The sequence below is a fragment of the Poromitra crassiceps genome (genome assembly GCF_964638095.1).
Source record: "Poromitra crassiceps genome assembly, chromosome: 21".
Lineage (NCBI taxonomy): Eukaryota > Metazoa > Chordata > Actinopteri > Beryciformes > Melamphaidae > Poromitra > Poromitra crassiceps.
The window spans coordinates 2,539,236-2,611,324 of record NC_139638.1 but is presented as its reverse complement, the minus strand read 5'-3'; the positions used below and the strand labels follow the sequence as shown (position 1 = coordinate 2,611,324).

General features: G+C 43.1%; 2 protein-coding genes across 2 annotated transcripts; both read right to left on the bottom strand.

Moving 5' to 3' along the window:
• Positions 1–37,866: 37,866 nt before the first annotated feature.
• Positions 37,867–53,579, bottom strand: LOC310795696 (bile salt-activated lipase-like; the record flags this gene model as incomplete). Its single annotated transcript, XM_083657764.1, has 11 exons — positions 37,867–38,059; positions 40,191–40,400; positions 45,307–45,510; positions 45,759–45,942; positions 49,006–49,120; positions 49,548–49,655; positions 50,385–50,515; positions 50,840–51,037; positions 51,150–51,269; positions 52,549–52,696; positions 53,517–53,579. 11 exons carry the CDS (start codon positions 53,577–53,579, stop codon positions 37,867–37,869), a joined length of 1,674 nt encoding a protein of 557 aa, XP_083513890.1.
• Positions 53,580–56,877: 3,298 nt separating this feature from the next.
• LOC310795783 (bile salt-activated lipase-like) lies at positions 56,878–70,604 on the bottom strand (the record flags this gene model as incomplete). The annotated part of the gene is made up of 11 exons (XM_083657856.1): positions 56,878–57,055; positions 58,647–58,856; positions 61,592–61,795; positions 61,894–62,080; positions 66,461–66,575; positions 66,995–67,102; positions 67,934–68,064; positions 68,190–68,387; positions 69,046–69,165; positions 69,874–70,021; positions 70,539–70,604. The coding sequence occupies 11 exons, from the start codon at positions 70,602–70,604 to the stop codon at positions 56,878–56,880; spliced, it is 1,665 nt and encodes a 554-aa protein (XP_083513982.1).
• Between the last annotated feature and the right edge of the window lie 1,485 nt (positions 70,605–72,089).

Genomic DNA, 72,089 nt, shown 5'->3' with positions numbered 1-72,089 from the left:
CTAAAAGTATTTCATGATCAGCACCTGCATTAGCTGATGATTTGTGAGGATATCATTATGTCGTGACTTTACTATCTGTGGCACATAACTAGTAATTAATACATAAGTATGTCGTGACTTTACTATCTGTGGCACATAACTAGTAATTAATACATAATGATATAGTCACTTTGTGAGGCACAACACTATTAACTCATAGGTTCTTGGCATACAAGCCATACATCCAGTGTTTGAGGAATGTTGAGATGCACAGTGAATACAACGTCAGAGAATGGGTTTGAGTTGGTCTGGTTCGGGGCTAGTAGGAGCTACCAAGGTGGGCTACTACACGCATAGCCTATATCAAGTCAAGTCAAGTTTATTTGTATAGCACATTTCATACACGGAGGCAATTCAAAGTGCTTCACATAAAATGGTTGACAGGAGAATAAAAGAGCATCAGAGCAGCAACATCGGAATGATAGCTACAGCTGCTGAAATAGCCGTACCTGGCTAAGAGGTTCTGGAGGGGGTCTCGGCCGGAGGTGTGGGACCCAGGCAAGGTGAGGGGCAGGGCCCGTAGGGGTTGGGTGGTGGTAGGGGGGCTGTCCTGGGTGTCTGGTGGCCGGGAGAGAGGCACCTGCGGGCAGGGTAGTGGTAGGGGGCTGTCCTGGGTGTCTGGGGCCGGGAGAGAGGCTCTTAGCCTGGGTAGTGGTAGGGGGTGGCTGGCCTGCTGGGTCGTGTATTTAGACACCCGGTAAGATAGGCACAAAACACCGGCCACATGTTCTGTGTCCCTGCAGTGGACCAAGCCTCGAAGAGGAAGGAATGCCCATGATAAACGAGGTAATGGCGGCTAGTATAAGCAGATGCGTGGGGGCTGGGAGAGGTTAGCTCCAGCCGGTCCCCGACACGCTGCACACCGCCTCGCTCAGCTGGTTCTGCTTGTGGACTATCGGCATTGCGGTCTGGTAACGCTAAGTTCCGGTTGCAGGGAGCTGGATGTCGATAGTGGTAATTAACACATGAATTACGGTATTAATTATACTAGGTGTTGATGAGGAATTAATCCATGATGATATAGGCATAGCCTACTTAATTAATAGTAATTCATATATGACTCAGTGTGTTCATCAAACATACCTTTCATTAGTTGATGATGTGGTAAGCATCAATTAATGGCTTAATTCATCATGACTTAACCATGCATTCATGCACATGTTTGCACCAGTATTGTAAAGTGTTACCCATATTATTTATATCTACCCCTTAGTCTATTTAGGCTGATTTGGTTGATATTTATTGTCGAAATTCATTAGCCTCAATGCATGCTGGGAGATTTCACATGTGTGGCTTTGGTAGGGGGAGCGCACAGGTAGGATGATGCAACAGCCTCTGAATGACGGGCTCAAAACTACGGTATAACAACTTTTTTTTCATCAGTCATTGTGCCTGTCTGCACGAGAGAGAGGGAGTGAGAGAGAGAGGGGGAGAGAGAGTGAGATGGCAGAGGAGAGCTCTGCGCAATTACGCACAGTAGCCTAATATAACCGGCGCACTGAATAGGCCGGTATTTAAGGCCGAAACGCCTATTCTGGCACTGCGCCACGCCTCTTTGGCATGGTTGTGACATGGTTGTGTACACTTGTGTAGGCCCCATGTTATACCCGGGAGTTAACATTATAAAACACATTTCCTGGCATATGCAGGCAGTTGGAAAACCTGGTAAGTTCTGAAAATATGTCTCTATTATTGTGTTATTCCAGCTATCGTTATCGGTTGTTAGGTTATAGTAATATTAAGCCGACAAATAATGCAAAACAGCCGGTTAACACAAGCAGCTAATGCTAGCCTGCGTCATTGTGTATTAAAATAACCGATAATGTAGCTGGAGTAACTAATAAAACACATATTTTCTGAACTTAGGCCTACTACTTCAGTCCCCAACCAACGTTACTTCCTCGCGCACCTTTCTCAAAACATGTCCTTTTTATTGCGGTCCATCAATATGTCTGGTAGATAACAGATCAAAGCAGCATGTCATGTCTATGTAAAACTAACGCTAGCTCTATAATATGAAGAGGCTGTCCAGCCAATGACGGCTTGAGACTGGCTGCCACAGCTGTCAATCATCCCTTTTTATTTGTCAAATAACTACTTAAAAACAAACCGATCAGAAAAATGACCACTTGCACAGGCATTAGCATGATAATAACTATCTAAAATGATACAAACCACCTTTGGAAGAAAATATCTGACCTGTAGGCTACTGTGATTATTGGGGAGGCGGGCCTTGTGACCTATACTGGCACCTGCCGCCAGAGCGGCGATCTAACATGCAGCGGCTTCACTGAACGGGACCAGATCCTCACTCCATATATATATATATATATGTCGATATCATATATGTCATTTTTAAACAGTTATGTTTCAGTATAAATCATTACAATATGCTCCAGTGAGGTGGGGATGCGTTTAGCTGCTGCCGGGCGGGGGTGCAAAACTTCTGCAATCTTCACTGCCTTAAGGCACACGCAAACAATTGGACAAAGACTGACTTTATGCCTCTCTCTGATGTCTTTACCCCCGGCTTCTTGGAAAACCTCCCATTCAAATTGGCTAAATACCGCCTCACCTATCTTGGTCTGACCATACCCAGAGATCCTAAATTAATACTTAAGTTGAACTTTGGTGAATTTGTTTTGACACTCAAGCAATGTATAGAAACTGGAAAATCCTCCCTTTGTCCATGATTGGTCGTATAAATTCAGTTAAGATGGTTTCACTTCCCAAGTTTCTCTATTTGTGACAAAACCTTCCCATTTTCCTCACATCTGCTTTCTTTAAAGAGCTGGACTCGATAATTATGTCCTACATCTGGAATTATAAGAACGATAGAATTTCAAAAATTTATTTGCAAAAACCAAAATCTGAAGGCGGGCTGGCCCTGCCAGTGTTTAGACACTACTATTGGGCTGCTAATCTTAGGGCTTTGATGTTCTAGCGGCAGGGGACTCCTGACAATCTAATTCTCGGGGCTCCCCTGTGGCTGAAAGTGGAGGCGAGCTCTATTGTGAACTCATCTCTGCCAGTTATGTTATTTTCTAAACTAGAGCAGCACGGGACTTTACAACATTTAAGTTTTGTTGTGAGAAATTCAGTCAGAATTCTAAACCAAATAAGAGGTGTTCTGAGTCTATCTGATGTTTCTGTCCGCACACCAATTTGTTTTAATCATTCTTTTTCACCACCATGGTCAGACAAAATCTATCATGCCTGGAGTGAGAAGGGGCTGGTTTCCATTAGGGACCTGTACATAGATGGTAATTTTGCATCCTTTGATGTTCTGAGAAGGAAATTTGAGTTGCCCAACACACACTGGCTTATACAAGTCAGACACTACGTTAGATCCAAGATTTTGGATTTTGAGGCTCTCCCAAGTGAACATGTTTTTTTTAACGTTTTGTTAAGCCCCCCTCACTCTAGGCATCTAATTTCCAGATTTGTGTGTCTGTTTGATGATCACATCAGGGTCCCCACTGAGGATTAGAGAGGCGTGGCAGGAGGAGCTTGGTGTTGACCTGTCTGAAATTATATGGGACAGGAGTCTGTCTTTGGTCCAACTCTGCTTGGTTAACAGCAGACACCAGCTGATCCAGTTTAAAGTCACTCATCGTCTTCATTATTCCAAGGCTAGGCTGCACAAGATCTATCCTTCCGTCTCGCTGCTATGTGATAGGTGTCAGGTGTTACGGCCGGTTCACACACACGCCTAGAGCAACGCTTAAAGCAACGCCTAAGCAACGCCTAAAATTTAGGCGTCCTTGTTAACAGACGAGAGCGTTCACACATACCGCTGCCACGCTGTGCTGAAGCCACGCTCGCGCTGTGCCTACGCTGCGCTGCATTTATCGTTTAGGCGTCTGTTCTATTTTTCAGCTCTAGGCGCGCTGAACTGTCAAGCTGGCTGTTGTTTCTGGTGGACTTGGGCCATATTTTCTACCGAGTTTGCCCAAAAGGGAGGGTGGAGCGCGAATTAATGAGTGCATAGTAAGAGAGCTGTCCTTCATGTGTTCCTCTATTAACGTCTTTTCTGTCAGATGTATATATACCCCCCCTGTCTCAATGCATGTATCACTCATGGTGTTGATGACTCATAGTCACATGATTACCCGAGGGAAAATAACAATTACAGCGGGCCAAGAAATAGACAGACATCCTCACTTGCACATTACAATAAAAAAGAGGACTCACCCATGCTATAAATCAGATCTGAAAAGTGTAAAAAAACCGCTGCTCATGTGTTCAGCGTAGCGCAGAGCGTGGCGTCCTGTGTGAACGAAAATAGGCGCCAGGCGTGCATGAAGCAATGCCTATATGCGTAGGCATAGGCGTAGGCATAGGCGTAGGCGTGTGTGTGAACCGGCCGTTAGAGGGTACACTTTTGGTTTTATAATAATAATAATAATAAACTTTATTTATATAGCACAATTCAAACATAAGATGCCATTCAAAGTGCTTTACAGAAAGATAAAACAGTTGGATAAAGATAAAACAGTAAAATAAACAGTTGAATAAAATGAGAACAAAAACAGATACAAATAAAAAGAAGATAATGTTAAGAGAATGCCCTTAGATAGGTCTTAAGATTTTTCTTAAAAACATTAGTGGAAGAGGAGTTCTGCAACTCTAGAGGAAGGGTATTCTACAGCCTAGGGGCATAAGAGCTAAAAGCAGCCTCTCCGTATTTTTTCGTTCTAGACCGCGGAATACGAAGTTGTGATGACTCTGAGGACCTAAGGGCTCTGACAGGAGCGTAAACTGATAAAAGGTCATTAAGATACGGGGGGCAAGTCCATGTAGGATTTTAAAAACCACTAAGAGCACCTTAAAATCGATTCTAAAATCAACCGGTAGCCAGTGGAGAGACTTTAAAACAGGAGTTATGTGGTCAAATTTCTTTGTGTTTGTCAATACTCTGGCAGCTGCATTTTGAACCAGTTTCAGTTTATTAATGACTTTTTTTGGAAGACCGGTGAGAAGGGCATTGCAGTAGTCTAGACGACTAGAAACAAATGCATGGATTAGTCTCTCAGCATCTTCATGAGGATTTTGCCCTTCACTTTCCGGATTCTGGGCCAGGATATTTGACTGGTACTCTAAGGCCTACAAAGTAGCTTTTCAACCGGAGGCAGAACTCACCATCTTCGGCTGCTCAGAATCCTATGGGTGTGCAGCAGTCTCTGACACAGAGGACGACTGTCGCCAAGAGACTTATTCTTAAGGAGTGGAAGTTCCCCTCTTCACCTTCCTTCCAGCTGTGGCTGACGGACATGCTCTCGGTTATACATATCGTCGCTGTCGCGGCAGGACCTCGAATCTCCACAACAGCAACTTTTCAGGAAGTTAAAAAAACCTGTTTGCTCTTAAAATACTGAAGCAAACGTCAAAGTTGGCACATGTCTTAATTATAGTTAGTTTCCCGCTGAATGTGTCATTACATTATTAATATCTTACGTGGATAACCTCAAATGATGTTGTTTATGTTATCAGTCCGACTTGGAAGCACTCTCTCCCGGCCAGTCAGGCGCTGATGGCCGCCTCCCCTGTGATCTGCACATGCACGAGCCGCAAGCTCCAGGCCGCGGGGGCGCGCGCAGCCATGCAGCAGTGCTTCTCGCCTCTCATGGCCAAGGGGAAGGCTTTGGGATGGGGATGAGAACTGTCTGACATAACGTAACGTTAACATTACTTTATTCTCGTCAGAAACGACTCCGATTTGCATGTAAAAACAAGTTTGCAGCTATAGGAATAACTGGAAAACATTTTATTGATCTATTAACGTCTAAGGAAGCCAGGATTAAAGAAAACAATATCAGAAATACACAGCGCGTCTGCCGTGTCTTTTACGGGTTTAGTGTCCTGTGTGGGGGGCTACAGACGGAGGTAGGGGAGGAATTTTGTGGTTTGACTGACAGATTGAGGGCGAATGGCGTTACGAGAATTACTCACAAGCTCGTTTTAATGCTTTCCCATTGGTTGCATTTGGTAAAACCCACACAGAGGGGTGACGGGTGCCTAGTGGCACTGATTTATGACAAAAAGTAAAAAAGTGAAAAAAGTGACATTCGAGGTCCTGCCCCGATAGCGACGATATGGAGAGACTCCGGTTTCTGAGGATCAATTCACTTAAGAAATTCTCTGAGGTCTGGGATCCATTTCTGGCCTATTTAGACGAGGTTAGAGGTGACTGATGACTCGCCTGGTTGTCTTTTAATGGACCCCTTGCGCGGGATCCCACGCATATTTCCTGCAAGTACATTGACACTCCACGTGGCTGGTATCACCATGTATGTTGATGTGTTGATATGTATGTTTTTGTTTTTGACTTTGTTTGAGCCTGTTGTTCTGTTTTGTTCTGAAAATTGTTAAATAAAATATTGGAAAAAAAAGAAATAAGGTGGATAAGCTTCGTCATCTTTTCTTTATATATTAGGCCTACTCCGTGGCCGAAATTAATCTTCAATACTAAACGAATATATGAATAATGAGAAAGAATCGTGATCGGTGTGTAGGTGCCCCCCCCCCCAACCCCTCCATCACATTTGAATGTATCCAGTTCAAGCATTTTGTGTGATGAGAGAAAACGTTCACCAGAGGAACTGCTAAGAAAAGGTAGGCTGAAAACGACTTCCCCAAGTCTGACATGTTCACCACAGTCAGGCTTTTCTTAACCCTGCCTGTTAACTGTGGGTGAGAGATCTCTCACCCTCAGTCTACAGTTAGTGACAGGGTGAGAGATTTAGTGAAGAACGTCAGTTTATACTTCTCACTTTTTCTTTTTTTTTTCACTTTGAAACTGGACGTGCGGTTTGTGATGCTTATAACAGTAAATAGAAAAAAGTAAATAGAAAAAAGGGAGCTTCTTGATGCTTATAAAGAATTTAATTAATAAAGAAGTAATGTACAGGTATACTCAATGGTTAATACACAATACATCTTCAAAGGACAAGGGCACAAGAGACGCAACGCGTTTCAACCTCTGGTCTTCGTCAGGCTGTAGGCAGCAAAATTGGGGGCCGCTCCTGTATAAAAGCAGATACGTGGCACAAGGTGAGCTGACGTGGCGTGCGGAAGTGTTACTGTGACGTATGAACTACGTCAGAAACAGAAATATATACATAGAGAGCAATCAGGCATAGAAATAGTACAATAGGCTGTGTGAAATACAGCAAAAACTATAGGGCAAATTGTATGGGTCTATGCACACATTATAGGCTATTGGAAAAATACATAGGCTATAAGTCAATACATTGGGATGTGGATACATCAAGGTCAAATATCACATTATCCAGTAGGAACATGTGAACGGGGGAGGGGGGGGGGGGGGGGGGAGAGAATTGCAGGCACAGATTATAGGAAACATGATAAATCAAAGTCTTCATTGAGGCCGTGGGGAGCGGCTGTGTGCAGCGCATGGATCCAGGTTGAAACGCGTTGCGTCTCTTGTGCCCTTGTCCTTTGAAGATGTATTGTGTATTAACCATTGAGTATACCTGTACATTACTTCTTTATTAATTAAATTCTTTATAAGCATCAAGAAGCTCCCTTTTTTCTATTTACTATTTATATTGGCCTGCTGAGCTATCTTGTCGCCACTTTTTGACTTTTCCTGATGCTTATAACAACCATAATAACGGGTAGCCTATGCATTGCAATATATTCAGTTGGCCGCGCTTCCTGATGATGGTCTGAAAAAATAAATGACAGAGAGCAGTAAGAATTTGGTGGCTTAAACAACTGAGTTGGTTAGTTTTTACACCAATTTGGCTGGCGGTGTTCAAACCTTCGAGCCAATCACAGTGCTTAAAAACACGTGACCCACCCAACGGGCAAGCCGGGCACAGGTTAGTCTGAGCCATGGAGCTGACAGATTGTGTTGTGAAATAATCAACAAGGATGGTTAGGGTCCGGCTGGTTGTGGTGGGCTGGTCTGGACTAAAGTCCAGGTTCATCCCATTGTCTCAATGTGCTGCTGCTTTCACCTTCTGCAGGTCCCACTGTCACATCAACTCACCTGAAGTGACTGCTTGCTACAGTTATTGAGCTTGCCTTTGGTGGTATGGAGGCTTCCAGGTCTGTGGTGCTGAATACGATACGATATACTTTATTGTCAGTTCACACTGAAATTTGTCTTGCAAGAAGTTGCATCTGAAGTTGCATTAGATCTCTGTGTAATGTAACTTTAAGTCATGCTCTGTAATGGTTTTATTGTCACACGAATACCACAATACATGCATGCGGCCACAACACACTCATGCTGACGGTGGCCGGTGAAAAGTGTCCCCTGCATTTAACCCATCCAGGCATGTGCTTTTCCTCCGGGGGGCAGGCCAGGAGCAGTGGTCGCTTTCTCGTACAGCGCCCGGGGACCAACTTCGGATGTTGTCGTCACTGGTCGGATGACGATGACGATCTGATCTTCTACAGTATTTCTGTGTAAAGCCTAAAATGGCATTTGTAAGCTCAGGTCAATCTGTGGTGTAAAGTAATTTGTTGTTTGGTAGCTTGTCTGCTGTATGTTGAGCCTGTATTGTTTAAGTTAATGTAAATTTAAGCCTTTTATTGGCAGACTAAATTTCACTTTTTTGCTTGTCAAATTGACGAAGGAGGGCACTTCAAGTGACGTCACCTTAGGGCACCACACTGTGTTCATCCTGTTAAGACATACATTCACCTGCATCTCATTATAGGATTTACAGCACAGCCACCTGAACACTCAAAGCCAACAGCACAATAACAAGAAATACATTCACCTCACACGATTTAAGTGCAGGTACACTCAATTAAAGCCAAAAGCAAAATAACCCTCTAATGGGAAAGATGGGCAAGATACGCGGTGGCCCTGCGAAAAGGCTTGATATTATTATTAATAATAATAATTTAAGCTTTTTTCAGGGGAGTCTCACTGAGAGCAATGCTCTCTTTTTTAGGAGCGCCCTCTTCACATCTGCTGGCCACTTAGCAGCTCCACTGGAGCGGTTGGGGTTAAGGGCCTTGTTCAAGGCCACCTCAGTTGGTGGGTTATGGGCCCCCTGAGCTCTTGGGCCCCTGGGCCTGGGCCTGGTAGGCCCAGAGATGGGCAGTATTTTAAATACATGTATTTCAAATACGTATTTCAAATACATTTGTGTATTTTGTCATTTGTATTTGGCTGGACCAAGAAAAATAAGATGTAATTTGTATCAAAATACTTTCAGACCTTGTATTTTGTGTATTTTAAATACATAAAATACTTTTTTCTTTAATTGTATGTCATTTTATTCTCAAATTGACACATTCTTACCATTGACACAGGTTTAACCTGTGGAGAAAAAAAATGTGACATGTCACTTCTACTCTACCTCTGATTGGCTTACCCTCAGAACAAACTCAACCACAAATCAGAGGCAGAGTAGGGTGGGTCTTGAGTCAGACTTTCACATCACTTCTTCGTCTAGTATGAAGCCTTGTATTGGTGGAAATTCCCCCAGAGATAAATTACTAATATAAATTGATGATTAGATATTGCATGCACTGGCCCATCTGCAAATTAAACGGTTTACTGCATATTCAAACCAGTGTATCATATTAGAAAGACACAACTAATTATCTTCTTAATTAAAATTGGCAAAGTGGGTGGCAGTGTGTGGGGCGGCAGTGTGGGTCATGATTGTGATGTCATCAGTGATGTCATTCGATCAATTGTGATGTCATCAGTGATGTCACTCGAGCCACTGATTGCTCAACTATGATGTAACTCAGGCAGTTGTGATGTCATCAGTGATGTCACTCGAACAACTCTGATGTAGTATGAGCCATGGCGCACATTTGCACGATGGCCCCAAGATGGGTGGGCAGTGTCTGTTTCTCTGTCAGTCATGATTTTGGGAGCCCGTGGAGCCGGCAATTTCCATAACTGCAGCCATGGCACATCATCTCCAGGGATAGCTGTGGATATGATGTCAGATATCTAGGGCTAACATGGTCAAAGTTCCATAACTTGAGGTTAACATGCAGAAATGCTGCCTGTAAGTCAAAAGCCCTCACAGAAGGTGATTAACAGCTGAAGTGAGGGACAAATTAGCTGTGCTGAAAATCAGCTAAAACTGAAATGAAAGAACTGTAATGTGTTAGAGGGTACACAAAGGAGAATACTGCCACAGAGGACTAACAGATGATTTACCATCTAAGGAAAACAGAAAATTCCACATTTGAGAAGCTGGAATCAGAGAATTAGGACATTTTCCTTACAGAAATGGCTCAAAATGATGAATAGATGATCAAAATAGGCAATTAATGTAATAATTGGCAATGAATTGATGGATTGACTAATTGTTGCAGCTCTTTATCAGTTTTTATGCCTCCGCCGGCGATAGCCAGGCCGGAGGCATTATGGATCCGGGTTGTCCGTCTGTACGTCCGTCCGTACGGCTGTCCGTACGCAGGCCCGTATCTAGCCTGCCACACTAGGGTGGGCTGGTAGGGGGCAACTTTGGCGGTAGGTTGCCAGAGGTTGTGGGTTCGGGGATGGGGATTAAATTGCATTATATTCAGTGGCGCTGGAAGTACTTTTAGGTAGGAATGGACTCTCGGTGCTGCCTGCAAGGGCAGCGCCGAAGAAAATTTGACGTTTTTTGGACTTTCATCCAAGAATATTTAATTTTAAATTAACATTAGGATTATACTGTTGTGATGTCATTATTCAGTATCTTCTCCTTTTCTCACTCACTTTCATGTAACCACCTGCTCTCCCTTTAGTCGTTTTACACTACAACAGACAGCAACACAGGCATAAACACTGAACCAAATTGTTCCAGTAGGAGTCACCATTCTGTTTTGGGTCACCAAACTGTAAGTAGGAGCTTTCACTCAGGTGACAGGCCAGTGTTTACATTATTATTGTCAAAACTATTAGCAAACTATGTACAAACTAACTATTTACAAAACTATTGCTATATTTCCAAGACGTTTAGTCTTATTCAAATTCAAACTTAAAAGTGACAAAGAAAACTACTTTGAAAGCAGATTGACTTACCCTAAAAATAAATAAAAATACTTCATCCAGTTTAAAATAATCAACCCCATAACATTTCTTTTCATTGGATGATCTTATTTCTCAAATCAAATTAAAGACTAGTGCAGTGAGACTTAACCATAGCTAAAAACTATTTGCCATTTAGCCTTCAAACCTATATTTACAAGACTTTTAGTCTTATTGAAATTAAAACTTTGAAAGCAGATTGACTTTGTTACTGTAGAGAGAATTTAGATGTTGTTATACCCCTCCTAGCCATAGGGGGGCGCTAAGTGCATAACGCTACTCTTTGTTGTGAGACTTCAGAGGAAGTCCATAAAAGGAAGTGGTTAACAGGAAGAAGGGGTCATTGCCCAGGAGCAGGGAGAGAGAGGGGGGTGAACCACAGTGCTGTGAGACTTTGTATTTGTAAATAAACCTTTTGTAATACTTTTACCTTCTAGTTGCATTGGTTTTCTAAACTTAGAGTTATAGTCCTCACGACAGTTTGGTGTCCGAAACCCGGTTCGAGGAGGGATACTGGGATTTTAGTAGCTTGCTGGATGTCTTTTTCTTGTGGAAGTGCACAACGCAGGATGGACACCGCAGCAAAGCAGCAGAAGTCAACAGGAGGCGAGTATTGTTCTGATTGTGTTTACAGAAGCAAAGTCTATGAAAACTAGTTTGTAAATATATAAAGTAGTCCTTAAGATGAGAGAGTTTGTACAGGACTGCAGACAGGAACAAAGGGCCGGTTTGCACAGAGGGGGGAGGAGAAATGGGGGTAGGCCTCTCCTGTCTGTGTGAACAGGCCTGCTGGATTCTTAAACATTTGGGGAAAACAAGCTAATTTAAAGTCTACGTTGGGTTCAAAAGTCAAATCTCTCAGCTTAATGTGTTTGGTTAAGTTTGTATTTTGTTAAATGTTGCTATGTTTTATAGGAAGGTGGTTTGGAAAAGTTAGACTGTATCTCTCTAGCAGCATGGCTGACAAAAGCGGAACTGTAGTCAGGCCGGTAGAGGCAGAGAGAGATATGCTGTTGGGTTATAGGTTTTTCAGAGAACAATTTGTGTGTGATTGTTTTGTGTAATGTTGTGGTTTGTGGTTTGTAATTTTAAATCGTCACTTGAGGAATTGATCAAAGTTAGTGGTAACAACAGGGCAGATAGCTGTATGGAAGAGTGTGTGTGTGTGTGTGTGTGAGAGAGCCTAGCGAACAAAAGGGACTCCCCACAGAGACAGAGAGAGGGGGGGGTTGAAAGAGTTGAATGATGAACTTTTGGCTCACTACACCAAATACAAATGTAAATCTTTTCTAAAAGCGTAATTAAATGTAATTTGATTTTGTTCAGGTTCTACTTTTTTAATTCAATGTTTGGGTTAACTATTTCCAGTTAACTTGGTTGGGTTGTGTAGTTTGCTGTGAGCGAATGGAGAGTGGAGCAGAACAGGACTATTGTTCTCAATGTTCACATGTGGCTGCTATTGTTATGCCTGTAGGGTGTGATGGGACCTGAGGGCAGTTCTCTAGTTCAGATGATTTGGGAGTGAAGTGGTTGGCTGCTTTTGTGTTGTGATTCAGAAGACACCACTACGTTAGTAAGCATTTAGAATGCAATGTCGACATAAAATCATTAGATGATAAATTAAAATCATTAGATGATAAATTAAAGCCATTAGATGGTAATTCAATGCATTTAGAATGTAAGGCGCGTCAGATAAATTCCAGTTAGACTGATGGAAATATAAAACCTCACTAGGTGGGGCGTTTAAAACGTACCGTTAGACGAGACCGTTAGACGGGGGTTTTTTATCAAAAGCAGAATTATTCACAATGTGTGTGTGGATAAGACCTTAGAGGCCTGTAATGTTTATGCTCTAGATAAGGACCTGATGCATTAGATATTAGTATAGGATTAAAGAGAACCGAAAATAGTGAGTAAATTTGATTAAGAGGCTAAGTAATTTGGAAGACGGAGATATTTTGGGAAATGCACGACCTGATAAGATCAGAGGGAGGCAGACAGACTACACTGTGCAGAATTCGAACAAAAGTTCTGAATCATTTTTGAGAAGTGATCAGTCTGGGGTACAAAGTCTGAAAGCCTGTGCCCATTAATCTCCTGAGGAAGAGTGGAAATTGAGACATTAGATGTTAGTATAAAACCATTAGATGGAAATTAAAATAGTTTAGAACTAAACAGATTTAGAATCTATAGTAACTAGGTTACCTAACTAGACAGATTTATAATCTGCACGGATTTAGAATCGGACGTAACTAGGTTACTTATAACTCATAATTAATAATTAAAAAGCCGGCGGTGGAAGTTGATGAGTCACTTATCACAGGTGGAGAAAAGAGCCAAGTCATTGTTCCATATATGAAATGCAGTCATTGTGGGGTCCTGTGTGGGAATAGCTTGCATTTTTGGTTGAGTAGCTGTTTCTGTGTGAGTGAGTTGGGAAGAAAAGCACAATAGCTATGGAGTTAACATAAGGGGAAAATGTCTTAATTATTGAGTGTGTAATTCTGTTTGGCGCTGTGTCTATATACTGTACATGTAATGGATGAAGGCCTATGTGAGTGTGAGAAGTCAGTTATAATGCATATCTGATAAATCTATAGTAAATAGTAACTTACATCATGGTGGTTGTTAAATGGGGAGACAGTCATTTTATCTAGGAGAAATGTCAATGTGAGAAGTAATTAGCATTGGGGTAAAAGTAGGCCACTGCAAGACAGAGTAGCTTAGAACATGAAACCAAAAGTAAAGTGAGCTTTAAAAGTGGGACTTGATAGGAAGGAAGCGGTATTAAGTAGGATAAATGATAATAGCCCAACTTACTAAATATAATAGGAAAAATAAGAATGAAATGGCAGAGAGAAAGAGTTCAGAGAGCCATTAAAATAACAAAGGAGAAGCCACAGGGCGGAATTCAAGGTGTGAAGAACAAACAATTAACATTCTATTCATTGAGAAGCCTTGTAGTGTCAGTAGTGAACAAATCTACTATTTAGTTTAAATCAACATATAGAAGAGAAAATATTTCTATTTTAGGAAAGATGTGTTCTGATGAAAATTGATAAAGCAATGGCATGTCTGACATTAACCTGAATTTTGTTTTTCTGTTTAAGCAGCAGGTCCTTGTGTTATGAGGAGAGGAGGAAGGCTTCCACATGAGGATAACAATTGTAAATGGAAAAGTGTAATGGAAAACATTTAATAGTACAGTTATCATAATTCAATGATAGCTTGGGTTTCAATGATACAAAATATTTGAACAGAGTAAAGAACATCCTAATTTGAAAATCTGAGAATGATTTTTAGGAAGTAAACAACTTTAGTTTAGGATCTGAGGGCACCAGAGGGAGGTGTGAGGTCATTAACATTCTAAAGGATGGTAAGTGACCTGGGGAAATGAGTGCATATTGCTGGCTTTTGGGGAAATCCATTAACTTGAATGGAGTACAGAAAGATTATAATATCCCAATGGTCTTAGGAAAATACATTTGTACTAAATTGTAACTAATTTGAGCTTTTACTTTAGGTATGACATGTGAAGCACAAGGAATCTAGTAGTGGAAAATGTAAACATCTGAATTAAATTTTAATTTCACAGAATGAGCAAGAGCGCTCACTACAGGATGTGAAAGCAATTGTTCACCATTAGGTGAAACGGAGCTGACGAAAGTCATGCTGATCAAAGGCTTTTAGTGCAGCAAAAGTGATTGAAATGCTAATTTGGAGACAGAGGAGAGCCATCTGTCTGTCATTGTAAACAGGGTTAGGGAGGGGGTAGGCTCCCTGAACCTAGCCCTTAACAGGCGGCGGCGGGCCTGCGAAGGTCTGATGGCACGTTAAATCATTATATAGTGCTGGGGAGATGACTGAAGGCCTCCGTGTCTTGAAGTATGAATGAACATACTGCTGTGGTACCGTCTAGTCGGCGTGTTTGTCGCATGTAGGTGTGTTGGCAACACGTGGTACGTGGATGACAGTCCACACCTAGCAGAGGGGGCTTCTGTGCAGTGGTTCGAGTCCCTGCGATAGGAGTCGTCGCTCTGTGAACAGGCTAGGCTGATGCAAACGGTTAAAGTTTCTATGCCCATAGCAAAGTGGGGTAGAGATCAGACCGTCGGCTTCCAACCGGGTGGCCAATCACCACTACGGGATCTGCCTTAGAAGGTGGATCGGGTTTCGCTATCGACTGGGTCGTCAGCCGGTCGGGTCGCATAGGGCAGTAAGACCATGTTGGACTGAATGTCAGTATGGCCGCCGCACTCCGGCTCAATGTACAGTCAGGCCATTGCAAGCTGAAACCGAATGAGTTAGTAAGCGAGTAATGCTTCTGTGATCGGTGGTTTTGAAAAGAAAGCACCGGGAAGCAGAGGACTGAGTTGTCAATCCAGGGCAGCCAGTAAGACCATCCGGGATGGCAAAATGGTTTAGAATCTTGCTGCCTGGTTGACTCAGTTGAACGGGGTCCAGCCTGTAAGACTGCACCCTGGACCAGGGAGGTCCAAAGGACTCAAGCGTTGAAGAACAAAATTTGAATGTGAACTCCACATTGGGTAAACTCCAACTAAACTAAAGTGTATTGGTTAATATTCAGTCTAATTTTATTTCGTTATAAGGAAGTGTGGAGGTTTGCAGATGGAGAAAATAATCTTGCTTTTTAAAAGTGTAAATTGTCATTAATCTGTATGCTTGTCTGTTATACAGAGATGGACAATGAAGTGAAAATCTGGGAGCGATTTTCAGAGGGGGGAAGGAAGCGGAGAATAATGAGAATAATGAAGAGTTCGGAGTTAAGACTTGAGACTTGTGTGTATGAGAGAGAGTGAAAGGGACGGACTTGACATTTTCGGACTGACTAGGAGAGAAGTTTATTTGTTATAGAATCTAAGTGAGCTCAATACTGTAGATAGAGAATGGTTATTTGTGTTATTTGTTGTGTGATTAATTGTTTACAGGATCAGAAAGTAAGGTAAGTATGACGTGGAAATATGGGAACAGCTGAAATACTGCATGAATTAATACACTAACCAAACTAACTAATTCATAACTAATTATGAAAGTTGGGTGGTACAATAACCAAAATGTATTGGGAATCGCCATGGAGAGGAATCGAGAGCAGGTAATCTTGAAAAGGAATCAATTTAAGAGGTGAGACGAATCATTCTTTATACAAATTATGCTGTTAATGTCAATTGAACTGAAATGAGAATCCTGAAGATCCATGTTTGTGTGGTGCCATGTAAATAATTTAAGTTATGTTTGTGTCTTTACAGAGAAGGAAGTGGAGACGGAGGATACAAAGAGCCAAAGAGGAGGGTTCAATGCAACAGATAGGAAATGACGCATTGATGGAACACTGGACAATTAATATTTGAAAATGTGTGATACAATCAATGAATATAGCAATTAATAATATGAAAATATAGGAAAAATAGTTTGGTGAGTATGAAAATGTATGCAGTACAAATTTAAATGTTGAAATAATGAGGGAAATTGTCCAGTGTTGCAGAAAGAGTCGCCAATGATAAGTTGAGTACAAAGTGGCATATTTGTATAATGTTTCTTGTTGAATAATCTTCAGCTATTTGCAATTGTAGTAGTGTTATTGATTTAGTTTAATGCTGAGATACTGTGTGATTTTAAGCGAAAATGTGCAATCTGGAGTGTGCAGTATTTTGAGATGAATTGGCAAGTTGAAAATTCAATACAGGTTTCTAAAGCACGGGCCTGAGGCCGAATGAGGTTTGTGGACAGATTTTGAGTGGTCCTTGGTTTGTCTCTCAAAATATATTAAATATGGCCTCCCATTGATTAATAAGCCAGTTTACTTTGCAATTTTCCCTCACCTAATGCTAACCCTATCATCATACAGGTTGTCTAAGCCAAGTAGAAACAGCGTATGCAAAACAGAAACAAATAATGTGGAACGTGAGGAGAGAGGGGGTTTGATCTGATCACACAGAAGTTAAGCTTTTGTGTTGTTAGACCAATAAATTATCAAATACCCAATAAAATAAATTGTAAAATTGATGGCTTTTGAGCCAAACTTACAGCTGCCATGAAGTCTTGGTTATGTGAAATCCTTGACAATGAAAATAGTATTATGGAAAGTACTGGAAAATCCTTGAATTTCATTTTGTAATGTCTGCATGAACGCTGGTTATAATGAATATGATTAACAATCTTATCCCCTAGGGTTAGATCAACAGAGGAGGGAGCAGTTAATTCGGAATAGAAGATACTTATGACTGTTGAGATAAACTGATTTATATAAAAGAGAACTAAGATTAGATTTTCTGTTTCAGGAAAACCAGGAACATCGAGGGAGACATCGTGTTCAAGACAAAGGAACATTTCAATAAAACAGACAGTTTAGCAGTGAGAAAGGATATTGATTTAATGAATGAAGTTTAAGATGGATGAGTGTGTGAACGAATGTGAGTGTGCAAGATGGAGGCGAGATACTGGAAGCCATCAAGAGGACACTTCACTAGCATCTGACCTGGGGAGGAGCCAATGGGAAAGCCATGATGACATCATTTGAATAGTGTCTGAATTTTAATATCTGTTATAAATAAATGATAGAGCAAACTTGTATGGATGGAGCCCATGGAGACGACAAGATGACATCCATCACGTCAAATATTTGAACTGCTAATGAAATTATGTTGTATTGTATGTACTTTGTATATAATGTTGAAAAGTGAAGTGTATGATTGTAGTGCAATGTTTCATAGGTTATAAGTCATGTATAGTGTCTAAGCTTAGCAATGATAGCATGCTATAGTTGTAATGAGATCCAACAACTTTAAACTGGTAGATTAGGCCAATCTATCAGAAGTATATTATGTAAATAACTTGGAGTCCATACATACTTGGAGTAAGGAGTCCATCATTACATGGAATGATATAGCAGCAAGGCGTATTTCAAATACAGGCTTTATTAAGTGATGTCCCAAAAGCAAAGAGAGGGGGTCGCAGAGGACTTCTCTAGACTGTACACAGACAGAGTTTATAATCTGCATGTATTTGAAATATTTATAAGTCACTGCATTCTAAAGAGGAGTACACAGTTGGATTCGGAAATGGCAAAGTAAAGTGTACTTCTTTTAACAAGAATGTATATATCAGCATGGGATGATGAATACAACTAAGAGTAAGTTGAAATGCAATATAACAACTTCTAAATAAAATAGTTTTACTATTAATAAGTAAAAAGAGGAGGGAAACTGTAGAGAGAATTTAGATGTTGTTATACCCCTCCTAGCCATAGGGGGGCGCTAAGTGCATAACGCTACTCTTTGTTGTGAGACTTCAGAGGAAGTCCATAAAAGGAAGTGGTTAACAGGAAGAAGGGGTCATTGCCCAGGAGCAGGGAGAGAGAGGGGGGTGAACCACAGTGCTGTGAGACTTTGTATTTGTAAATAAACCTTTTGTAATACTTTTACCTTCTAGTTGCATTGGTTTTCTAAACTTAGAGTTATAGTCCTCACGACATTACCCTAACAAATAAATAACAATCCTTCATCCATAGTTTAAAATAATCAACTCCATAATATTCTTTGCATTGGATAAGCTTATTTCTCAAATCAAATTAAAGCTATAACTACAACTGTTAGGTGCCCTAAACTAACTAACCCAGTGGTCTCCAACCTTCGGGTCGCGACCCTAAGTGCGGTCGCCTGGAATTCAAAAAGGGAGATACAATTTTATTTTTTTATTTTTTTGGGTGGGCAAGATTAATTTTTGGGTGGGCATAGCCCACCCCTGCCCCCCCCTAGAATCGGCCCTGTCCGTACGGCTGTCCGTCCGTACGATGTTTGTTTGATGTTTGTTAACGCGATATCTGAGGAACGCCTGGACGGAATTTCATCAGATTCGCCTTAAACATTCACTTAGGCTCAAGGATGATCTGATTAGATTTTGGTGGTCAAAGGTCAAAGGTCAAGGTCACTGTGACCTCTTGAACGCCATTTTCAAGCTTGTTAACGCGATATCTGAGGAACGCCTGGACGGAATTTCATCAGATTCGCCTTAAACATTCACTTAGGCTCAAGGATGATCTGATTAGATTTTGGTGGTCAAAGGTCAAATGTCAAGGTCACTGTGACCTCTCGAACGCCATTTTCAAGCTTGTTAACGCGATATCTGAGGAACGCCTGGACGGAATTTAATCAGATTCGCCTTAAACATTCCCTTAGGTGCAAGGATGATCTGATTAGATTTTGGTGGTCAAAGGTCAAAGGTCAAGGTCACTGTGACCTCTCGAACACCATTTTCAAGCTTGTTAACGTGATATCTGATGAAAGCCTGGACGGAATTTCATCAGATTCGCCTTAAACATTCACTTAGGCTCAAGGATGATCTGATTAGATTTTGGTGGTCAAAGGTCAAGGTCACTGTGACCTCTCGAACGCCATTTTCAAGCTTGTTAACGCGATATCTGAGGAACGCCTGGACGGAATTTCATCAGATTTGCCTTAAACATCCACTTGGGCTCAAGGATGATCTGATTAGATTTTGGTGGTCTAAGGTCAAGGTCACTGTGACCTCACGAATGCCACTCCCAAGTTCGTTCAAGCCATATCTCAAGATTGGCTTGGTGGCATTTCTTACAATTTGGCTCAAACGTCTATTTAAGCGCAAGGATGAACAGATTACATTTTGGTTAGCAAAGGTCAAGGTCACTGTGACCTCTCGGATGCCATTTTCAAGCGTGTAGATGTGATATCTCAGCAGCGCCTTGACGGAATTGCTTCCAATTTGCCTCAAATGGCGATTTGGACTCAAGAATGAACTAATGGCGGAGGCATAAGTCCGCGTTGCGGTCGTTCTAGTTATCAAATGTATTTTTATGTATGATTAAATCCATTAACACCATCAGTCCATCTTTTTTGGCAGTGATGACAAGTGTCACAATTCTCTTTGCCTAAAGTGCCTTATAAGTTATGTGTGTGGAGAAATACACATTTTGTACAACTTTGTACTTCTGCTTCATCTATACAGTTAACGTTTTCATGAATAGTATGGATGTTAATAGCCTGTAGACTGTCAACTAGTTTTCACTTTACTTGGATAGTCTAAATGAAAATCTACAGATGTTTAGTGGTTAGGAAAGAATCAAGTTCCATATCCTTATTCACCCTATGTAGAAGAGACCATCTGGCTTGAGAGACTAACAGGAAGTGTAAATACAATCGGAAGTTCCGATTGTATTTACACTTCTTGTGACTCATAAACCTAGTCTGACTCATAATGTGAATCAAACTAGGTTTGACCAGGTGAGTCAGACTAGTTTAAGCAGGTAAAACAGATGGCATTTTGAACAGGAAGTCATGATACAATGGGTCGAGTGGGCGGGGCTGCATAAGGTGAATATGGAGGTGAATTTGGAGATGGTCAACTCATTTTCACTTTACTTGGGTAGATGAAAATCTACAGATGGTTAGTGGTTGTGCAAGTGATGGTCAACTTCACATTTACATGATGTAGTTTAAATTCTGTGGTAAAAGCAACAGGTTTATGACTGCACTACATGGACAAGGCAGTACTCCACTCGTGATTTGTTGAGTTAGTGCTTCAAGTTCAACTAATTTATTCAGAGATTCATGGACTGTTATTGCTCTATAGATAATATGTTAAAGACGAAATGAACCCAACAGACAGAGCCCAAGTGGCGCACGTTTCAGACTGAAAACATAACTTGTCTGAGATGACAGGTTGAGAGGCGGGCCATAGTAGCATGTCGATGATTTTATTTTACAATTCTGGGGACTGGATTGGGCTTTGGCCAATCCTGGCGTGTTCCACCCCCAAATCGAGTGGGATTCAGCGTGTTTGATAGCGGTAAATTTGATAGTACTATGTGACGTCAGCAAACTGTAGATTACTGTTATGAATGAAATCTTGAAAAATTAACTTTTGATGTAAAAAAGTGTAAAAAACTAAAGAAATTAGATTTTTATGAAATTTGTTGCATACATTAATAAATAGGTGCACTGAATACCAAGGTATTTTAACTAAAATGGGGAAAAAATGTTTGGGGGGTTCAGCTCGACTTTAAGCATCTACAGACTTTTACCGCTAGCTTGGCCCCAAAGGAAGACACAGACATGAGGTGAGTGGAGATGCAAATTTTATTTGCAAAACGCTGGTGGTCAAGTAGCCTGGTAAACCAGCCGGTCACGTGAACTCACATTTAATTTCGTTCTGCAGGACCATCTGGCCTCAAGCCCTGGAAGGGCAGAAACTGCTAATAGTCTAGCAGCAAGTCCTCAAAAAAGGCTTTAGTTTTTGAGATACGCCTACCCGAGGTAGAACAAATGACAACAATGATTTTTCTTATCTTTAGGGTCTCCCATTAATGAAATTGATTCTTGTCAAATTTTATTTTTGGGAAAAAAAAGTTTTTTTGGCTGTTCTTTAGAACTACCCCAATCCCTGAAAAAGAGCCAAATTAGGCCAGTCCGAATAGGGGAAAGGTATGGGCTGATTTATGTGCCACCTCAAATTGAATTCGAATTGCTCAACTTGAATTCGAAATTTTGAATTTTGAATTTGAATTGCTCTTTTTGAATTCGAAATTTTTCATTTTGAAATGGAATTGCTCTATTTGAAATTGAATTGCTCTATTTGAATTCAATTTTTTTCATTTTGAAATTGAATTGCTGTTTTTTATTTTGAAATTTTTATTTTTTAATGTGAGTTGAAAAACTGAATCTGAATAGCATAATTTTAAACTGAATTTATTTGCTTTGAAATTATTCAGTTTCCACATTCCTATTTCAAAATTCAATTCAAAATTTTCAGAATCTTGTGTTCAAAAATTTCAACATGTGTGTGCGCCAACCGGGTCCTCAAGGAGGAAGAGGAGGAAGGAGGAAGAGCAATCGAGCGGAGGAGGCGTAGCGCCTGCCTGTAGAGATCTCCGTGTCTTATCAGCGGAGACCGTTTTGAGTCCTTACCCTCATCGTCGTTTCGACCTCTCTGAAACACATCTTATGTATGCGCAGCAACAATGAAAGATCCGAATACTTGGGAAAAAGGTTACAATATGATACACAGAAGAGGAAAAAATTTAACATTGTGATAGCTTAATCTGACAAATGGACAATGATACTAAGGACATATTAAACATGATTGTCTCCAGATAGACAGGCTGCCTACAGACTGAACAATATTTACACAGTTTTGTTTGCATCAGTCTTTTACAAGCCTTACAATTGCAGTCCATGGAGTATAAGGTTGGACTCCCAAACACTGGCACAATAATCTGGTAGGGTCATAATACGTTCAACAAAGGGCTGATACTGTATTTCATATTTGGATATTTGTATTTTGGCTGTGAAAGAAGTGTTCATATACCAGGTCAAATGAGCAGTCACTTTTTATTCCTCTGTTCTGTTTTATTTTTGCCTTGGTTATTTTGTTTTCTAGTCTGTTCTCCTGTTTTTGTTTATGAAATGAAATGAAGCACTGAGATTTGGGGCTACCATAAAACAAATGTATTATTATTACTATTATACTTGTATTATTTCATCATGTCAAGACAGGAGATACTACTGATTTATTATAGTTTGGATTAATGTTCCAGTTTCAATCAAACTTCCAATATTTACACCTTGTATTTCTATGTTTTAGAGGCTTGTAATTTTGATCAACTTTATTTTATTGGGTTCCCCACATTCTGACTATTTGGTGATGTAGTTCAGCCACCTGGTATTTCCCTCTCCAAATATGATGATCATCAGAGTGAGCATTCTTAACTTATAGGCCACAGTACCCATCTGACCTGAACCACTACCGTCCCAACTCCAACCTCCCATTCATCTCCAAAACTCTTGAAAGGGTGATTGCCGCCCAACTCCAGTCCAACCTCGACTCAAACAACCTCCATGAACCATTTCAATATGGTTTCCGTCCTAATCACAGCACTGAAACAGCCCTGGTAAAAATCACTAACGACCTCTTCCGTGCAGCTGACTCTGGACTCCTCACCATCCTCATCCTCCTTGACCTCTCCGCTGCTTTCGATACCATCTCCCACCCACTACTTCTGGAGCACCTGGCGAACATTGGAATCACTGGTGTTGCACTTCCCTGGTTTGCATCCTACCTCACTGACAGACAACAGTTTGTCCAACTAGGGAACCACACGTCCGGGTGTTCTGCCATTTGACCCAGGGGTCAGTATTGGATCCACTCCTATTCATCACCTACCTCCTCTCCCTGGGTAAAATCCTCCGACACCATGGTGTCCAGTTTCACTGCTACACCGATGATACCCAGGTCTATATCTCCACCAAACCCACCACCGCTCTTCCTCCCACCTCCCTCACCGCCTGCCTCCAGGACATCAGGAGCTGGATGAGCAGTAACTTCCTGAAGTTAAACGCCAGTAAAACCGAGGCCTTGCTCATCAGCTCCAAAAACATCATCTCCAAAGCTCAAAACACGACTGCCCCAAACATCATGATTGACAGCATCCCTGTTCCCTTCTCCACGCAAGTCAAGACCCTCCGCATCATTCTGGACAGCACCCTTTCCTTTGCACCCCACAAAAAAAACATCACCCGGTCTGCTTTCTTCCACATCCGCAACATCTCCAGACTCCGCCCATCCCTGTTCCAACACAGCACCGAAGTCCTCATCCACACATTTGTTACATCCCAGATTGATTACTGCAGCTCTCTTCTCTCTGGCCTACCCACCAAATTGCTCAACAGACTCCAAATGCCTGGATCATCACCCGCACTAAATCATCTGACCACCTCACCCCTGTCCTCATTCAACTCCACTGGCTTCCCATTCACTACCGGATTGACTTCAAAAACCTTCTGCTCACTTACAAAGCCCTACACAACCTAGCACCCATCCATCTCTCTGACCTCCTCGAGGAATACACCCCTTTCCGCTCCCTACGCTCTTCCTCAGCTGGCCTCCTGACCGTCCCCACCTCTCGCCTCAGTACCATGGGTGCTAGGGCCTTCAGCTGCTCTGCACCCAGACTCTGGAACTCCTTGCCCCTACACATCCAACAGTCTGACTTCATCACCACATCATCCCACCTCAAAACCCACCTGTTCAAATTGGCCTACTCACTTTAATCATATACAGCACTTAATCTGTTATTCGCCTGCCGTGTGTATCTTGTCGTATTTTAATGATGCTGGTGTTTGCCATGCTTGTTGTTTTTATGTATGATCTTTTTCAATGTTATGTTTCTTATACACTGTACAATGACCTTGGGTGTTTTGAAAGGTGTCACCAAATAAAATTATTATTATTAGTATTATTCCCCCATTCGGAATTTTGACTGTTTCAGAGAAAAGGTAGGCCTATGTATAAAGAAATCTAATTTGCAATATAACTGTACCAGATATCTCCATACAACTACTGGTCAGTGCACCCTAGACAATTCAGTAATGGTATATTTTTAGTTTTTCTGATAAATGAGAGAAAAGTGATGGAGTCCTATGTTCCTATCACCACAAAGTACAATTTCCACCTAAAGCTATATTTACAGGACTATAATTCATTATATTTTTAGGTACCGGTAAATCATTTTCTGACTATTTGGTGATGTAGGGCAGCCACCTGGTTCATACCTCAGCAAATCTGATGAGGAAAAGAGTGAGCATTCTCAATTTATGGGCTTTTTTGTCACCTTTCCCCTATTCGGACTGGCCTAATTTGGCTCTTTTTCAGGGATTGGGGTAGTTCTAAAGAACAGCCAAAAAAACATTTTTTCCCCAAAAATAAAATTTGACAAGAATCAATTTCATTAATGGGAGACCCTAAAGATAAGAAAAATCATTGTTGTCATTTGTTCTACCTCGGGTAGGGGTATCTCAAAATCTGAGGGCCCTTTCTGCTAGACTGTGGAAGAGCCAATCAGCGACTGTGCTCAGTGCCCTGTGATTGACAGCGCAAGTTGGCCAATCAGGAACGGCACTAGCACTACACTAACAAAACAATAATGGCCGCCTCCTTGCCTGTCCGTCTCGAGGAGTAATGTCAATGTATTCCAATGTATTCCAGTGTATTCCAATGAGATTGACTCTTTCTGGGCCTGGTGTAAACAGAAACATCTCACTCTGAACATCTCCAAAACCAAAGAGATGATCTTTGACCCCCGTGGAGTGAGTGTACACGCCCCCATTATCATTGATGATATTGTAATTGAGCAGGTCGGTTCATATAAATATCTGGGAGTTCAATTTGATAACCAACTTAAATGGAGTATGCATGTTGATTTCCTGTGCGGAAAACTTGCTCAAAGGCTCCACTTCCTCCGCCGACTCCGATTGTTCGGAGTGAGCAGCACAAACATGCTAACTTTCTACAATGCCGTTCTCGGTAGCCTGATCAGATATGGCTTAGCTTTCTGGTTCGGCTCCCTCACCATCCAAAGTAAATCTAAGCTCGAAAGGATGGTGAAAGCCGCTATGAAGGTGATAGGAATAAAAAACTACCCGTCCCTTCAATCAATCTTTGAGGAAGCTGTGATCAAGCAGTCTTATCGCATTCTGGATGACTCCTCTCATATTCTATTCTCAGAATATGAACTCTTACCTTCCGGAAGGCGATACAGAGCATGTAGGTACAAGTCTAACCGCTACAAGCTCTCCTTCCTCCCAACATCAATCACACTCCTAAACAAACGACCTGCTTAATCTAAAAACTCATGGGACCTGTTTTATAATTTTCGATTGAATCCTTTTATTATTTTATTATTTTTATTCTATTATTATTTTAAATTTTTCATTTCAATAATGCACTTTACCATTTTTCTTTAAACGTGATCATGCTGTGGTCTTACTATTTTATTGGTTTTATTATCAAATTGCTTTTATCACCATTTGTTTTAATTTGTAAGCCACTTTTGCACAGTAGCATAGGTCACTTTATCTAGTCTCCCGCCCATTTCTTTGCACATGTCATCTTTTATCCTCAGTGCAATTCTTTATTATATGGGTCTTTTCCTTTGACGGGTCAGTTTGCAATATAATTCCATGCACTTCATATGTAAGGAGCATTTCTTCACGTAAAAAATGTGTAGACCTTTGTTGTTCTTGTTATGTTATTTTGTCATCTGTGTTGTCTTCTTTTTTATGATGCAGCTGTATGTAGCACTGTTGTCCAAGACAAATTTCCTCTCGGGGACAATAAAGTATATCCTGATCCTGATCCTGAATGTTTGTCGAGTTTAAACAGCCATAAAGTGCAGTTATTGCAGAAATAGATCAGACTCAATAACAATTAAACAAGTACAGCAGAGTTTCTCAGCGGAAAATGTGTTTTTGTCGTTCTCCCGAGTGGATTTGGGTTTGACTGGATCCAACTGATTCGGTGAAGGTGTTGCCTGTCAAGGCAAGTACACCCGCCCAGCCTCCGCCCACTGCAAAACACTGGGTGAAGGCTTCAGGCCAGACAGGAACAAAAAACTAAATTAAATGTGAGTTCACGTGACCGGCTGGTTTACCAGGCTAGTGGTCAAGGGGATGTGAATGATAAGATGGATGGAAGCTGGAAGCCACGGGGTGTTTGTGATCCAGGCCGAGCAAGCAGACGGGCTGACAGACAAGTGGTGCAGCAGAGAGGAGAAGAATCTTCAACTCAGGAAAACTCAGGTAAACTGTATGGAGCAGCCAAGAGAGTGACTACCATTGGTGGTACCAGTGAAGCGGAACAGCTGATGAGGTTCAGCGCACTGGCGAATGTGGGCCTTTTCAAGTCAGATTTAGAGGAATATTAAGATAGGACCATATGACCATAACCATCAATGTTTGCTCCTTTTCGCACTCATTATTAGCAGGTAGAAGCAATCAATTAAATTGTATTTTTTGGCAACATGTAAAACCACTTTGGTATCTCAAAAAAGTCTCACCTACTTTTTCCAAAGAGTGTTCTAGTTGGGAAATAAGGCAAGTTTGGTTGGCAGAGAGATTTGTAGCGTTAGTGTCCTCTGACTCTGCTGCTGCACAAACCACCGGTGTGTTTTTGGCTGCGTCCCCCGCTGTTATTAACGTCATTGTTTCGGCTCCATCATCTTCATCATCGTCTGTCTCTCCACTGTCCACCACCAATACAGGTGCGGAAATGGGTGCACTACAAGCCGCACTTGTTGAGGGGGAGGGCGACGAGTCATCTTCTTCCTCGTCAATGTGACGTTTCTTGCCTTTGTCGAAAAAGCTTAAAAGCGAGCTGTTTCATGTCTTCTTGATTTGGCGCTGCGGCTGCATTTGTTTACTTTACTAGACAGCGTAGCTAGTTTCCCATGATGCTCAGAGGCATAGCAGACAGTCGGACACTTATGCATTGGCACACCCAGGCGCACCCATAGCTACACCATAGGTTCAGCGGTGCCATTGAAGACCGACACGGCTGAACCGTGACACAGACACAGCGAAACAGTTGAATCCCCTCACTAATAAGCTGTTGAAACGTTGGGGAACATTGGTATGTAATCTTGAACATCAGTTAAGCATTAGAATGTTCGACAAATATTAATTAAATGGTTACCTAATTGTTGAATATTCATATATAGGTTGTTGAACATTTGTAACGCATTGGTTGAGTGCATAGCTCATGTTCAACTAATTTATTCTGAGAATCGCTGATAATTAGAAGGTTCAACAAATATTAAATAGTTTACAAATTGTTTGTTGAATATTCGTGAAACATCTGTAAAGTATAGGTTGAGTGCATAGTTAAAGTTTAACTAATTTATTATGAAAAGATGTAGATATGTTCATGAATTGTCACATATACTCTATAGATCATCTGTTAAACATCTACAGACGAAGCTGAATTGATGAATTGTTGAATGTCAACTAATAAGCTGTTGAAACGTTACTAATACTCTGTAGACTATCTGTAGGCGGACTATCCAAGTAAAGTGTTACCAATATGTCTAGCTACGGCGTACGGTGGCGCAGTCGGTAGCGCTGTCGCCTCACAGCTAGAAGGTCCTGAGTTCGATTCTCGCCTGGGACGCTGTGGGCGCTGGAGTTGTGACCCCCTGTTACGAACGCGGGAGATTGCTAGATGGTATGATAGTTAGAAATATTACACAATTGGCTCGCAATCTCTTAGCGGACGTGTATTTTTGTGTGATCAGAAATGATATCAAGCTATGTAGTCATACAGCTAATTCCCTCAACAAGAATACGCAAGCAAGGAAGAAGAAAGAAGCAAGAAATAGGCATTTGGTTTCCTTATATTATTAATGAAAGTTGGCGGCCTACCAGATGGTCCAAAACAACGCGTGTGGATGGCCTCCCGTCGGACCTCAATCTGGGCCAGCACCGGCGTTGTGTCACTCCGGACACGGCCAGCCCGCTCGACCTGGAACTGTTCAGTGTGAGGAGGTGGTTGAATGGAGAAGGTCCTCCTTCGGGTCTCCGTCGTCTTCTGCACAACGCTCCCTGAAGTCCTCAGAACTCTCCAATGACTACGGCAGTCGGCTCCGAGTAACTGGCTGGGCGTAGCGAAGCGCCCACTCCCATCTAACGGAGCTCTCCTGCTCAATGTCAGGTTGGTACCTGGAGTAACCAGTACTTAGCCTGGCTCTCCCCTTTCACCTCACAGGTGTTCTGCAGCTTCTGCTGGTCTCAATGCTAGGCCACCTGTAGCATCTGCTTGTGCTTGGCTAGACGCCATCTTTATTGTCTCTGTAATGCACAGCACCTGTGCCACTCTCCAGGGCATGACATCATCTTCTTAAAGTCCCAAGGAGAGTTAAAGGGACACATACATAATCCTCAATACATTCCATACAGCCGCCACTCATAATATATATGAAACCAAATGCCTTCACCAATAGGAAAGTAAAGAAAGTGAAGAGGAAGTAAAAGAAAGGGGACGTACGTAACATCTCCCCCCCCAAAGCACGAAAACCCCCCAGGGAACTAATTTCCTGCGTGGGTTTTTCGTCTAACTGTAACATCTAAACGTTCACCCTTTTTTTTGTTTTTTCCTCTTTCATTTTTCCCATCTTCCAAAAATATCTATTAATGGTAAAATCTGGTGGCACTGCACACCTAACCATCCTGGAGTAGTGACTGACAACCAGCATCTAAGGATTATTAATAGGTCATTATGTCAGACTCCTAACTCCCTTACGATATGCGCATCTTCAAGAATGCACTTTAGAATTTTTCTCTAGCCCTTCTCAACAGGCTCATCCGATTCTTGACAGTGTGTCTGCAATGACATTATCCTTTCCTGGTAGGTGCACTACGGTTATATTATAAGGCTGCAGGATCAGGCTCCAACGAAATACCCTCTGACTAGATGTCTTGAACCTCGCTAAAAAGGTGAGTGGGTTATGATCAGTCAGAACGACAAGGTCGCCTCCAGCACTAGAAACGTACACCTCAAAGTGTTGGACAGCTAGGACTAGGGCTAGGGCCTCCTTTTCGATAGTCGAATAGCGCCTCTGATGACGATTTAGCTTTTTGGAGAAGTAGGCAATAGGCCTGTCCACTCCAGACACATCGGTCTGCAGCAACACGGCCCCTATGCCGACGTCACACGCATCGACTGCAAGTTTGAATGGTAAATCAAAATTTGGCGCTGCCAGCACCGGCTCGCTAGCGAGGATCGACTTCACCCCTTCCAGTGCAGCATCACATGCCATTGACCACCGAAATTTGACTCCCCGTCTTAACAGGTCTGTGAGTGGCGATGTTACAGCAGCAAAATTATCCACAAACCGTCTATAAAACCCACACATGCCCAACAGGCACATGAGCTTCCGTTTCGTGTTCGGGACTGGCATCTCTAATATGGCCTGCACTTTGGCAGTCCTTGGGCTCACAGAACCTTGGCCTACGTGGTGCCCTAAATATGTGACCTGCCCCTTCCCAAAATCAGACTTTGGCAAATTAATCACCAAGCCAGCTTGTTTAAGACGGTCAAAGAGCTGCCTGATGTGTTCCATGTGATCAGACCATGAAGAACTATAACACACCACGTCATCCAAGTAGACCACAGTATTCTGCAATCCACCAGTCACCATGTTCATTAATCTCTGAAAAGTTGCGGGTGCGTTTTTCATTCCGAACGGAAGAACCTTACACCGATACAGAGACTCAGGGGTCACAAATGCTGACACGTCTTTGGCCCTCTCGGTCAGAGGGACCTGCCAGTACCCTTTTAAGAGATCGAATTTAGATACGTACTGAGCCTGGCCTATTTTATCTATGCAATCCTCAAGCCTCGGTATCGGATATGCATCGGTTTTTGTCACAGTGTTCACTTTTCGGTAGTCGACACAAAGTCGCACTGTACGATCTGGTTTAGGGACAAGAACCAAAGGGGAACTCCACTCACTCGTTCCTGGCTCAATAGCTCCAATCTCTAGCATATAACTTAATTCAGGCCTGATCTGAGCCCATTTATGCGGACTTATCCGATACGGATGTTGTTTTATCGGTGTTGACGCCCCAATGTCCACATCGTGGGTTATTAATGTGGTCAGACCAGGAGTGTCACTAAAAAGCTCTTTATTTTGTTCGACTAAACGCACCACCTCCTCCATTTGTTCCGGGGGCAGGTGCGCTAAAGACTCTCTAAGATTAGCCAACGCCTCCGTATTCCTAAACCTAGCTGTCACTGGCTCACGGAACTCAACCTCATCATCCCCACTCTCCTCATCTACCGGAGTTTGAGCGGCCATACACACCACAGCGGGAGCGTCGCGATCATGATAAGGCTTTAAGAGATTGATGTGGCACAAGCGTGACTTTAGTCGACGGTCTGGTGTCTCCACCACATAGTTGCACTCACTAACTTTCTTTTGAACTACATATGGTCCATAGAACTTTACCCCCAACTTAGGTCCACCCATAGGCAGCAATACCAGGACCCGTTCACCTGGCCTAAAGGTGCGTCGTACGCTCTTTTTATCGTATTGGGCCTTCATCCTTTCTTTAGCGGCCGTTAGGTTGCTCCTGGCCACCTCACAAGCCGTATGCAGACGATCCTTAAAGGTAGCTACATACTGCAGAACCCCATCGGCAGCCTCAGGCTGTACAGCCGACTGTAGGAGCTGCTCCTTGGCCATCTTTAGCGGCCCTCTCACTTGGTGCCCAAAGACGAGTTCAAACGGACTAAAACCTGTAGCTTCATTTACCGAGTCCCTTATAGCAAACAACAAAAATGGCATCGCCACATCCCAGTCATTTTCATAACTGACGCAATACGTCTTAATCATGGATTTTAAGGTTTGATGGTACCTTTCAATCGCCCCTTGTGATTGAGGATGGTAAGCTGTGGACATAACTTGCTTTATCCCCAACTCATGCATTACCTCCTGAAATACACCGGACGTGAAATTAGACCCGCGATCATGCTGAATTTCGCGTGGTAAACCTACCCGTGAAAAGAAATGCAGCAGCGCTTCTACTATGACCTTAGTTTTTATTGATCGCAGTGGTACGGCTTCTGGGAATCTAGTAGCGACGTCCATTATTGTTAAGAGATATTCACTTCCTTTTTTTGTTTTTGGTAACGGGCCCACACAGTCTATTAAGACTCGCGAGAAAGGTTCCTCCACGACAGGTAGGGGACAGAGAGGAGCAACTGGGACGGTCTGATTAGGCTTTCCGACGACCTGACAGACATGACAGCTACGACAATACAAAACGACATCTGCTCGCAATTTCGGCCAATAGAAATGTCTCCATATTTTCTGTTGTGTTTTGCTAGTACCTAAATGACCCGCCATGGATACCTCATGCGCTAAACGCAGTACTTCTTTTCTGAAACTTTCCGGCAACACTATTTGTGTGACCGTAGCACCTGGCTCGTCTGCAGGGAGGTCACGAGACCGCCACTTCCTCAGCAGGACGCCCTCCTGAAGAAAAAACCCCACGGCCTCATCCTCTAGGTCCTTTAGACTACCGGCAGATCGACGTAATCCAGCCACAGAGGGATCCGTTTTCTGTTCCTGAATTAAGACGGCACGCGAAAACTGAGAGCTCTGAGGCACCTCAGCTAGTTTTGTAAGAAAACTGCCACCCGCGCCTTCATCTGGTTCAGCCGGCTCACCAGTATCTTCCTTAAGAGTCGCACGAGCCTGTGCTCGCGTCACTACGCATGTGGTGAACACTTCCGGATACGCTTTTTCTAAAGCTACCGTCTCTGGAGCTTCATAAGGGGTTTCCCTCATAACAGGCGTCACACAGACCTTCGTGCCAGCTAGATCATTTCCCAGTACAAGGGCTATTCCTGTCATGGGTAAAGACGCAGAAGAGATCATGGCTACCTCCACCGGTCCATTTACGAGATTAGATTTTAGATAAACGCGATACCTAGGGGCACTCACAAAACCGCCTCCTACACCCTGTATCGGGGTGGAAGTGTGTAAATTATTGGCTGGCGTTAAATCGAGGACTCCCTCAAGCAATAGAGACTGCGTGGCTCCAGTGTCCCTCAAAATTTGTATCGGGACTTTTTCCCCACTAAGCGTAGCGGAGATGGTTCCCTCCGATACAAAACCCTCCAAGCCTTTGCTTATGGGATCAGACGGTGGGTTTGACCCATCCTTTTCATAGAGAGCAGCCGGAGCGGGAGCGCTAATCACGCCAACTGCTTTCCCTGCTCCCTCTTTTCGCTTACGACTAAGACAGTCACTGATCACGTGCCCAGGCTTTTTACAGTAGTGACAAATAACCTCATCTCTGGGGAAGTGTGATTTATCATAAGATTTATTATATGACTTATCGGGTCGTTTATCGTATGAGTTATAGTATCGCTTCTCCTGTGGCTTTTCATGCCGCCTTCCTGATCCATAAGACTGAGCAGGGGGAGAGTACCACTGGTCTGGGGCTGCCTCCACAGGCCGGGCAGATGTTACGGTCAGCCTCCCTTCAGGTCGGTTAAACCTACCCCTCCCCTGCACCTCTTTATGGATTAATTCATAGGAATCTGCAGCTATGGCGAGTTTCCTGACTTCACAGCAAGGTAACTCATTAAGATACACTTCAAGCTGTCGAGGTATGCTATTTTTGAATTGCTCCACTAGCATTAGCTCTCGTAATGTTTTATAGTTAAAGGTGTCGGTGGTGGTTAACCATCGCTCAAACACCGCTTCCTGCTGTCTGGCCAGATCTAAGAAAGTCCCACCTGGTTCACGCCTTAAAGACCTGAACTTTTGTCGGTAGGCTTCTGGTACGAGTTCGTATGCCTCCAAGACTACTTTTCGCACCAGATCATAGTCTCGGCTGTCATTGCCGTCCAACGCGGCATATGCCTCCTGTGCTTTCCCCACTAGTGCTGTCTGAACGAGGATAGCCCATTTCTCTAGCGGCCATTCCAACTCCCTAGCTATTTTCTCAAAAGCTTGAAAGAATGATCCCACATCATCAGGGTTAAATCGAGGTCTGAACCTTAAAGCACTGGCCATGTCAAAAGGCGTCTCTTGTTGACGTTGCATAGCATTTACTTTTTCCTTAGACTGAGCCTCCGCTAACGTTATTTTAGCATACTCAATGTCCCTCATTTGAGCTTCAGCCTTTTCTTTTATTTTTTCTTTCTCGAAAGCGTCTCTCTCTCTTTGTTCTGCCCTTTTTAGTTCTACCAAGTCCGGCAGTTCTAGCTTCTCAATAAGCATGGCTTCAATGTCTAGCTTTTTCATCCCGCCAGCAACGGGGCACTCATGATACTCAGCAACTTCAATTAGATTTTCCTTTCTTAGCCTACGCAACTCAGCACGTCCAAATTCGCTGCCACAAAATATATTCACATCGAACTCCGGCATGACTACACACGCCACAGTCAACCAGCTACTGAAAAGAAAAATTAGGCTATGCACACAAAGTTACAGCGCCACAAAATTTACCTCCAATACGTTTTGTAAACACAGCCGTATTCACAACAACGTTACGCAAGAAAATCAACGCCAAAATCACACGCTAACGCTACGTCAAAATGCCACACTGCGCTCCGCAGGCTACGCAAACGTTTTGTTTACTATAACTACTATTGATAGAAATGTACTGCCACACAGTGTGATGTACTATCACCTCACTCAAACTAGCTCTTAGTTTTATTTACACTCCCAAACGGCTATATGCGGGGAAATGTTTATGGCGTCGAGTCGCTAATCCTCGTAGCCGTGATATAAACCTAGTCACATCCGACTTCCCGAGCTGAATCCAACTCACTCTTGCCTTTCCCCTCAAATAGCACGCCAGGCTGTAACTCGTTAAACTATCGCAAAATTACAAGTGAATTATAAATACATGCTTGCTTTGTTAGCTTCCCAAATGCTATCATTAGCTTGTTTCGTTAGCTCAGAGCCCCCAAACCAAACCGTGACTAAACAGGGTTTAGTTAAAGTTTTTTTTTTTTTTTTCACTGTCCCGGTTGTTTCACAAAGACATAATATTCTCAGTGTTTATTTTAAGTCATCCCGGACGAGCCCCCCATGTTACGAACGCGGGAGATTGCTAGATGGTATGATAGTTAGAAATATTACACAATTGGCTCGCAATCTCTTAGCGGACGTGTATTTTTGTGTGATCAGAAATGATATCAAGCTATGTAGTCATACAGCTAATTCCCTCAACAAGAATACGCAAGCAAGGAAGAAGAAAGAAGCAAGAAATAGGCATTTGGTTTCCTTATATTATTAATGAAAGTTGGCGGCCTACCAGATGGTCCAAAACAACGCGTGTGGATGGCCTCCCGTCGGACCTCAATCTGGGCCAGCACCGGCGTTGTGTCACTCCGGACACGGCCAGCCCGCTCGACCTGGAACTGTTCAGTGTGAGGAGGTGGTTGAATGGAGAAGGTCCTCCTTCGGGTCTCCGTCGTCTTCTGCACAACGCTCCCTGAAGTCCTCAGAACTCTCCAATGACTACGGCAGTCGGCTCCGAGTAACTGGCTGGGCGTAGCGAAGCGCCCACTCCCATCTAACGGAGCTCTCCTGCTCAATGTCAGGTTGGTACCTGGAGTAACCAGTACTTAGCCTGGCTCTCCCCTTTCACCTCACAGGTGTTCTGCAGCTTCTGCTGGTCTCAATGCTAGGCCACCTGTAGCATCTGCTTGTGCTTGGCTAGACGCCATCTTTATTGTCTCTGTAATGCACAGCACCTGTGCCACTCTCCAGGGCATGACATCATCTTCTTAAAGTCCCAAGGAGAGTTAAAGGGACACATACATAATCCTCAATACATTCCATACAGCCGCCACTCATAATATATATGAAACCAAATGCCTTCACCAATAGGAAAGTAAAGAAAGTGAAGAGGAAGTAAAAGAAAGGGGACGTACGTAACACCCCCCCATATCTTCAGTGCCTACTGCCCAGGTGGGCTATCTCGTCGAAAGGGCCTTTCTGTGTGGAGTTTGCATGTTCTCCCCGTACCCCCCAGGGGGTTCATAACCCCCCACTAAAAACATGCAGAAGATCGTCATCCGACCAGTGACGACAACATCTGAAGTTGGTCCAATGATGGAAAGAAAAAGCGACCACTGCTCCTGGCCTGCCCCCCGGAGGAAAGGACAAGCCTGGATGGGTCAAATGCAGAGGACATATTTCACCGGCCACCGTCAGCATGAGTGTGTGTTGTGGCCGCATGCATGTGTTGTAGTGTGTTCGTGTGACAATAAAGACGCTAATTCTAGCTGACACAACAGTAGCAAATTACAGTAGTAATGATAACACATTGAACAATTGATAGAGAAATATCCGTATGGAAACAGTGTTACTCGAAATGGTTAAAAGTTATATCAATTTGGTCATTCAGTGGTGTTTTACTGCCATGTGACATAGCTAGCTAGCCGCTAACATTAGCCACAGTATAGGCGATTACACATGATGCACTGCGCTCTTAAAGGGATATTTATCGACAAGATTTTTGCCAAGCTGGACCTGATTAGTGATTTGCTCAGTTCGCCGAGATGGGTGTCAAGCTGTCGGCAACAAGGCTGGGAGGATTACACCGGAAGAAAAACCCATAGGCATCATGGCAGCTAGAAATAAGGTGGATAACAGAAGACCTTAACTTCATACAACTTTAATCAGTTTGATAGTAATTACTTTCCAAGCCTATTAGGTAATCAAGAGCCTATGTCAGCCTACAAGCAACTTTATTTATTTATTTGATCAGGGACAATGCATAGCCTATAATAAATATTTGTTTGAATGTCAATATGCCAGATTAAATTTTAGTCAGAGGCTAATTGTCCCCTTGTCAGTGTCCCTGTGGCAGGCCGATGCGATGCCACAACATGAACACAGAAGTAAAACATAACCTTTTTATTCCACAAATATGGTTGATTTCACTACCTCCATTTGTGCAAGAACAGTGATTCTCAATTTCATATCAAGGACCCCTAATGCAGTCCACATTAGGCCCACAAGCCCCATTTGACTCAAATCTGTACAAAATAATTGTATCGTTGGATATGATATTGTTTTCCATGACTATCTGTATTGCTATCTAATTGTAGGTAGAGAGATAACAGAGAAACTACTGTATGATCAAAAGTCATCCTTCTACATTCTCTAATTGTGTCAACTCCTTGTAAATTAACAAGTTTAACAATTCTCCTGGGGACCCTCTGGTCCTGATACATGGGCCCCAAAGTTTGTCCGCAGGTTAAATGGAGGACTCATGTTGCTCTACAGCAGGGATACTCAACTTGCTTTGCCCGGGGGCCGCTTTTGCAAAGTGACAGGAGGCCAGGGGCCGGTTAATAAACAAACATTATTAATATTTTTTTTCTGTAGCAGATTCTAGGTTTCTTGGGTGCCAGCCGGAGTTTTGTCTGACAATCAAAGCAATAATCTGAGTGACCATGCAAACAACGTTCAATATAAATCCAATGTGAAAAAATTCACACAAAAGAAAAATATAATTTACGGGCAAGTCCAAATAATCAAACAAACTAGATGTTATTCACCAAAAATAGTGTTTTGTTTTTAAATAAATAATAGCGATAAACAAAAGTGAGAAATTCAGTTTGTTCATTTCATTTCAATTTTCCAATCTGTTCAGAGTAAACCCTTTCCCCAAACAAATCAATAAAGGATCTCCAAAAAGAAAATTAACCAAACATCTCTGACCAACTGATCGGTCAGTTGGATAACTTTTTGCACACAGGACAGTTATACTTAAGTTAAATGCCGGGCGGCAAGCAGGCGGCGATATTTGACAATTTAGCTGGAGGTCAGTCAAACTTTATTCAACATTCATTTTCATTGAAAATGGTTGGGGGGCCACTCTGCACCCTATCGTGGGCCGCATCTGGCCCCCGGGCCGCAAGTTGAGTGTCACTGCTCTACAGGATGCCACTCCCAGGCTCTATGTGGGTTCTGACTGTGTGAAGAAAGGTGCCTAAATAGGTCATCTGCACTGAGCCCACATACATTTAGCCCACATGGCTACCACTTCCCTACTGTAGGCCTATTTGGGTTTGTCCCCAAGGTCCACAGGTTCAAACCCCTGTGGGTTTTGATTGGGCCCAAGAAGAGGAGAAAAAATGACATTACTGTTGCAAAGACAGCACTTGCTCTTTAGGTAGTCAAGTTCTTTGTGAACTGTCTAATAAGGAATTTGGCCATATCATTAACATTAGTATCCACTAACTGGAGTCGAAATGGCAGTAAACCGACTCCAGCCAAGACTCCAGAGGAAGACACACTGATCTGACCTAATTTAAATCACACAAAGCCCCTGGGGGCTCACAGAGTAGAGCGGTCCATGTACAGTCTTTCTCTCTCACTATTTCTGTCAAATAAAAATCACTGGCAGCTTTTCAGTTTCCGTTTTTATTTTTGACTCATGGATGCATCACTGTCTTGCAGTGCCACTGACAGATGGGAGGCCGGGCAGGGTGCTGGTCCAGAATCGCACAAAGCGTAGCCTCATCTTCTGCCCAGTGTAGCTCTCGTTCATCTTGGCATTGATCTCCAGGAACTGCTGGCTAGCGGTGGTGAATGTAGGCCAGGTCACAGGTACCTTCAGTTTTCCTTTGTTGGGGTCCCTGTGAAAGATAAATGACACTTGTATGAGAGCACGCATCCATTACAGTATAGTATCATGAAACAGAGCAGGGCACTAATCTGAGTTAACATTTCAGAGGGAGTTTACAAAGACTACCGACAGCAATAATCTGACTATTTGCCGTATTCTAAATGGGGTTCCTCTGCCTTTCCGAAGCCCTGCCACTCCGAACGTTAACTTCCATTATTCGGACTGGCGGTCGTTCACCTTAGAAGCCACAATGCCGACCTTAGGTTTAGGCGTGGGGGTGGGAGAGGTTAGGTTTTGGGTTAGGGTCTGGGGGAGGTTAGGTTTAGGCATGGGGGGAGGTTAGGTTTGGCGTGGGGGCTGGGAGAGGTTAGTGAAAAACGGGGAATATAGACCCCCTTTCTGAGTGCCGATATTTCGGCAGCACGTCGGAGTGGCAGCATGTAACCATTCTAAATAAGACAATATTCTGACTAAACAGTTGTTGTTCTTCTTCTTTGTGGCATAGTAGCTCCTTTTTAATATCTCCCAGCATTTGCAAACTTGTTCAGAAAAATGCACATAAGCTTGTCTTTTCATTCAGTCAGCAACCCTTTTCATATCATGATTGGCATTTCTCTCAAAATCGTAAGCCTCACCCCACAGATTTTGGGACTTCCTTTTTTTTCTGGTGTCAGTCATCTTTTTCCTCTGTAAACAACTTTGTAACCGCTGGAAGGCAGAGCAAGTGTCAACAAGCAGTTGGATTGCTTATGTCACAAAAAACTCACAGCTATTCAGGTGTGCCTGACTGCTGCAGTCACAACAACAGTGATCAGGCACACCTGACATTAATCAGTTCATCCAATAGTGTGGACAGGAAACCACTATGCCCTACTCATTTCAGGAAGTAGTGGAGTTGTGCAAGTAGTCTATTAACACGTTCACTGCCAACGATGTATTACTCCGTCAAAAAAAATCCAACGGTTCACTGCCAATGACGTATTACTCCGTCAAAAAAATGATTTTTTTTTTTTTGACCGTGGGATGTGCATCTAACCCTTTTACATCTCTTATATAATTATTGGAACCACCGAACGTTTACAACCCATTCCACCGACCCACTAAGTGGCGACAGTGCTCTCCTGACTAGAGGAAGGCAAGCATTTTCATGAGAATGGCTTCCTCGAAGCCATTCTCATGAAAATGGATTGGCGAAAACGCTTTCGTTTTCGCGCTGATTGCTGGCGGTGCGGGATTCCAAATTTGCATAATAGATTACGGGTGGAACACACTTTGAAACACGCAGCATAAATATGACCAGAATCGCAAAAGCTTCATCAAAGCTCTCAACCAAAACTCCAAGAAGCGAGCGAGTCCATCCAGACTTCCTCAAAGAGCGGCCGCGCAGACAGGCACAGCAGCAGCAGCAGCAGCAGCAGCAACGAGCTTGTGACACGGCCGCTGCAGCCAAGAAGAACGCCCACGGAGGGAGGAGTTGGAAGCAGAGGGGGGTTTCCTGCTGTTATGGAGGAAATTACTGTTCAAAACTATTGTTTAGATGTCTGACGTCTTACTGATGGCAAAAATGAATGGTTAAAGTGACTGTTCTATCGAATTTCACAAAAAGCCGTTTATCTCTGAATAATTTTTCAGACGCTGAAACCATGCTGTATTCAACTGCTAATGCTTACATAACTACTAACTCTACAAACTAACTCTTTTAGACAGAGAAAGCACACATTCTATTAGTTCTTTTGAGATATTGTGTGTTCACAAAATCTTAGCAGAAAAGAATCCTCGGGTCTTGAAAGATGAGCCAGAATCCTCAAAAAAACCCTCTGGCAGAACCTACCTACAGTAAAAAAAAAAAAGGGCTGGCAGTGAATGTGTTAAGGTGTATTATACACGATTAAAATCCCCTGCAATAAGGCAACTAAAATACTCCACGTCTCATTATGCTTACTCTGACTGTGACCTGGAACTCACTTGTGTTAAGGTAATCAGAAAATGCTGTTTACATGGCAAAGTCTTATTGAGACTATTTTCTCAATATTGTATTAATATTGTATTATTGCTGTCCATAGTGAATTCTGTGATAAAACATTTTTTTTAACAATCACATCAGAATGTTAAAACTGTTATTTGTGTCCACTGTGTTTTACCCAGTCCTAGCGAAGTTAGTCCAGTAGGCGATCATATAGCCGGACAGGTCACGATGGCTGTCCCCATACGCCTTTGGTGTGGTGAAGGGCTTGCCAAACACATACTGCAGCTCATCAGCATGGTCAGCTCCTACCCACTGGGGATAGGGTCTGCCTGGTCCGGCCATCAAGCTGGGCTCAGACAGCAGGTAGGAGTAGGTACGACCAGACCTGGTAAACCATATCACACAGTTTGATACTGCAGTCAAACACATTAGGTGTATTTATCCTACATCTATCCAGCATTAGTATTTCAGATGACTGTCATACAGTAAAAGCGAATCTGTACATTTTCAAAACAAAACTCAAAGATCTCAAAACCAAAAAGTTACCAGACTAAATGCATCCAAAGGCAAAAGAGAGCCGATTTAGATTTTTTTCTCTCAAACAATTTGTCTTGAATATAAAGCAAACCTACAGCAGTAATGCAGCAAGTGGGCCTTTGACAACATCTACATCTCTGCCCTCTGGGAGTGTGCAGTGAACAGTATCACCCACTGCTACAGATGAAACCAAGTTTGACTGTACACCTCACCTCAGATAACCTGTGATGTCACAAAGCTTCATTCTGATAAAAATTGTATCATTTACATTTAATGCCTATTTAACTTAGCCTGTAAATTTCATGTACATTCAATGTAAACTCTATTTAACTCCGACTGTAAATCTCATGTAAATTCAACATAAATTCATATTTATGATCCACAGAACACTTCACCACTCATGAACATATTGTATATATTTACTTGATTTGATTGCACTTGCAACTTGTGATTGTTTTAGTTATCTTCCTACTTCTTATCTCTGTATATTGATATGACCGCTACACTGCACACAGACACTAAGACAAATTCCTCCTATGTAACTTGCATACTGTGGCAATAAAAGTGATTCTGATTCTGATTCTGAAAAAAAAGTAGAAACTGGTCGGATGACGATCTTCTGCATGTTTTTAGTGGGGGGTTATGTACGGATGAACCCCCTGGGGGGTAGGGGGAGAACATGCAAACTCCACACATAAAGGCCCTTTCAACGAGATAGCCCACCTGGGCAGTAGGCACTGAAGATACGGGGGGGTCACAACTCCAGAGCCCACAGCGTCCCAGGCGAGAATCGAACTCAGGACCTTCTAGCTGTGAGGCGACAGCGCTACCGACTGCGCCACCGTACACCGTCAGCGTACCTCCGCTGACACCACTCTCTAAATTGCTCTGACCAGTCCCTTTATATATCAATATAATGCACAGTATTGTGTGTGTGTGTGTGTGTGCGTGTGCGTGTGTGTGTGCGTGTGTGTGTGTGTGTGTGTGTGTGTGTGTGTGTGTGTGCGTACATGTGTGTGTGTGTGTGTGTGTGTGTGTGTGTGTGTGTGTGTGAATGAATGAATGAATGAATCTTTATTGTCATTGCACAGAGTACAAGGAAAAAGAGCAACCTTTAAGGTGTAGTACATTTAGAAGTATAAGAGAATAAAAGAATAAAAGAAGCACACAGAACACACAACATTCGCAATTTAACACAATTTATCATTGCACAACCCGTAATTGCAATTGCACTGTGGAATGTAGATGAATAATAAATTGAATAAATTGCTCAGTGATTCAGTGCAGTTCAGTGACCAGTGTTCAGTGCAGAAATGGCTCTGGGGTAGAAACTATTTTTTAGTCGGTTTGTGCGTGTTTTTATTGCCCTGTACTGTCTGCCTGAGGGCAGCAGTTCGAAGTGAGAGTGTCCGGGGTGGGATGGGTCTTTGAGGATGTTGTGTGCCTTCCTCAGACAGCGAGGACCATACAGGTCCTCCAGGGAGGGCAGGGGGCAGCCAATGATTCTTTGGGCCGTGGTGACCACCCTCTGGAGCGCCTTCCTCTCTGCGGCTGTGCAGCTGGCAAACCACACACAGTTCTAAACAGTTAGTAGACGGACAAGCCCGTCTTTTATTGTCACACGATCACACATCAACACATGCATGCGGCCACAAACACACTCATGCTGACGGTGGCCGGTGAAATTTGTCCTCTGCATTTGACCCATCCTGGTTTGTCCTTTCCTCCGGGGGGCAGGCCAGGAGCAGTGGTCGCTTTTTCTTTCCAGCGCCCGGGGACCAACTTCAGATGTTGTCGTCACTGGTCGGATGACGATCTTCTGCATGTTTTTAGTGGGGGGTTATGTACGGAGGAACACAGATGCAGTATGAGAGGATGCTCTCTATGGCGCAGCGGTAGAAAGATACCAACAGTTGTGAGTGAGCTGGTTGTTGCGGAGAATTCTCAGGAAGTGCAGTCTCTGGTGTGCCTTCTTGATGGTAGCAGTGGTGTTGGTGCGCCAGGCCAGGTCGTTGTCTAGGTGGACGCCCAGGAACCGGAAGTTGGAAGCCCTCTCCACACAGTCCCCACTGATGAACAGGGGCTGAATGTCAGTCTTCCTCCTCCTGTAATCAATGATCAGCTCCTTGGTCTTAGTGGTGTTCAGGGCCAGGTTGTTAACCACACACCACTCTGACAGCTGCTCCACCTCATCGCGGTACGCGGACTCGTCTCCCCTCGAGATGAGTCCCACCACGGTGGTGTCATCAGCAAACTTGATGATGGAGTTGCTGGGATGGGTGGGGGTGCAGTCGTGGGTGTAGAGGGTGTAGAGGAGGGGGCTCGGCACACAGCCCTGGGGAGAGCCGGTGCTGAGGCTGAGGACCGAGGAGATGTGGCGGCCTGTCCTCACCCTCTGAGAGCGAACCGACAGGAAGTCCTTAATCCACAGGCAGATGGAGTGGGACATTCCCAGGTTTAGCAGCTTGGTCACTAGTCTGTCAGGGAGGATGGTGTTAAATGCCGAGCTAAAGTCCACAAAGAGCAGCCGCGTGTAGCTCCCCCCCTGCTCCAGGCACAGAGCAGAGTGGAGAGCTGTGGCAATGGCGTCCTCCGTGGACCTGTTGGCTCTGTAGGCAAACTGGTGAGGGTCAAAGCTGGATGGAAGGATTGAGAGTATGTGTGTGCGGACCAGCTTCTCGACACTTCATAATGATGGGTGTGAGTGCGACTGGACGGTAGTCGTTCAGACAGCTGATGGGTTTCTTCTTCGGGATTGGGATGATTGTGGAGGTCTTCAGGCAGGATGGAACGACAGCCTGAGAGAGGGACTGGTTAAAAATCTTGGTGAAGACCCCGGCCAGCTGGCCCGCACAGCCCCTCAGCACCTGTCCCAACACGCCATCAGGTCCCGTAGCTTTCCTCGGGTTCACCGCCCTCAGCGTGCACCTCACCTCGTGCTCCTCCAACGTGAGGATGTGGCTGCTGTGGGCTGGTGGATGTGGTGTGGCGGCCTCCGGTGGCTCCGCCTCGAAGCAGGCGAAGAAGTTATTCAGCTCCTCCGCCAATGCGGCGTCACCGTCGGTGTCCGCGAGGTTGCTGGGTCTGTAGTTGGTCATGTGCTGGACGCCCTGCCACACCCGCCTGGTGTCGTTGCTATGGAAGCAGTCCTCTATTTTCCTCCTGTAGGCAGCCTTGGCCTCTCTGATGCCTCTCTTCAAATCGGCTCTGGCAGCGCTGTATAGCGCCTTGTCACCAGACCTGAAGGCTGTGTGTTTCTCCCTGAGCAGGCATTTCACCTTCTTTGTCATCCAGGGCTTTGTGTTGGGGTACACCCGGATGCGCTTAACTACAGCCACAGTGTCTGAGCAGTGCTTGATGTAGGCCAGGACTGCTGATGTGTACTGCTCCAGGTCCGGGTGCTCAAACACCACCCAGTCAGTCGACTCAATGCAGTCCTGAAGCTGCTCAATGGTGGCAGCGGGGAAGTATGTCACAGTTTTAGTTGTCGTGGGTGACCTTTTCCTAAGCGGGGTGTATGCTGGGAGTAAGAGCAGGGACATGTGCTCTGACTGGCCCAAGTGTGGCAGTGGCTTGGCCCTGAACCCCAGCTTGATGTTAGAATACACCTTGTCCAGGGTGTTAGCTCCCCTTGTGGCACACTTGACATGCTGGTAGAATTTGGGAAGCACAGTCTTCAGGTTTACTTGGTTAAAATCTCCCACAATGACATGGACAGCCTCAGGGTATTTGCTCTGATGGCCGCTGATAGTATCATGTAGTATTCCCAGTGCTGTTTTAGCGTTAGCATCCGGGGCTATATACACACAGGTGATGAGAGCAGCCAATATTTCCTGCGGTAGAAAAAAGGGTCTGCATTTAACAGTCACATAGTCCAGATCGGGAGAGCAGTGGCTGCTTACCTTCTTGGAATCCGTGCACCAGCTGTTGTTTATATAAACACAGGTCCCTCCACCTCGCGTTTTCCCGGTGGCAGCTTCATCCCTGTCCTGGTGGTACGTTGTAAATCCCATTAGCTCGATAGCTGAGTCCGGAGTCGTGGGCTTGAGCCACGTTTCTGTGACTGACAGAACGCAGCTGTCCTTAACGATGTTGTTATCTGCGACTTGTATCCTCAGTTCGTCCATGTTCTTATTGAGGGATCTAGCATTTGAGAGGTAAATTGAGGGAAGTGGTTGTCTGTGTGGTTGTCTGCGTAGCCTAGCTAGTAGGCCGCCTCTACAGCCTCGTCTTTGTTTCCTCTCTCGTCGGCGTCTTTTCCTCCGCCCCCCGGGGATGGCGAACCACGGCGCCCCGGGGTCCCTGGCAATTGCCGCTGGGATGTTGGATATACTCTGCTGTGACTTCTTGCTTGTTGTTTAATCCTACTTGTAGCAGGTCCTGTCGGCTGTATATGTTTGTACCGTGTGATATTGTAAACGCGAATGATAAGACGTACAAAAACAACAATGAAAAACACCAAAAAGGCAGACCTACAGCCGCAGCGTCTGCGCGCGCCGCCATCTTAGATCCACCAATTCCAACCCTTCCTCCGGTGTGTGTGTGCGTGCGTGCGTACAGTACATGCGTGTGTGTGTGTGTGTGTCTAGTCATGTTATTGGAAGGTCTGTCCAAATCCCAATGTTGGGATGTTTTTTGTTGATCACAGAAATAGATAAGTTATCAAACTCTTTGCTTTGCATCTTGACCCGTTTCTTTCATGTTAAGAAGCTAGTGAAAATGTTTTTTAGGCTAGAGAAACAAGTTGGTCTCACTTGGCTTTAGCAGCGTGGAGGTGGATGGCAGCTTGTATAGGAGCCAGGAAGATGTAGTCGGTTCCAATGTCCACAGCGGTGATCTTGATGGCCTGCTGGCTGGGCGCTGATCCCCAGTTGGCGGAGTATTCAGCAAACGCAAGATCTAAAGCAGCTTGGCCCTTCTCTTTGGTGTACGCAGCCAGGAGCTTCTTCACATCTTCTCTGCAGTGAGAGTGAATAAGGGAGAGAGGTCAATGTCACTTTCATGACCGTTAGTAAAATGACTGCAGTGCTATTAAACAGCAGAATCGTCATGCCCATTGTAACTGAGGGGGCAATTGCAACTGCCAACTCTATTGTGTCTGTACTTCACAACCAATTAAACCTATAGGCATTGGCTTAATAGTTTGCTTTGTGGGAAGACTGTAAGGGCCATTACAACCAAATCTCTGATGGCCTCCCAGCCTTACACAGGAGTCTCCTCCTTTCCAAGAAGGGAAGGAATGTCCGCCGAGGTGAAGAGGTGTCCGTCCATGTTATTGACCCCCACAAGGTAATCAATTTCAGCAGCGTTGTGGAACAAGTTGGCAGGGTGATCAGGAAGGAAGTCTCCATCAACAACAGGAGTTAAATTAATATAGCTTATACCAGGCTCTGAAAAAGATGGACACATTGTTAACTGGCATCTACAGTATAGCGCATGTTTATGATGCAATTTTATTTTTTATTTTTATCTTACTGGATTTTTATGTTTGTTGATTGATTGATTGTTTCATTCATTCATTCATTCATTCAAAAAGGACAAACAGGCGTGAAAACATAAAGTAATGTTTTACCTGTTGACCAGAGTCAAACTCTTTGGACAGACTTGTCTGTCAAAACGTCAGTCAGCCCCTTCTATTAAACGTGCAGACGGAAAAGAGTGCTCTTGTGTTTTTACTTCGGGTAGGTGAAGTGCCCAGGTAAAACATTACTTTATGCATATTGTCCTTCACTGTTGAGCACCAGGACCCTTTTATTCCAAACCTGGCTGAAGCGCGGTGTACGGCAACCATTTTAGGGCATCCTCGTCCGTCAGAGTATAGGCTATCGTTCCTCAGTCTAAGCGTTGTCAGTTGTCATGTCTCCTATAGTAAACCGTCGAGTGTGCTCTGAAACACCTTCAGTCCTCACACGAAAACGCTGTCATCCCTCCTGCCTCACTTATCACTCAAACTAGCTGTCAGGCATCACTCCTCACGTCTCACACAAAAACGTTGTCGATCCTCCTGCAGACTAGCTGTCAGACATCACTCAAACTAGCTGTCAGGCATCACTCCTCACGTCTCACACAAAAACGTTGTCGATCCTCCTGCACACTAGTTGTCAGACATCACTCAAACTAGCTGTCAGTCATCACATGAAAACGCTGTCATTCGTTGTTTTTGGTTGTTCTTCCGTGTGTGATGAGGATACCGCAAGAATGCCTCTGTGAAATGAGCAACAATTTCTTACAACTTCACTTTCGGTTGAGTGATTTTGCCTTCAAAATAAAATCTTGTTTTTTTTTATTTACAATAGATTAAAGTAGTAATCCATGAGACCCAACAGAATTAACATCGTAACACAAAGAGGAACATCTAGTTTAATAATCAAAGATTAAACTAGATGTTCCTCTTAGTGTTACGATGTTAATTATGTTTCTATTGTAAAAAAAAAAAAAAAACGCTTTTATTTTGAAGGCAAAATCACTCAACCGAAAGTGAAGTTGTAATAAATTGTTGCTCATTTCAGGCATTCTTGCGGTTTCCTCATCGCACACGGAAGAACAACCAAAAACAACGAATGACAGCGTTTTCATGTGATGACTGACAGCTAGTTTGAGTGATGCCTGACAGCTAAGTCTGCAGGAGGATCGACAACGTTTTTGTGTGAGACATGAGGCGTGATGCCTGACAGCTAGTTTGAGTGATGTCTGACAACTAGTCTGCAGGAGGATCGACAACGTTTTTGTGTGAGACGTGAGGAGTGATGCCTGACAGCTAGTTTGAGTGATGTCTGACAGCTAGTCTGCAGGAAGATCGACAATGTTTTTGTGTGAGACGTGAGGAGTGATGCCTGATAGCTAGTTTGAGTGATGCCTGACAGCTAGTCTGCAGGAGGATCGACAACGTTTTTGTGTGAGGCGTGATGCAAGCGCGTCGATTTGGGTAGGGTTGGTTGGGACAAGTCACAACCAACATTTCAGGGTGTCCAATTGTCTCTATCAACTTTTAAGCAACCTTATTTGCATTATCTTTGGAGTGCAGTTATATAGGTCATTTAGATTGTCTTCCCATATTTTGCAAGGATAGAATTGACCCGACCATTATTGAGTGAAATTAGTTTGCAATATGTTCAAAGTTACATTTACCCCTGTTTTTCACAACTGAATGGGCCAGTCCAATTTTTTTCCCCCAAACTCACGTTTGATTGGCTCATTTGGCTGATGACCAAACAAACGCCCACCCACACACACACACACACACACACACAGTTTTCTCTGGAGACAATCTTTCTCAGAAGAGACTAACTAGCGACAAATCTGGAGACTTTTTCTGACATGGGATTAACATACCAGCAAGCAGCAGTGATGCAGCAGTGCAGTAGTGCAAGCAGCAGCAAGCAGGCAAGTCCCGCTAGCATCGATGCTAATTTAGCAAAGTACAGCGCGCAGCTGAAGCACATGGCTATACAGTAATATGGATGTTAATGTCCATATTAAGTAGCCATGTGCTTGCGCGATGACAACAGTGTATTGGCATGTCAAATGGTGGCAATTGACATCTGACTGAAGACCGTGCAACTCTTAGGAGGAAGAAATGTAGGATGTATGATGTGTGGTATTCAGTGGCAATTTTTTCTTTCCAAACCGGCTGTTTGTGAAAGAACATGATTAGATGGCTAAACCTACAGTTTGTGTTTGTTAGTTACAATTATGCTGACAGGAGAGCTGAGCAGGTGGTGACATGAAAGTTATTGAGAAAAGGAGAAGATACTGAATAATGACATCACAACAGTATAATCCTAATGTTGATTTAAAATGAGATATTCGTCTAAATATGGCTAAAAAAGGTAAAACAAAAACCTCAAATTTCTTTCTGCGGCGCCCTTGAGGGCGCCGCCGAAACTGCCTCCCCTCATGCCATCCTCGACCCTACCAACTTTGAGACCAAAACGACGCCCTTGGCGTGATGCCTGACAGCTAGTTTGAGTGATGTCTGACAACTAGTCTGCAGGAGGATCGACAACGTTTTTGTGTGAGACGTGAGGAGTGATGCCTGACAGCTAGTTTGAGTGATGTCTGACAACTAGTCTGCAGGAGGATCGACAACGTTTTTGTGTGAGACGTGAGGAGTGATGCCTGACAGCTAGTTTGAGTGATAAGTGAGGCAGGAGGAATGACAGCGTTTTCGTGTGAGGACTGAAGGTGTTTCAGGGCACACTCGACGGTTTACTATAGGAGACATGACAACTGACAACGCTTAGACTGAGGAACGATAGCCTATACTCTGACGGACGAGGATGCCCTAAAATGGTTGCCGTAAACCTGGCTGAAGCGCGGTGGACTCTATTAATAGGCGTGAAAACATATACTGTATATATATACCTTCCGGCCTACTCTGCCCAACTCTGTTGGCGCAGGTACACTGTAATAAAGTAGTTTAATGTGCGTATGAATCGTAAAAGACTCCTCACTGTCTGGGGAGCCTGGGGGGACGCGGGGAGCAGCCATGGTGAGCTTGACAGCGTCAGTCGATTTCAAACAGGCCACCATCGAGCTGCCAGTGGGGCAGCTGAGTCTCTCAGCAACCTGAGGAAACAGTAGGTAATACCATGGTGCTCTTTATGTAGGCTACTGTATGTACCAGAACTATAATTATGAAGAAAATAAATACATGTTTTAATGCACAAACATAAACAATTTGACATGGAAATCAATGTCATAGGACTGAATTTAACTCAATGAAACTTGGAAACGGGGAAAGTATTGCATTATATTTTGTATAAACATTACCAATCTCCAACACAAACCTGTTAGATTTAGTCACATAGGATTTAAGATTGCTTACCATTCGGCTTAGAGCTGCTACAAGTTCACATTTTCTCACTTTAGATTTAGAGATTAGTCGCCCACACATGGATGATTTTGGTGTTGATGTTCTTATCACTTAAAAACCAAGTTAGATTTTCTATCTCTGTGATATCTGACAATGACACCACAGCATGTGTTCACATACCTCCTCTGCCACTTTACGTGGGTTGTTGCTAAATGCCCACGGGCAGAAGGCCACTCCACTCTGGGAGATGGCTCGCTTCACCAATCCTTTGTTGTGTGGAGAGAGAGTCTGTGTAGGAATACACATACAATATTACTGTTAAGATTAATTTAAAATGTATGTTTCTGCATGTAAAATATAAAACAGAAAAAGGAAAAAATACAGATTGTCCAGTGGGGATTAAAAATGGGTGTTCATAAGAACATTTCACCATTGCACCTATTGCATATTTTCAGATTTAGATTTTAATTTTTCATATCCATATCATTTTTTATAACAGAAATATTTTTCAAGATACTCAAATCAAGAAGATTGTCTTGGTGATCCAAGGTTCTTTACACACCTCTCTACTCAGAAGAAACACTGCCCTCTACTGCTCCTCCTCTGCAGCTGCAGAGCCGTCTATGCACAACTGTCTTTAAAATTGTTGACATCTGATTGAAATATTGTCAATATTTTATTTGTATAGTGTTTTTCAAGATTCTCAAAGACCTATACATTCAATTGTATTTGCAGCAAAAAAAAATCTGTGTGCAAATACATAGCACAAAAACTATATACAACAGAAAAACAAGGGATAGGTCAGTGAAGCAATTAGAAATTACCTGGCACAAAGTAGTTGTAGCAGTAGTGACAGTAGTGGTCAATAAGGAAGAAGCAAAATCAATGAAACCAAAGGAAAAACAGAGGAGGAAGAAAGTCTGCATGACATTAAAGCAAGCAAAGGGATCAAAATGTGCATGATGGGTGTATGTCATCTTGATGCACTAAGATCAAGACTTCATGAAAACCTCTGACCTGAAAGTTGACACTAGCTCCACCTGCAGACTCTCCAAAGAGGGTGATGTTTTCAGGATCTCCTCCAAAAGAACGGATGTTCCTGTGTACCCAGGCAATGGCAGCATGCTGGTCCCACAGACCATAGTTTCCTGTCATGAATCGTGATATTAGCTATATTTTATTCTGCTGGCACAGACTCAAGCAAGCGTGGCACTGAATGCAGCACTTAGGAAGGATGTAGACAGGTCCCACGTCAGAATTCTGAATTCCGAGTCAGAGGCCACATGTGAAAAATGTTTTGAAATAATTATATTATTATTATTATTAATTAATTAATATTATACAGGTATAGTGCATTTGAAGACATTCGGGTAATCTATCATAAAGAAATAACCTGTAACAAAAATTGCCCCATGCACAGGATTGCCTCCTTCCCTTCCATTACATACCGTTTACCTGTTGATAGGACCTACCAGGTATCCTGGAGTCCCCAGTGCTGAGGAAGCCCAGGGTTCCCACACGATATCCCACTGACACCACAATCACATCTCCCCTGTCTGCGACCTCCTGTCCGCTGTACAGATAGTTGTTCAGGAAGTTGGGTCCCATCGAACCTCCAACCAGGAAGCCTCCGCCGTAAAACCAAATCATCACTGGAAGATTTGATGATACTTTATGGAGAAAAATAAGTATTGTTTTTCAATTCACCAAATGTAGGAAAGATTCTAACATGCTACACAGAACTGTATTTGATTATTATTGTTGGATGCACAGGCAAGCTACCGTATTGGCCTTGAGGAACCCAAATGTTGAGGTAGAGACAGTCGTCACTACCAAAGGATGAAGTCTGCAGCACGCTCATCTGGATACACCTCTTGGCAAACTTTGTAGCTTTCAGAACGCCTGTGGGAGGGTGAGAATTTTGTTACACCTTACAACATGAATTTGAAATCCATCATACAGCTAAATTATATTGCTGCCTACCATAAACTGATTAAATGCCGGTGGAACCAGGATGAGAATTAATGTGAGTTTTGCCACATGATCTGTTTGATCTCACACTTATTCTTTAAATATTAATCATTTTGTTTGTTTATGATTATTCTATTGCTGCCATTACGTACTAGAAATCAAGTGTTCGATTTCTAGGGTGGAGACTCTGGAGATGCGCCATGGCCGCAGTTATGGAAATGTTTGCATACAGGATTACAGTAGCTCCTTATAGACGATGTTGTCTGTTATTCCCTCCTCATCACCTTCAATAAGTACTTTCATGCTTGCTTTCTCCTGGAGGAGAAGGCTGTGTAGTGTAGAGCTGGCCATGAGCAAACACTGGCTGAGGTAGGTAGATGCCAACTCGCTCATTCTCTTGCCCTTGACCTTTGTTGATCGTAACTGAGAAAGCCAATCTGATCGGGAACTGCCGTCTGACAAAGGAAGCTCATAATTTCTGTCATGGTTAGGAATTATTGGCAGGAAGATCCTTTCACCTTGTTTGTCCCTACATACATCTCACATTCAATCACCTTGTCCATCATCTGCACCACCACCATCCAGGTGCTGTTGAGAATACGGTCAGGACCTGCTTGTAGGTTCCTAAGCAGCCCGGAGGCACGGTGGTGCAGTGGTAGCGATGTCGCCTCACAGCTAGAAGGTCCTGGGTTCGATTCCCGCCAGGGATAGTGGAAAGGCTGATAGGTGATGTCAGTGACATCACTGATGACATTATCACTGATGACATCACAATTGCCCGAGTGAGATCACCCTATCAGCCTTTCCAGCATCCCTAGTGGGAATCAAACCAAGGACCTTCTAAAGCTGTGAGGTGAGAGCGCCACTACTGCGCCACCACTGCACCACCGTGCCCCCAGGGCTGCTTGTGATGTAACTCAAGTGACATCATCAATGACATCATCAGTGGAAAGCAGGGAAGGGATGATGATGATGTCACATGGAGTGTGAAGGCCTAAAAATGTCAAATATCGCTGTAGTGGCCGGATTTTTTTTTTTTTTGCATCCACCAGATTCATTCCAGACCCCTGAAAGGTGTTTCGGCAAAGTTTGGAGGCGATCGGAGCAATGGAGTGCCTTGCAAGGCACTATGTATGTATGTGCATGTTATGCACATATACATACTGTACATAGAGTTTTCTAATTATAGTAGAATAGGAATTGAACCCACCCGTCCAGCCAGGGTGACGTTTGGGTTTCTCAAAAATTCCAGGCTTGGCGGCAAAGGGGATTCCTTTGAAGACATCCATGGAGCGGAAAAGCCCAAGGCGAATGTTTGTCCCCTGAACACCGCCACCTTCTGTCATCACCACACCCAGCTGGAGACAGAGTCAGAAGGGAGGGAGATTTGCTCTCAAAGGTTGCATGGGATATAATTTTGTAACAGTCTTATACACTCAAATAATCAATTGCACAGAATTAAACAAATTATGGAATTTTTAAATGATAGTAGGCCTACTAATATTTTTTTTTATTGTTACTTATATATTTTATTTCCGTTTTATTATTATCCTGACCTGTTCTTTGATTGTTTGTTTGTTAAGTTAAGTTACCCTTTATTTATCGCCATGGGGAAATTCATCCTCTGCATTTGACCCATCCCTTTGTTTGTTTGTTTGTTTGTTTGTTTGTTTGTACCTTTCTTTCTTTCTCGTGCAGAACATTGAATTTGCCTTGTGTATGAAATGTGCTCTATAAATAAATCTGGCCTTGCCTTGCCTTTACTTGTCTATATTGTAGAGATATTGAAGGATGAACCTCTGGAAATTATACTTTTCCCGGGATGTCAGGGACATAGATACAGTCGGTCACATTATTTCCGGTAACGTGTGTGCGTGGCCGTGGGGGAAAACAGGAGGATTTCCCCCACACTGACCTATTGACCAATGACCACGCATCTATGACGAGACATCGCCTGGATGTATACTAATCTATAGCAAACACTCTCTGTTAGACATGTTGAATACTTTCAATTAAAGCATTTTAACAGCTGCACTTCTCCCCCCATCCTCAAATGAAGAAATCCGATCAAATTCCAAAATTCCACAAAGAGCATAATATGAATTGATATGTGTTTATATATTCTCCATGAGCTGCTACAGTACGTTCACATGCACACCAATGATTATCCAGACTTACGGATGCTGCTGAGGCTGTCCCCAGGAACAGGGCGGCAGCCAACAAAATCCTCAGGGTCTCCATGGCTGTCCAGGAAAAAGTCAACTCTTTGCATATAAGGCCTGTAGTGACAGGCCTTATATGCACCAGACCCACCTTAAAACAGTGGCTACAGAGCGGCCCCTAAGGTTGGCCCTTTCTGCAAGAATTGATTCGAAATGATTATTGCAGAAGTGTAAAGGCTGTATTGTTTTTTTTTACATGTATATTTATGTGTGTAATTAGGTATGTGTACAGGGGTGGAAGTGTGTACGCGTGTTTTTGTATATTATGTATTTATATGTATGTATATACATATAGATGGTTGTTCCTGTATTTATTTATGTGTGTAACGCATATAATGTTTAGTTTGTTAAATGTCCCTCGCGCACACACGCGCTCATACATGCACACATACACTCACTCCATTTGCTTCACGTCTAGGACCACAATGGAAATAAGCCCTCGGGCTTTGTTGTGTTTTATTCCTTTTGTTTCAATGAATCTGGTCTTACGCTGTATTTCTCGTGCCATTGTTTCAATAAAGTATTCAAACCCCGCCCACAAGAGGGTGCATATCTGCTCTGTCATGTTAGACAAGCTAGACAGCCTTATTGTCCCTCTGTGGCACAAACACAAATATTGTACAGATCACTTTTATGTGTTGAGTGCCACACTAATTTCAGGCAATGTTTTTAAATTATTCAAGCCAAGCATGCTGTATATTTCAAAACAAAGGGCAATACTTTCGGGCTCAAATTTGTATCTTTTCAGATTCTTGTCGATTTGTCATAAAAATATCTCTGCATTCTTGCTGAGAAGAAGAACATGTGTACATAGCCTACGCAGGAAAACAGACATGCATTTTCAGTTCTACAAAACTTGTGAGAGATGCCCTCCCCAGCATGCCACGATAAATAATGAGTGCCAGACATAGGCCAGGTTGCATTCACCCGTAAATACAGAAAATGATTGCAAAGTAAATTATTCCAATATCAATGCATAGTAAAGCAAAGACAAAGAGTGGGCTATAGAGGTTATACTGCATGGTGAACATATTTTCATACCGAGTATTTATTACTCCAGCAGTGGCCAATAATGACTGTGGGCATACTGGGCACCTACTAGGTGACAAATTGACAATGTGTCTAATCCTATTGAGTTGAAGCAGATAATTGCTCAAAAACAGCATGTGTGCTCAGCAAAACATATCCCTCAATACAAAAGATAATGCTAAACTATCTTCTGGAGTAGGAACAGTGTGTGCAGTCATATTATTTTTATTTTATATTTTATATTTTTTTTATTATTATTATTTTTATTTTTATCTATTATTATAGAAGTTTGGTTTTGTTCCAGAGGCCATTCGACTGGTGAACAGCCACAGTACAAGAAATGGTCAGTTTATCTAGACTAAGTCTGCACCTTGACCTTTTGATTTGATTTGAAGCCTTGAACAAGTATAATATGCACTTGGATTGTATTGACTGAATTTAATTTGTATTGATCTGACATCTATATTCCCTTGTGGTGTTGGATACATTGTAATCAGGGATCTTGCTTTATCAGTGCCATTTATTGTATTTATTGTCTTGTTTTTTGTATTGTTTTTGGATGTGTACAAAGTACAGCTTGTTTGCAGTATTCATGCCTTAAATTGCCCCTTGCGGGACTAATAAAGTTTTTTGAATTGAATTGAATTGAATATCATGCAATCATACGTTTTTCACAGTAAAAACATTTGGAATGGAGGGGTTACAGAGTTATGTAATGAGGGATGCCTGATCTGTTGCCTGTCCCTATCAAACTATTGACATACTGTATATAATATAATGTTTCCCTTCACCTGCTGCATCAGACTGCTTTACACCTTCATGTCAATATTGTGGTTGAAAGTGCACCAACTTGGTAACTTTGTCACTAGATTTAGCAATGTTTCAGAACAGCCTGGGAACTTTATTTTTGGTGGGCAGTGGTAAAGGTTAGAGAAGCGAGCTAGTGTCCAGAAGGTCGTCAGGTCAATCCCCTGGACCGGCAGGAAAAAAGCAGCGCTTGGCCCTCCCTCATTACCACCACTGAGGTGCCCTTGAGCAAATCCCATAACCCCAACCGCTCCAGTGGAGCTACACAGTGACCAGCAGATCTGACTGTGGTTGTACGTCAGCTTCCAGGTCAGTGGCGTAGGCAGAAATTCAATTATGGGTGGGCCTGGATAAAATTGGGTGGGCCTGGATAAAATTGGTGGGGCAATTGCAAAATTCCTAGATGTCATGAAGTCGTCATGCATTAGACTCTGGAGATGATGTGCCCTGCGTTTTTAAGCTACAAAACCATTAGCTAGCAAGGCAGCCTCTAGAAAACAACCAACCGGGTGGGCCCGTGCCTACCTGGGCCCACCCGTAGAAATGCCCCTGTTCCAGGTATGAATGTATGCGTGTGAATGTGATCAGGGCGCTCCTGAAAAAGAGCATTACTCTCAGTAAAAAAGAAAAGAAAAAAGAGAATCTAGCGACAAATGTGCCAACTTTTTCTGACCACGAGAAACAATGTTCAAGTGTTGAATCCCAAAGCATTTGCCAATAAATTGATACGGCTGATGCCGGTTTTCCCTAGGCCTACTTTCTTATCATCCAGCCCCCCTCCCTCCTGCGAGCAGAGACTGTTCTATATATTAGCATTATGATGTAATCTGGCAACAACTAGCGACTTTTTGAGCAGCCAATAGCTACTTTCTTTTGAAACAAGTTGGCAACGCCTTGGTTGAACTAAGCTGGCCTTGACTCAGGATAACAGGTGCAGGGATTCTCAAACAGATGAGCAAAGAACATTTGGTTTGAGATAAGATAAAACCCCATAAATAACTGACGTTATTTTGAAAAAATGCACTGAAAGGAGGTTTACGAATATGAATCAAGCTTCACTCCAAAACGGCTTTTTCTGTTTTATGACCTATTTTCACTGCTGTCAAATATATCTGTCTGAACAAAAAAAAAGTGTGCCATAGGCTACATTATGTAAAGTTGTTTAGTTGTTGCTGACATTTTTCACATCAGTTCTAAATTCTTATTCTTATTCTTATTCTTATTCTTATTCTTAGTATTATTATTATTATTAGTAGTAGTAGTAGTAGTAGTAGTAGTAGTAGTAGTAGTAGTAGTAGTAGTAGTAGTGTGGCCATATTTTCATAATTTACAGATATAGTGAGTAGGCTATTGTAAAAGGCATAGCATAAGAAAAGGAAAATATCAATTTATTTTTCCTGGTGGCCCAATTCTGACATGATGTATTTGAAGCATAGTTCAGGTCTACAGAGCTTATGCACAGGGCACAAGCGCTTTATTTTTTAGATGACAGTGGAAAGGCTGGGCAGGATGCTGGTCCAGAAATGCACATAGCGCAGCCTCATCTTCTGTTTCACAGAGTTGTTGTCCATCTTGGAGTTGATATCCAGGAACTGGTGTCCAGTACTGGTGAATTTAGGCCAGGTAGTGGGCACTGTCAGTTCTCCTTTGTTGGGGTCTCTGTGGAGATAGACACAGGAAAGAGCAATTCAATTTAAGCATTTATTTTTTGGGCCATATCTTTTACTGATCTGTAGTGACCACAGTAATGATCATCTTTCATCTTACAGTTTCATCATGATTCACATTGCACAGGGACAACTGGAGTGCACATTGAGTGCAAAGGGACATACTAGAAAAACTTGTCACTATGTCTGTAATGTTAAGTCCCGTATTTGTTGTACTTGAGATAAAAGTGAGTCTGATTCCGATCGGATCGGATCCAGATCAGATTTAAAATGTTCAGCTCTCAGTCCATTTTTACATGTTCATTTTCCAGCATCTCTCGGAGCCTTATTGATATTAACAACCCCTCTGTTCTGATTGGCTAAGCGTTTCAATCGTGAAACGTAAACAGGGTGAAAATGGCCATGTACTAATGAAAAAGTATTAAATATGTTACTCTTTAAGAATAGTATTTTCTCATATTTCATATTAACAAGAACACTTGAATGAATAGCTTTACAGTAAGCTTTGAAAATACACTTTGTCCCTTATGCCAGTGGTTCTCAAATGGGGGTCCGGGGACCCCCAGGGGTCCTTGAGGGGGTTCCAGGGTGTCCCCAGCCAAAAGGGGGGAATTTATTTTCGCGATAATTCCATTCATAAGTTGGCTACAGAATGACTATTTTGGTCATGGGTTTTATACACTTTCTGTAATAAAACTTCTAAAAGCATCAATCTTATGTGGGGGTCTGTGGGACAAAATCCTATCAAATGGGGGTCCGTGGTCTAATCTTTTTCAGTTTAGGGGTCCTACATGTGAAAGAATTTGAGAACCACTGCCTTATGCACCTCATCAAAAATAGCACTCGCTTAGGAGAATGACCCTGCACACCCAGTCGTGTGAACACAACCACCTTCACCTCAATGTCAGCAAAACAAAATAAATAGTAATAGGTACGAACCCATTGAAATGAACCCATTGAAATAGTTGCCAGTTTCAAATACCTTGGACTCACACTGGACAATAAACTCAGTTTTGACACAGGACTTTCAGAAAATGAGCTATCAAAGACTATCAGTCATTTGCAAACTTAAAGGACTCTATGTCACGCCCACCTGCTGTATCAAAGTATCATCGACCCCAGATTCCTGACATACTGCTCCAGCTCTACCTGTTTCTTTAACATGCTCACTGCCACAAACCGGACTAAATCCACCTGCATAACCAAAACTGCTTCCAAAATAATAGGTCTTCCCACTCCCAACCTCCCAGAGCTCAAGTGTAAGGCCATCACACACATAACAAATACAATAACACAGGACACCACTTCACCATACTGCCCTATGGGCACAGGTACAGGACCCTGAGGTGCAGAAGGGCCCGCTTTAGTAAAAGCCTGATAGCTGCAGCCATACTGTAGCTGAGTGAAGTACCCTTCTTGTTCTCATGTTGTTTTTGCCTGTCACCACTACAGTATGTACTGCTCTGCATACTTTATGTACTGTCTATTATTGTATGTTATGTGCGTCTGTGTATTGTTGTCTCTCCCATGTACAGTATTGTGGAAAGAATCCCCCCCGGGGACAGTAAGCGAACTAATTATACCCGGTTCTGGCGAAGTTGGTCCAGTAGGCAATCATGTAGCCGGAGAGGTCTCGGTGACTTGGCCAGTATGCCAGAGGAGTGGTGAAGGGCTTCCCAAACACGTACTGCAGGTCATCCATGTGGTCAGCTCCCATCCAGCTGGGGTAGGGCCTGAGCACGCCTCCCATACGGTTCGGCTCAGAGAGGACATAGGAGTAGGTACTGGCAGATCTTTGGAAGGGCAGGGAGAGAACAGAGATGTGATTTAACATTGTTGGAGTCAGAAGTGTAGTTGCAGGTTTTCCATTTCCCCCGAACCAATCACTAGTGACATATCTGGCCGCTCTGCCGTTATTTTGAGTGACACTGATGTTGGTCGTATTTACTAACTTTACCAAGAATGTTGGTCGTTTTTAACAAAAATATCATCTTTGCACTCTTGATGAAGGAATAATTTAAATATTATTCTACCGAAACGGCTATAGAGAGCCGCAGTAACGAGTCCGGAAATCATCGATGCTAACAGCCCTGGTTCTTCACAGTTTTCGCCTATGGGAGTTTTGAATGGGTTTTTGGCGCGATGCTTCTAATAATCTCTCTGGGCAACGCTGGCTTAATCAAACGCGAACCAGTGTTTAGTAATATCATCTTCACACAGGAGGACCACTTTTACGAGTTTTGAAGCTTTTACTTGCCGTTAAAAGGACGGCTAGCTAGCAAACGGCTAAATGAGACTACACTTTTGAGTCGATGGGGATATATACGTCAATAACGTCCAGGGCCGTAGCCAGGGTTCCGAAATAGGGGAGGTCCAGCAAGGGGAGGCGGATTCGGCGGCGCCCGTTAAAAAATTGAGTTTTTTTTTCCCCCTTTTTAAGCCATATTTAGAGTAATATATCATTTTAAATCAACATTAGGATTATACTGTTGTGATGTCATTATTCAGTATATTATCTTTCATGTCACCACCTGCTCAGCTCTCCTGTCAACATAATTGTAACTAACAAACACAAACTGTTTTAGCCAAATTCATATCAAAATGACACCTACAAACACAGGTACACAACCCAAGCCGTACACAACACACAAAGTTACTTAGACAGACTAGACACTTACTTTCTTGGTTGTTGCTAAAAAATCTGTCAGTGTGTGTCACTCACTGTCTGTCGTTCACTCGCTCACTGTCTCGCAGCTCGCTCACCTTCAATTATCTCGCCAGGCAGACAGACAGTCATCACTCACCACCATGCTGCTGCTCTCTCAGAATCAAGTTACCGCGGACGCGGCGTCAGATGACTTCCTGCCTGACCTGCCTTTCGTTTCAAAATAAAAGCGATCCCGTGTTTTTCATGCTTTTCCTGTTTTCCATGCAGATTGTTTTATTTTTTTACAATCTTCGTTCTCAGGACACTCTACAATTTTCTGTTCCCAAAGTCCGAACTGAATTGGGGAAGAAAGCTTTTAGGTTCTCTGCACCCACCGCATGGAACAGTCTGCAGTCTGATCTTAAACTTAATAGCTTAGTAACCTTAAGGCTATGGTAAAATCTCTTGAGAACAGGCTGTCTGTATGCAAATGTTTTATTTGATCATTTTAATGTTTTTCAATTGTATGTGTTTATGTGTTTGTTTGTTGTAACTTTGTGTTGCTGCTGTTTCTTGGCCAGGTCTCTCTTGTAAAAGAGATCTTTGATCTCAATGGGACAAACCTGGTTAAATAAAGGCTAAAAAAAAAAAAAAAAAAAAAAAAAATCTCTGAAATATTAAAAAAATCTCTGAAATATTAGGGGAGGTCCGGACCTCCCCGTTCTCATAGCTAGCTACGGCCCTGATAACGTCACCACTTCAAAGGGCGAACACGGAAATTCTCTTTCCCTCACCTGGTTCAGCCCGGGGTAATCAGTGCACACATCAACAACAGTCCAGGTTGTGTGCTGACGTGACGTGGAAGCCTATGCGACAGTGTGTAGTTCTGGATTAGCGTAGCTCGAGCATTTTACTTCTAGGGCTCGCATTTACGCTTCAAAACTCATGAAAGTGGTCCTCATGTGTGAAGATTATCCGACTGAACTCTGGTTCGCGTTTGATTAATCTTGCGTTGCCCAGAGACCTTATTTGAAGCATCGCGGCAAAAACCCATTCAAAAATCCCATAGACAGAAACAGTGTAGAACCAGGAAGTTCGGGACTTCCACATTCTGCCTACAAAAATACGTCATCCCTGCGGCTCTCTATGAAAAACTGTTTTATGAACAGTTTAAACTTTAGTCCCGCCCACAAAGACGCTGATTGGCCCGATCATTTTTATGGCTATGAAACCACCAAATGCATAAAAGATACCATGACTATAATTATAACGGGTGAAACATTAAAACAAAATAGATATTTAGTTTTGGTTACAGATTATCAAAAACTACATTTTAAATGGGGATCTATGATCTAGAGATGGCACGTCTTTCCACTTAATCCTGCTGTAAGGCGATTTATCTGTCCATTTGATGAAACATTTTGTCATGGTTTTGGATTTAATCATTATTTTAGTTATGTTATTGTTTTGCATTCAGACATTCATTTTATTATTGGTTCTGTTCTAACTCTGCTGTCATTTCAGACCCGGCCAAGCTCCCACCTGCCTGTCTTCCCCTCAGTAGTGTCACCTGGCTGCTAATTATCCCACTCACCTGCTCCCCATTCCCTAATCAGCTCCCCAGCATATCTACAAGCCCATTCCACTGTTTCTCTGCCAGATTGTCATTGTTGCTTCATGCCAGACACATCCAGCTCTCCTGTCCTGTTTTTGTTCCTGCTTTTCTGACTTCAGTAAAGACTTTGATTGTCACACTTTGCCTCTTGGTTGTGCTTTTGGGTCCAATTCTGTATCTGACCATGACACATTTAGGTAAAAACTGAGAATCCACACATGCATAGAGTGTTATTATATCAGCAGTATCAGTAATGCTGTTCTCACGTGGCATTGGCAGCATGAAGGTAGAGGGCAGCCTGTGTAGGAACCAGAAAGATGTAGTCTGTTCCAATCTCCACAATGGTTTTCTTAATGGTCTCCTGGCTGGGATTTGTGCCCCAGTTTGAGGTGTATGTGGAGAAACCGTTGTCCACACCAGCCTGGCCCTTTTCCTTGGTATACCCACCCAGGAGCCTTTTCACAACATCACTGTAAGAAACAACAGTCAAACTGTCAAACCACAGTTCTCACAAATGTATGTTTGCATAATTTTATGGTTCACACTGAGAGCAAATGGCATTACTCACACAGGGGTGTCAATCAGGGGCGCGTTGATGGAGGGGACGTCCCAAGCTGTGAAGATGTGTCCGTCCATGTCGTTAATACCAGCCATGTAGTCAATTTCAGCAGCATTGTGGAACAGCTTGGCCGGCTCATCAGGAAGGAAGTCGCCGTCGATCACAGGAGACAGTTCCAGGTTGCTTACAAGGGGATCTGATAGGGGCAGATACAGTCACACACTTTGTAGCCTAATGGTATTAGCGCGGCCCCGCCCAGCTCATCTCGCTTTTTTGTCTCATTCCACCGATCAAAAACCTGGACAGCCCAGGTTGAGTCGGGGTTGAGTCGTGCTAGTTTTGGTGCCTGCTCTGTTGAGGTTCCAGCGCTGTGGACCCGGTACCATACGGTGACGTGAAAACACTGCAGACGACTGATTGGTCAGGCAGAATTGTGTTTACTGTATCTTGTATAGCATTATATAAACTGTATGTTTATATAATGCTGGAGACCAGTTTAGTGGGGCTTACCTTCTCTTCTGTTATTTCCATCAGTCTTTTGTGTTTTTTTTGTGTCTTTTGTGTTTTCACCAGAGTCTTCGGCTCTGGTGAAATAAAATCGATCTCCTTGCTCAGCTTTAACACGTTGAGTGCCAAGGACGAGATATCTCGGCTTACATAATCCAACCGTTGAGTGCCAAGGACGAGATATCTCGGCTTACATAAACATTTTTTTTTTTTGACAGTGGGACATCGATCAACCCCTTTTACGTCTCCTATACCACTATTGGAGGAAGAGAATGTGTATAATCTATTTTACCGACCACTAAGTGGCGACAGTGCCCTCCAGACTGTTGGCAACCCTACTCCAGACAGAGAGAAAGCCGAGCAAAAAACAGCCACGGGTCCGCGGGAGAAAGCCATTCTAATTTTCAAGGAAATAGCTGGGCGAAAACTCTTTCGATTTCACACACACACACACACACACACACACACACGCGCGCGCGCGCACACACACACACTCGAGTACCTTTGCGCATAAATAAGACCAGAATCGCAAAAGCTTCTTCAAAGCTCTCAGCCGACACCTCAAGAAACGAACGAGCCCGTTTTACAGTAATCCAGACTGCCCGAGAGCGCCAGCAGGAGCCAGCAGCAGCAGCACAGACGGAGGGAGGAGTTTGGACACACACACACACACACACACACACACACACACACACACACACACAATACAGTATACAGACTTGCCCAAGGGCACCCATAATCACAGGCACGTGAGGTGGTTCTAAAAATCCATTTATCTCAAAACTCTCTGAAAATCTCTGAAACCATGCTGTACTCAACGGCTAATATCTACATAACTACTAACTCTACAAACTAACTCTTTTAGACAGAGAAAGCACACATTCTATTAGTTCTTTTTAGATGATTGGTGTTCACAAAGTCTTAACAGAAAAGAATCCTCGGCTCTTGTAAAATGAGCCAGAATCCTCAAAAAAAAACCTGGCACAACCTACCTACAGCATTGAAAAAAGGGCTGGCAGTCAATGTGTTAACATGACGGTGGTTTTCAATTGTTTTGAGAGAGAAAAAGTCAGCTCCTCGAGAAGCCCTTGTAGTTGTGTGCTATGTCAGCTCCACTAGGCCAGAGGCGGGGGTTTACCGAAGCCGCGGTCTTGCCTGGAGAGTGGCCGCCGGGGTAGTGGCTTCCCTTCTCCCTGTAGCATAACCCCCGTCCCACGCGCAGCGCATGCATGTGAGTAACAACAAAGTGATATCCATTCTCCTGGCCGATTGTCACATTTGCCCATGTACACTGTAGGTAATTTAGAGGCACCAGTATTTCATAACCAGTTTAAAAGTTGGATTCAATTTTTACGTTATAGCTTACTTGGGCTATGGGCGGAGGGCAGATATGCGGTCGCTATGATGACCAGGTGTTGGCGGAGGCGAGTAAACTTGCTATGGAAGCAGAGTATATCAAGTAGAGATGAGTAAGACCAGGTAGAGTAGAGCTGTACTGTGCTGTTATATGTGGTGGAAATGAGCCATAACATTCTGCAATATGTACATGCTGTATATGTGCATCACATTACAATTTTGAGTAGCTTGGTCCATTTGAGGACTATTTAATGCTGTTGTTATGACTCCACCGGCGACAACCGTGGCCAGAGGCATTATGTTTTCCGATCATCCGTCCGTCCTTTCCATGCTCGTTAATGTGATAGCTCACGGATGCCTTGAGGAATTTCTTCAAATTTGGCTCAAAGGTCCACTTGGACTCAAGGATAAACTAATTCGATTTTGGTGGACAAAGTTCAAGGTCACTGTGACCTCACATCCATCCATTCCATCTCAGGAACGTTTGGCAAACACGTCCACTTAGACTCAAGGATAAAATAGATTTTGATGGTCAAAGGTCAAAGTTCGAGGTCACTGTGACCTCATGTCGGTCCGTTCCATGCTCGTTAAAGTTGAGCTGAAATGCCATTTGCACAGTACTGTATGTGAATCCCTTATCGTATTTCTGAGTGAAACAGGGTAGAGAGGCGGAAGACCATTGAAAAGTGGGCGTGTCTGGGATGAGGGACTGACCAGAGCCGTATAATAGAAGAGTTCCGACATCTCCATTCACTCCAATGGACCAGTTTTTTTCCAGGAAGTAGAAAGTGGAACTCTTGAGTAAAAAAAGCAGCACTGTCGAGTTGCATCAAAATAGACAGTGTTGTACTTTGAAAGGGTTTTTCATCCCTTGAAATGAATCAAATTGTACATTATCTGCTTTATTTTAGCATGCAAAAGTAGCGCGAGACCCATTCCTGGCTGTTCATTGGCTAATGATTCTTGCATTTTGGTCCTCCGCTGACGCCACTCTCTTACTAGAGGACACTAGGACTGACTAATGCAAGGCAAGTCGAGTGACTGCCGTCTAGGCCCCGGCAACTGCCTGCGAGCACAGAGAGAAAGCAGTCCACTAAATAATGTATTTTACCCAACAAATCTGAAACCTACCGGTCACATTTCAATGACAGTCTATATTACAAACACAATGCAAATATAGCACCGCTGGCTGGTTTACTGCGCCCAACCCCAGCGCAAAGAACAAGCTGGCGGTTACCCCCGGGCAGACAGCCTCCTCCTAGAGGAGGAAGAGGGCTGGCTGCTGGTCTTGAAGCGGCCCACGAGCCGCGGTAAATAGCAATATTCCTGGAATATTCCTGGAATTTATGGGCTAGCAAAGTCTGCCGATGTAGGCAGCCATCTTGCCTGCCCCTGAATTTTCTTCTAGCCATGAAGATTCATCGACAGCTGTCATGTCATATTATTGGATTACATTTGATAGTATACTGTATATGCCAATGTCAGCACACTGTAGATTTCGTTATGAATGAAGAAAACATGGTTGAAGTTTGATTTTTGTGAATTTTTGGCATACATTGTTAAATACTGTAGGTGCTCTACTCTGTGACCAAGGATATGATCTAAAATAGGTCATTTATCATTTCAGCTCGACTTTAACATGATATCTCAAAAACAAAGACATTTCTTCAAATTTGGTACAAACGTTAATTTGGACTCAAGGATGAATTGATTAGATTTTGGTGGACAAAGGTCAAGGTCGCTGTGACCTCATGTCTATCCCATTCCCATGAACGCAGTATCTCAGAAACGCCTGAAGGGAATTGCATTTCATTTGGCACAAACTTCCACGTGGACTCAATGATGAACTGATTACAGTTTGGTGGTCAAAGGCCAAGGTCACTCTGTCCTCACGTCTGTACAGACATGGATGTAGACTGCAACTTGACTTGTTGGTAGAGGTATACAACTGCGAGGCGGTTATTTCTAGTTTGTTTTGTTTTGTTTTTGTTTTGTTCTTTTCTCTTTTATTACATATACAAATAAATAAACTCTAAATTTGGAAGACATTGAGGCATTCATTAAGCTGTGTGAATCCACTGCTATTCTGTATGGTCTGCATAGTACGAATACCAAATGCTAATTATCACCCAATCCTATAACATGAACCAATAATGCACTCACAACATGTTTTCCATTATAGTCTTAATGCTAATCTAAAAAAAAACACACATCTTACTTTCTTGAAGAAAAAAAAAAAGACAAGACAAGTCTACCAGCCCTACAACATTTTGTGTAAGCAATCCCTACTGGGAATGAAACGCTCGTCTCCCGATTGAGAGTCTGCAATCTAACTCTGTGGGACATTTTCACCCACGTGACCAAAATTTGTGGTGAGCAGAACAAACGACCGACTAAACGACCGACCGACTGACATTGCAATCCTGCGTGCTGTGGCAAGGCTATAAAGATTCCTGCTACCTTAATAGATTGGTAGCAGTAAGGTATACCATATTTTCTTTCTTCCATGTCTTTTCCTAGAACTTCTTGCTTACCTGATCATTCTAGGGTCAAAGCAATATTGTCAGGGTAATGCGTCTCTGATCCTTGCACTCCTCACTATTGATTGAAGTTCAAGTTCATTCTACTTTTGTGAGTTGCTCTGGTAGAGAGTGTCTACTCGAATACATGTTCAAAATGTAAATGTTTAAAAGCCTACAGGTGGATTACTTACTATCGGGGGAGCTGGACAGACTGGGGATTCCAACCATTGTAAGCAGCATAGGATCAGTCATCTTCAAACAGGCAGCCATCGTGTCATCTGTGGGGCAGTTGACCTTCAGGGCAACCTACAGGGAGAAGGCAAGGTTCACTGTGAGCCCGAGAAGCAGGCGAGACCTCGAGGGGAAACCCACGAGAGGTATGGTAGAAATTAGCGATGAGGAGGAGGAGGGGAAGGAGGACGAGGCACGGTAGGCTAGAAAGAGCGCGCTCTGTTTCTAGTCATGTATAATTGTTTGTGTTTGTATGTGCAAAATACCACACAAAGCGTTGTTATCAACTGCTATTGCAAACAATGACTAACCTGGCTCGAGCTAACCCTAGCTGGTTTTATGACTGTTTTACTGGAACGCGGTCAACTTGGGTCTGATGTCACTTAACTGATATTCCTAGTTCCCAATACAAATGGAAGGCAACATAATTATACAAATCATGGGATTTGTTATATATAACAAATTAATAACAAACAAGGTTGGTATATAGATACCTCCTCTGCCAACCGGCGGGGGTTCTTGTTGATGCCCCAGGGACAGAGGGAGACCCCGCTCTGGGAGATGGCTCTCTTGAACAGTCCTTTGTTGTGGGGACTGAGAGACTTGTTTCGGAACAGAACAAAAAGCAAAGTCAATAAAATAAAAGGGGAACAGATTGCAACATGAGGCAGGATGAAGAGAGAAAGTCCGACATTATAATCAAATTTGAACAGGTGAGGTGTGAGGGATAAAGTATGAATTGAATTAGTAATGTGCAGACTTGACCCTTTTCTGCTGTGCCTTATCCAGCCATGTACGTCATCTTGATGGACGTACTATCAGTCAAACTAAGATCAATACTTTTTTTTTGTTATTATTAAGGTGCAAACATAACAGTACAAATAAGCCAAAGACATAAACTGTGCCAACACAATAGTACAAGTAAGTCAAAGACATAAACAGAACAGACATACAAAACAAACTAATAACAATCAGATACAAGACATACAAAAGTAGAGACAGAGTCTGGTGATTGTGCAAACATGCAGCCATTTTGGGGGGGGGTTCTTGTTAGACGGGTGGGCGTGGTAGTGTGTCGGGATATGTATGTGTATATGTAGGGGGGGTATGTGGGGGGGGGGGGGGGCAGCGGGAGGGAGGTTGGGTGGCAGTGAGGCAGGGGGAAGGGGGGGGTATAAGTGAACACTGGCCTCCCCAATCCCGAACCAGACCACAGGAATGAGGGGAGGGGGGGAACAGCGCTAAGCACAAGCGGAGGGAGGGAAACGTTCAAAATCATCAGAAAAATATGATTTTATTTTGAATATGTATGTTTGATATTCAATATGTACACGTGCATGCACGTACACACATATGCTGTCCCGGTCACTGCTCCACCCCCTCTGCCAGATCTGTGGAGGGCCTAAGATCAAGACTTAATGAAGACCTCTGACCTGGAAGTTGACACTAGCTCCACCTGCAGACTCTCCAAAGAGGGTGATGTTGTCAGGGTCTCCTCCAAAAGAACGGATGTTCCTGTGTACCCAGGCAATGGCAGCCTGCTGGTCCCACAGACCATAGTTTCCTGTCAAACAACAGGTAGCTGAACTCAATTTTTTTTTTGTCACGTGTAGGAAATAAACTGACTGAATTCAGATGGCCATCACCCTCCAGTTGCTGCTGTAAAGACGTAAATAAATTGGCATCTACCAGGTAAGCCAGCATCTCCAGTGCTGAGGAAGCCCAGGGGTCCCACTCGGTAATTTAGAGTCACCACAATAACATTTCCCCTGTCTGAAATCTCCTGTCCATCGTACAGATAGTTGTCCAGGAAGTTGGCTCCCATCCCCCCTCCAGCCAGGAAGCCGCCTCCATAGATCCAGACCATGACTGGGAGATCAGTGGACACTAGGTAACAAAGACAATGATAACCAATTTAAATAGCTTTAGAGAAAATAATACCACAATAAGACCACACATCACATAACTCAAGTGGGAATGAGCCCATAGAATATCGTTTTCTATCGTTGACCAACTGCTATATCCTGCCCCGGTGCAAGACTCTGGTGTAAAATGTGAGGATTTTTTTTTTCAAATTCATAATTGTCGGGGCTAATATTGCTTCAGCTGCTGGTAATTTCAATGGTCAAAATTAATGAAAAAATTATATGGACTGTGGGATCCTTACTACAGACCCACATGGAAAACCACGATTTGTAAAGTAGGCTAAGTTACTTGAAGTAGATTCTTACAGATTTTTTTTAAATGGAAACACCATTCTGTTGGAGTCAAGTTTCAGAACCAACCACAGCACAGAAACTGCTGTCACCAAACTAGTCAATGATTTGAGATTTGAGACGTTGACCAAAATAGAGTGGCAAAAGTCACGCCCTCTTCCGGGTTAGGCATACGAACCAAGGGATTTTCCGCCATTCATTTGTCACCTGAATCAGCGGTGTTATAGAAAGGAAAGAGCTCAAACTGCTTGTGGAGCGGATGATCAGTGCAGTCCAGGAGTAGCATGGTGACAAGCAAACACCTGCTGGCTGCTTATCTCAGTCTTTACCTGAACGGCCATGAGGAACCCAGATGTTAAGGTAAAGACAGTCCTCACTGCCACGGACGTAAGTCATGAAGACGTTCACCTGCATGCATCTCCTCCTGTATTCAGTGGCCTTCAGAATGCCTGAAGAGAGACACACAGACTGTCAGGAGGTGTTATAAACATTAATGCGACTACTGTAGTAATGCAATAGGACTGTCAAAATCACATTGGAGTTTATATGACATCATACAATTTTGACATATAAAATGACATAAAATGTTGACATATAAAATGACATAAATGTTTTACCTTTAGCATAAGGTCCCTTCATAACTAGAACAACAAAGATAACTTTATAAAACGGGTAGTTCCAGCCCTTGATTATGATTGGCTGAGCTGCTCGAAGCTGCTGTAAAACACTCTATACTGTAAACACACAGCTGTGACTGCATCACAGTATTACTGTGCCGAACAGCATCTGTGTGTTGCTGCGAAGGACTAAATTACTTGACGGAATAATGATTTTTGTTTGTTTATTTTATGAAACCTTGCCAGGTAGGCTATATGTGCCCAGCAAGGCTGTGATTTACAGTGATTTCACAACAGCTAATGGGCTTTTAGGCACACTGCCTCGCATCGTGCCTAAGAACCCTTAGCTGTTGTAAAATCACTCTAAACTACGGCCTCTTAGGGCTTATTCCTTTAATAAACAGTTATCATTATAGTGGCAATACAGACATTCTATTTATGTAGTATGATTTTAATCATATTCTTTATAGTTATTGTTCTAGATGTGAAAGGGCCTTAAATGTCGCTCTGGTCAGTGAGAAGTTGAATGAGTCTACCCACCATCCCAGCCGGGGTGACGTTTTGGTTTCTCAAACCTTCCAGGGATGTCAGCAAAGGGAATTCCCTTGAAGACATCCATGTCACGGAGAAAGCCAAGGCGAATGTTCTCCCCCTCCACCATGCCTCCCTCCGTGTACACCACCCCCAGCTACAATCAAAAGCATTGTGACTTATTGATCAGAAATCAGAATTAGATGTACTTTATTTGCCAATCACATAAAAAGTACAGGTATTTGTCGATATCGGAAATGACTGTGCGTCTAAAATTTGCCACACATTAAATGTATTCAATAGCCAGTGGAAAATGAGATATATTTCAGAAGATGTCTATAATCACTAAGTTATTAGAAAAATGTTGTAGCTCTATACTCCAAAAGACCTGAAGATTTTTTTTCCAAAATAAGATATCTACCACTTGAAAAATATGTTTTTTTTTTTTTTTTAACAAAATGATTGATGACTCAAAAAAAGAACAAATTGTGGTACTTCGGCCTACTATGGTGTACAGTATAAGTGTAGCAACTAACTAGTGAGCCTTATTGAAAAAGCTTTTTGACATATTGAATCCTCTATTGAACTTGAACAGATGATGTTTGTTTTCCAGATTGCATACATAGCTTTTCAGAAATTAACTCTTCATATGACTGTAAAAATGACACACTTACAGACGCCGCAGAGACAGTATCCAGAAACAGGGCAACAGCCACCAAAATTCCCAGTTTCTCCATCATAGTCTGTGGAAGACTGTGGAAGCTATGTTGAATTACTAGCAGGCTTTTATACAGGAGAGCCCCCCCATACTGCAGCATCTGACCAGTGCACTCTCTGGGCCTGCTGTTGTCATCATTACGTAATGCATAATATTTACCCACCTTGTGTTCCCACTTAACCTCAATCCTAACAACATACAATACAAAAAGACACCAACAAAGTTACAAAAAGAAGTTAGAATTAAGTTGTTTTATTCAGTGTTCCAATTAAACAAAACCTTTATACATTGGATCAGGGGAAAAAGAGGTGTAGGCTGAAGCCTAGCTTATTGTGCCTATACCCTTAATACCCAACAAATAATTTACCTTGCTCTCTCCCCAAGCTGTTCATTTTGTTATTCAGCTTTTGTAACTTTCAATTATAAGATTTTTGAACATTTTCTTCAACCCTATGTCAGTGTAGTCTTAGTGTCGGTCTTATCAGAGCTGAGACTGGAGTGGTGTTCCCGGGATGCCAGAAGACAGTCAAATTCTCCAGAGGTGTACTAGGGATAATTCCACCACCAAACATCTGATGGGAGGGGAGGGGCCCACCTGATAAACTAATGACCAAACCCCCCTTCACCCTCTCATATACCTTCTGTGAAGGCAGTCGCTCACCACTGAACCTGTCGACAACTTCACTTCTTTTACCTTGTAACCAATTTTATTTTTTAATCACTCATAATATAAAAGATTAAAGGTAAAATGGTGAAATATGATATAATTTCACCTTCTTCAAAATATGACAAAGAATCATAAAACACGGGACGTGATGTTATACTGTCCATTGTGCCAATAGATGGTACACACATGAGGTTTGCCTTGATGTTGAGAGTGGCATGGGAGCTGTATCTCAGACATGGGAAGAATGTAAATTTCGGGACACATCATCAGTAGTGTACCTTTGAATCATGGGGAGTTTCGGCCTTTCAACACTAGACACCCTCATCTAAGGTGGCCAGCTACAGGGTGATCAAGCCTGAGCTTGTGTCCCATGCCCAATCATGAGAATTGCCTGGTTGTTTAAATGGCGCAGCCCACGGGACTATGCAAGGCAGGGGCGTCCTCTTCCCTGAGTCAAGCCTAGAGCTGACCGCATACCTTGTTCACCCTCCTCCTGGAGGGTTCTGACCTGGGTTCTCAAGTGGGGGGTTGGGTAGGGGGGGATTAGTGAGCGGGTCATGTTGATGTTCTTTGAGCCCAGCAAGGGTCCTTCCGCTTTATCCATAACCACTGGCTGCTTCTTTCGGCCGCTTCAGAGACTGATCTAATTGTCTGCCGCAGAGCCTGTCCATGGATGCCAAGATCTTTCAGCAGCCTGATGGTGGAAGAAGCCACAAAACCTCTGCATCCCACTTCAACCGGATAGACTTTTGCATTCCATCCTCGTTGTTGAGCGTCTGCTGCCAGTTCTGTGTAGCGCAGTTTCTTGCGCTCATAGGCCTCTTCAACTGAATTCTCCCA